General features: G+C 46.7%; 5 protein-coding genes and 2 pseudogenes across 6 annotated transcripts; 3 read left to right on the forward strand and 4 right to left on the reverse strand.

Moving 5' to 3' along the window:
• Positions 1 to 421: 421 nt before the first annotated feature.
• On the reverse strand, positions 422 to 1,734 carry LOC117194078 (annotated as a pseudogene).
• Positions 1,735 to 2,912: 1,178 nt separating this feature from the next.
• LOC117194043 lies at positions 2,913 to 4,225 on the reverse strand (annotated as a pseudogene).
• An 11,294-nt stretch (positions 4,226 to 15,519) lies between these two features.
• LOC117194092 (Bardet-Biedl syndrome 4 protein homolog) lies at positions 15,520 to 18,158 on the forward strand. Of its 2 annotated transcripts, XM_033398734.1 has the most exons (6): positions 15,520 to 16,324; positions 16,399 to 16,552; positions 16,618 to 16,912; positions 17,458 to 17,544; positions 17,615 to 17,826; positions 17,926 to 18,158. In XM_033398734.1, exons 3-6 carry the CDS (start codon positions 16,798 to 16,800, stop codon positions 18,091 to 18,093), a joined length of 582 nt encoding a protein of 193 aa, XP_033254625.1. In that variant the 5' UTR covers positions 15,520 to 16,324; positions 16,399 to 16,552; positions 16,618 to 16,797; the 3' UTR covers positions 18,094 to 18,158. The 2 variants fall into 2 exon arrangements, with proteins under 2 accessions (XP_033254625.1, XP_033254626.1); XM_033398735.1 differs by lacking the exons at positions 15,520 to 16,324; positions 16,399 to 16,552 and having other exon boundaries at positions 16,825 to 16,912; positions 16,976 to 17,544.
• Positions 18,159 to 18,963: 805 nt separating this feature from the next.
• Positions 18,964 to 24,492, reverse strand: LOC108158901 (probable G-protein coupled receptor 139). Its single transcript, XM_033397630.1, is given in 8 exon segments — positions 18,964 to 18,990; positions 18,992 to 19,286; positions 19,345 to 19,527; positions 19,585 to 19,779; positions 20,025 to 20,151; positions 20,228 to 20,399; positions 21,787 to 22,005; positions 24,448 to 24,492. Coding segments are annotated over 8 exon segments (1,263 nt in total).
• Positions 24,493 to 24,501: 9 nt separating this feature from the next.
• On the forward strand, positions 24,502 to 24,879 carry LOC117192885. Its single transcript, XM_033397631.1, has one exon. The coding sequence runs from the start codon at positions 24,502 to 24,504 to the stop codon at positions 24,877 to 24,879; it is 378 nt and encodes a 125-aa protein (XP_033253522.1).
• Positions 24,880 to 25,483: 604 nt separating this feature from the next.
• On the reverse strand, positions 25,484 to 27,665 carry LOC117193113 (uncharacterized zinc finger protein CG2678-like). The gene is made up of 2 exons (XM_033397836.1): positions 27,193 to 27,665; positions 25,484 to 27,128 (listed from the first exon to the last, which is right to left on the reverse strand). Exons 1-2 carry the CDS (start codon positions 27,376 to 27,378, stop codon positions 25,659 to 25,661), a joined length of 1,656 nt encoding a protein of 551 aa, XP_033253727.1. The 5' UTR covers positions 27,379 to 27,665; the 3' UTR covers positions 25,484 to 25,658.
• A 23,579-nt stretch (positions 27,666 to 51,244) lies between these two features.
• On the forward strand, positions 51,245 to 51,580 carry LOC108158903. The gene is made up of 2 exons (XM_033397837.1): positions 51,245 to 51,402; positions 51,469 to 51,580. The coding sequence occupies exons 1-2, from the start codon at positions 51,282 to 51,284 to the stop codon at positions 51,558 to 51,560; spliced, it is 213 nt and encodes a 70-aa protein (XP_033253728.1). The 5' UTR covers positions 51,245 to 51,281; the 3' UTR covers positions 51,561 to 51,580.
• The last annotated feature ends 19,511 nt before the right edge of the window (positions 51,581 to 71,091 follow it).

Raw genomic sequence — 71,091 nt, forward strand, 5'->3', positions numbered from 1 at the left:
CTTGATGAGTATGAAATTTTTCACAAAAAACATGGAAAAACAAAGGGAAAAGGGGCAAGAAGAGACGGGGGGAAGGGGGTGAAGGGGGACCAGCTAGAAATATGAAACGTCGGGGCGAGGAGGAGCCGAGGCAGAGGCAGAGGCTCTTCAGATTAGTTATTGGGGCGGCTCCAACCGGAAAACAGTACACAAAAAGCAGGGAATTTCAGCCACGGCAAAGGCTCCTGCCAAAGCCTGCCATTAGCCCGCTCGCAAAATTGAGCGAACGATTTTTAATTTTACGCCAATTTTACAAAATTAGCCGCTAGAACTAGCCAGAGCAGAGTTCTTGGCCAGAACACCTGACCAGAGCACCGCACAGGCCGCCCTCTCGCCACCAACCGCCAACCGCCAAACATTTAAATGTTGTTAGACTCGAAAATGATCGATTTTGGGGGCTTAGTTTATTGGAAGTACTCTAATCTCTATTCTAATCCTCTCACTCCTGGATGTCTGTGAACCTGAAGCGAAAGTCTATGGCCGGCTCCATCGTCTTGTAGGGCCTCGAGGCATCGTGCAGGAACTCCACGTGGAAGTTGCGTATGAGCTGGTCTCCACCTCGAGGTCCACCACGCGCTTGCCGAGGCACATGCACGGCCCAAAGCCGAAGGGCAGGAAGGTGAAGGGGCTGACCTGCATCTTCTGGCCGGACTGGGGATCGCGCATCCAGCTCTCGGGCAGGAACTCGTCGGGGCGCGGGTAGTGGGCGGGGTCCTACATGAGGGCGTTGGCGGCGAGCAGGACGGGGGTGCCCGGGGGCACCGCGTAGCCCGAGAGGGTGACGCCGGTGGGGCAGGTGCGGAGGGTGCCCAGGCCGTTGGGGTAGAAGCGGAGCGTCTCCTTGATCACGGCCCGCAGGTAGGGCATGTCCCTCATGGTGTCCTCGTTGAGCAGCTTGTGCTGCTTCTCCGGATGCTTGGCCAGGGTGAGTAGCACGGCGAAGACCAGCGTGGCCGTGGCATCCATGCCCGCGAAGAGGATTTCCAGGCCCATGATGAGGGCCAGCTTGGGATCGATGTCCATGAGGCGCTGCAGCATGCTGTGGCTCGGGGGAGCTACCCTTACCGCTCGATGAACTCGTTGTTGATGTTGGAGTGCGGCTCGAAGTACATCCGGAGGCCCCTGGGCTGCATGACGATCGGATTGACGGCGGAGCGCATCTTGCCCCAGTCCTCCCCCTGCCTGCAGAACAACCCTTCCGATTAGATTCTAATCGCTAAAGCGGGCACACGTGGGGTGGGGCCTACTTACCCCGCCGTCAGCCCTAGGGTTCTCCCATAGACGTCTGGTCGAATGTGCTGCCGGAAGTGCACAATCGAGTCGAAGGCCTCGCGATGCGGCCACGCCCCCTCATTGCGGAACACAGTGGCAATATCGCCGGTGTTGAACGTTACCACCCAGTCCTTGCGTCCGAACATCCCTGGCAGGATGAAGATGTCCCCGTACCGGCGCCGCATGCCCATCGAGAACTACACAATGGAGGCGTCGCTGAACTCCCCGCCGGGCATGAAGCTCCGCATGAACTGCTGCCTGCAGGGCCGCGACACTCGCTTGGGCCTGTGGCCGTGCCTGTGCCTGGGCCGAGGAACCTCTCAACGATCGAATGGGGCGTGTGGCGACGGCCAGGCGTCGCGTCAGACTCTGCCAAGCATTCATTCTCGCAGCGCCACTCGACAAACAACTGAATCTCCGTGGCCTGTTGTCAGGTTTTTTATAGACCCACCTTATCACCAAACTCGAGAACAGGGCAGGAGGAAGGGAGAGCGAGAGCGAGAGAGACTAAGCCAAAGCGAAACACGAGAGCAAAACAAACGCAAAACCTGCCACCAATCATGACTTGCATTTCGGGGGGGCCTCTTATCGAGCATTCGCCTTTTACGGACCGTCCCACTCGATCACCGTGATTCGGTCAGTCGCGCAGAAATTGCCATGGCAGACAAACATGACTTTGATAGCTGTAAACTCGACCACAGAGAGGCCTTTAATACCCTTGATTGGTGGCAGAAACATTCCATATTTTATGGTCCTTGAAAATTTCCCGTTTGATTTTCCACCATTTTCCGCATTTTCACGGATAGAAACGCGCAGCTGACTTAAAAGCGCACGCTTGGCTCGACTGAAAAAATTTGAGTGAATTCTTCGATCTCTGCTCCCCTTCCTACATTCCTGTATTTTCTCTCACTCCCATGCTCGCTTTGGGTACTTTTGCGAAAACGAAGAAGGAAACGAAAAAAGGCGAAATAACGAAATACATAGTAACACAGACTAGATTTTCACACATGAAAAAAAAGAGTTCATGCTAAAATAATGCCTACATATACATACATACACAAATATATGTATACATATATAGATACAAGGGGCAAGGGGCAGGCAGAGGTGATAACTTTTCCAAGCTATTCTGCGCCCAAATGACAGCGAATGTAATAATGAAAAACTTTTTCTTTGTCAACTTGATGAGTATGAAATTTTTCACAAAAAACATGGAAAAACAAAGGGAAAAGGGGCAAGAAGAGACGGGGGGAAGGGGGTGAAGGGGGACCAGCTAGAAATATGAAACGTCGGGGCGAGGAGGAGCCGAGGCAGAGGCAGAGGCTCTTCAGATTAGTTATTGGGGCGGCTCCAACCGGAAAACAGTACACAAAAAGCAGGGAATTTCAGCCACGGCAAAGGCTCCTGCCAAAGCCTGCCATTAGCCCGCTCGCAAAATTGAGCGAACGATTTTTAATTTTACGCCAATTTTACAAAATTAGCCGCTAGAACTAGCCAGAGCAGAGTTCTTGGCCAGAACACCTGACCAGAGCACCGCACAGGCCGCCCTCTCGCCACCAACCGCCAACCGCCAAACATTTAAATGTTGTTAGACTCGAAAATGATCGATTTTGGGGGCTTAGTTTATTGGAAGTACTCTAATCTCTATTCTAATCCTCTCACTCCTGGATGTCTGTGAACCTGAAGCGAAAGTCTATGGCCGGCTCCATCGTCTTGTAGGGCCTCGAGGCATCGTGCAGGAACTCCACGTGGAAGTTGCGTATGAGCTGGTCTCCACCTCGAGGTCCACCACGCGCTTGCCGAGGCACATGCACGGCCCAAAGCCGAAGGGCAGGAAGGTGAAGGGGCTGACCTGCATCTTCTGGCCGGACTGGGGATCGCGCATCCAGCTCTCGGGCAGGAACTCGTCGGGGCGCGGGTAGTGGGCGGGGTCCTACATGAGGGCGTTGGCGGCGAGCAGGACGGGGGTGCCCGGGGGCACCGCGTAGCCCGAGAGGGTGACGCCGGTGGGGCAGGTGCGGAGGGTGCCCAGGCCGTTGGGGTAGAAGCGGAGCGTCTCCTTGATCACGGCCCGCAGGTAGGGCATGTCCCTCATGGTGTCCTCGTTGAGCAGCTTGTGCTGCTTCTCCGGATGCTTGGCCAGGGTGAGTAGCACGGCGAAGACCAGCGTGGCCGTGGCATCCATGCCCGCGAAGAGGATTTCCAGGCCCATGATGAGGGCCAGCTTGGGATCGATGTCCATGAGGCGCTGCAGCATGCTGTGGCTCGGGGGAGCTACCCTTACCGCTCGATGAACTCGTTGTTGATGTTGGAGTGCGGCTCGAAGTACATCCGGAGGCCCCTGGGCTGCATGACGATCGGATTGACGGCGGAGCGCATCTTGCCCCAGTCCTCCCCCTGCCTGCAGAACAACCCTTCCGATTAGATTCTAATCGCTAAAGCGGGCACACGTGGGGTGGGGCCTACTTACCCCGCCGTCAGCCCTAGGGTTCTCCCATAGACGTCTGGTCGAATGTGCTGCCGGAAGTGCACAATCGAGTCGAAGGCCTCGCGATGCGGCCACGCCCCCTCATTGCGGAACACAGTGGCAATATCGCCGGTGTTGAACGTTACCACCCAGTCCTTGCGTCCGAACATCCCTGGCAGGATGAAGATGTCCCCGTACCGGCGCCGCATGCCCATCGAGAACTACACAATGGAGGCGTCGCTGAACTCCCCGCCGGGCATGAAGCTCCGCATGAACTGCTGCCTGCAGGGCCGCGACACTCGCTTGGGCCTGTGGCCGTGCCTGTGCCTGGGCCGAGGAACCTCTCAACGATCGAATGGGGCGTGTGGCGACGGCCAGGCGTCGCGTCAGACTCTGCCAAGCATTCATTCTCGCAGCGCCACTCGACAAACAACTGAATCTCCGTGGCCTGTTGTCAGGTTTTTTATAGACCCACCTTATCACCAAACTCGAGAACAGGGCAGGAGGAAGGGAGAGCGAGAGCGAGAGAGACTAAGCCAAAGCGAAACACGAGAGCAAAACAAACGCAAAACCTGCCACCAATCATGACTTGCATTTCGGGGGGCCTCTTATCGAGCATTCGCCTTTTACGGACCGTCCCACTCGATCACCGTGATTCGTTCAGTCGCTCAGAAATTGCCATGGCAGACAAACATGACTTTGATAGCTGTAAACTCGACCACAGAGAGGCCTTTAATACCCTTGATTGGTGGCAGAAACATTCCATATTTTATGGTCCTTGAAAAATAGCATTAAAATTGGCATTAGTTCGATGAGAGCTCTGAATGTACACTCAGAGAAAAACGGCATAGTAAGGAGACACAAACCCATATTTACACGAAGGGGAACTTTGCGAATCGCAGCTACGGCCGCGACTCTACATTTATACCCGATACTCCCATCAACCAGAGGGCGCACACGGACAAAAGGACAGACAGCCATGGCGATATCGACTTGGCTAATGATGCTGATGCTTTATGGGACATTGAGACATGAAAACATTAAATATTTGGGATTATTCGTTAATTAGTCAAAACCAGAAAAGAAATATGCAGCTCGAGGGAATGTGGACCTCCTTTGTTTTCGTTTTAGGTATGGGTATTATATACAAATTAAATGCAAGAACCAGTTGGTCCCCCATAAAAGTATTATTTTGGTATCAAATCGCCAGCAGGGAGTCGACTGCGCTGCACCATGGTGAAAATACTTATATTCATGCGCTACAATGTTGCATTAGATAAAATCTTCTCTTTTCTCACTTACCCATAATCTCTCTGTTATTTTCTCATATTCTCGATTCTGACGATTCTGGTGAATGGTGATTCGATGACTCCGAAGTTGCGACAAAACCGCAAACGAAACGCACAAAATGATTTCCAATAGGAGCACAAATTTTAGGCATTAATTTCCTAATTGGTAACACCTCACCCTATTATGAACTTCACTTGGAACGAGAGCACTAATTCCTTTTTGCTTCTCTTCTTCACTGCACTATCCCACCGTGGAGGGGGAAAGGGACAAAACTTGACGAATTTTCAAGCACGCACACACACTCATAGCTGGAACTCACGTGATCGAACGAATACAAATTTTAGATTTTGACACACGAAAAAAAAATTTAAAAAAAATATATGTTTTTCTACACATACATACATATATCAAACATTAGTAGATTTGCATTTTTTTCTCCATTTTGCCACCTGCGCCCCTGCCGTTGTTCAAACGCATTTTCGTGCATTAAATAACCCTTTTTTTGCATTTATATTTCATTATTGCACTAAACTTCACTTCACACATCTGCGCGACAATTTTCCCGTTTGATTTTCCACCATTTTCCGCATTTTCACGGATAGAAACGCGCAGCTGACTTAAAAGCGCGCGCTTGGCTCGACTGAAAAAATTTGAGTGAATTCTTCGATCTCTGCTCCCCTTCCTACATTCCTGTATTTTCTCTCACTCCCATGCTCGCTTTGGGTACTTTTGCGAAAACGAAGAAGGAAACGAAAAAAGGCGAAATAACGAAATACATAGTAACACAGACTAGATTTTCACACATGAAAAAAAGAGTTCATGCTAAAATAATGCCTACATATACATACATACACAAATATATGTATATATGTATATATGTATATCACGATTCCGTGAAAATCCGGAAAATGTCGAAAAATCAAACGGGAAAATTGCCCAGCAGATGTATGAAGTGAAGTTTAGTGCAATAATGAAACATAAATGCAGAAAAAAGTCTTTTAATGCAGGAAAATGCGTTTGATCAAGGGCGGGGGCGCGGAATGAGGCGAAATAGAGAACAAAATTCAGATCTACGAAGGAAAAGTGCTGCAATGTGTGATATATGTATGTATATGTAAAATGTTTGATATATGTATGTGTAGAAAAACATATTTTTTTTGCATAATTTCTTTTTTTTCGTGTGCCAAAATCTAAAATGTTTTTTCGTTCGATCACGTGAATTCCAGCTATGAGTGTGTGTGCGTGCTTGAAAATTCGTCAAGTTTTGTCCCTTTCCCCCTCCACGATGGGATAGTGCAGTGAAGAAGAGAAGCAAAAAGGAATTAGTGCTCTCGTTCCAAGTGAAGTTCATAATAGGGTGAGGTATTACCAATTAGGAAATTTGCGGTTTTGTCGCAACTTCAGAGTTGTCGAATCACCATTTATCAGAATATTCAGAATCGATAATATAAGAAAAGAACAGAAAGATTGTGGGTAAGTGAGAAAAGAGAATGAAACGATGAACACTTTCTTTTTACGATTTTTCCTCTCGGAGCAAATCCAATAGATATACATATGTACACTTTTAAATTGAAGTGGAAACATTCGGTTCTCGGGGCTTTTTCTCCGCGTGTAATCGCATATTTTGCTTGGCGATTGAGAGCAGAAACTGCAATAGGTTCCAGTTCGAGAGATGAATAATAATGTATGCAAATACTGTTGACTCTGGAGTTTATTTATAGCTGCAGAAAACCTGTTCAATGAGCTTAAAGCAAAGCTAAATCAGCAAAACTGAGTTCTAATCATCTGCGAGGTCAAAGGTTTATTTAAGTGTACGAACAATGTTAAGGCAGGAGTCTCTTAGCCCTAGTTGCACCCCCAACAAATATAAGAGGCTGTAAATCGTAGCGCGCACTGTTGGGGCTCTCCACTCTCTCGCTCTCGCCCTGTAAATCCCCTTCTGGGAGAGATTCTTGGGCTCCATGCTGCATAATCAGTGCACTCAAGCGGGGGCACAAAAGGCGGTCCAGAGCCCAGAACAGAGAACCGAGAGCCCAGAACCCAGAGCCCAGAACCCAGTTATGTTCAAGTGTCACCAGCGCTGGCCGCAACTGTCGGCAATAACAAAATGTCGGCTCAACGAGCTCCAATGACTTCTTTCTGGCTGCTGGGGAGGCTGGGTGTGGCGCCTCACTGCAGCTGACGTGGATGTGGCTACCGCTAGCTCCACATTTGTACCTGTTTTCAACGTGTGTGTGTGTGTGTGTGTGTCTCCCCCTCACCGTCTCCTTTGTTCTGCGCCGAGTGTGTTCCTCTGTCTCGTAGTTGCTCATTTTTTGTCAGTGCAGCCACTGCCACACTGCCTGTGCAACTGCCACACAGAACATGGCTAGCTACGGCTACTGCCATCTGCCAACTGCCATCTGACATATCTCTTGATTCCATTCTGCATTCATTCTCTCTGAGCTGCCTCTGGCTTCTCTCCCTCTTTGGATTTCAGATTTGGAGCGGAGCATCTTTGAAGTTGCCTTTGGCAAGTGGTACCACCAGCACCACCTCTCACGTGTGGCTGGCTGAGCGCATCAGGCGGAACGACTTGAAGTGTTTATATTCCCTGGCAGCCAACTTTATCTGCACAGGGAGAAGAGGCGCCACCAACAACAACAGGGAGAACCCATCAACGACTGGGAGAAGACGAACCACAGAGCAGGAGGTGGAGGAGCAGGCGGAAGAGGGGGAGGCGGGGCAAGTACCACCGAACAAGAGCTGAAGTACAATCCCGCGACAAAGATGCTGCACACAGTTGCCTTGTTTATGATAATTACTTTACAAATCTTGCAACTTTTTAATTAACTTAATTCTCCTGAAAAATGCCACAACTTACGGCGGGGGAGGACAGCAGCACAGCAGAGCACAGCACCGACTTTTGTGCAACGCAAATTTCCACAAAAATGGAAACTGCATTTTATGTGGCTGCTGCAGCAGCTCCTGCAGTTGTGGGCCATCAAATCAAGTGATTGCCACAGAGGCATGGAGGAGGGGAGGAGGAGAGAGGAAAGGGAAGGCTCTTAAGACTTGGAAGGACATGTGGTTAACGCTGTTTTTCCATGTCCTGTCAACTGGTTGACAACTCTCCATGTTCGGATGCGGTTGAACGAACGGGCGGCAGGCGGCGTGGAGTGGCAGACATCAAGTGCCAAGGCATCCACAGACCGACGCACATTGTCAAAATCTGTCAGTTGTGTCCCACGCCCAAGCACAAGAGGTGGCCACCACGCGCCTCACTTTCACACTTTCAGGTGCGGCAGAAAGGTGCAAAAGACCTAAAGACGGATGCCTGCACTGCCTGCCTCATACGGTGGCGGCCTAATGAGCTGTCAGCACCCACTGGGCAAAAGCAGCCGCAAGACTTCCTGACCAGCCGCACATCGATGCACCAGGATGCCATGGCTCTACTGAGAGAAAAGCATCCCTAGGAAGTAGTACAGCTCGCCAGCAATATAGTTGGGGCGTTTTGGGGCCTTAGCATTAGCACCCCGGGGACATGACTAAGCCTGACCCCAAATACACAGAGAGAGAGAGGGAGAGCGAGAGCGAGGGAGAGGCACTGCACCAATTTAACCTCTTCAATTGACCAGCCGTCGTCGATGGGGGCTGGTGGCTGGTTGATCTCCATGGATTGTTTGTTTGTTGACCTTCATGACGTCACACACACACACACAGTCCCCTGTGCATCTGTGTGGGGTGCAGCCAACTCCTTTCGCGGATTTTTATGCGCCACCCGCATACCCTGCCATCAAACGGAACCTTAGGCCCTGGGAAATCTTTAGACAAACAAGAAACGTTTCTCCTGGTGAACCCTAAACCCTGGGAAGTAGGGGTAATTATAGGCAATCAATGGAAGTCAATACTTTTCCAAAAGACTTCCTACATATTTTAGGGTACCATCGCGTCGATACCTCGAACATCGTGGCCCTCTAGTTGTTTTTTAATTAGCAGAAGCTGACGCATTCGATCTAAATTGAATTATTTATGAATTATATATCGCTTTTATGAATGAATCGCTCGAGCATGATTCACTTGGGCAGTCGGTCGAGTGAATGAATACATATGTGAGCGGAATAGTATCTGTATCTGTATCTGTATCTCTGTCTGGGGGCTGGCTTCTGCCAGTGAATTCCGGTTAAAATTAACGTACTGTCGAACCGAACTCATTAGTTTTTAGGAGCAAGACGCCCAAGCAACAGCATAATTGCGTTATGTGTTTTATTAAAGTCAAATTAGCAGGGCAACAAAATGCGTCAACATCAGAGGCCCACTCACACGCACACATCCGTATTCCGTTCTGCCCCTTGTTGATGCCACAAAATTCAACTGGTGAATGTTTAATGGGCATTTCGCTTTGATGTTTGCCGCCACCCGAATGCTATCACATTTCGCATTTCCCATTTTGCCATTTAAAGCAATTTGCATTCATGTGCTCGAAAATGCTCGGCCTGCCGCTGGCCAGCGGCTCAAATGGAGTTATTACATGAAGTGGTCTGCTGCGGCATGCCTCGTTCTGTTCTCCTGTGCGCTCGGTCCGGTGCGGTGCTGGGGCATGAATGGGAACGAATTCCATTGCTGTGGCAAAAATTCTATTTCATAAGCGTTGCATGCCATGCCTCAAATTTTACAGCAAATAAACATTCCGCATCGCCGCATCTCCCAACTCTCTCCCTCTCCCTTTCTCCCTGTGTGTGTTCGTGTTTGTATCTGTGTTTCTATTTCAATTTCTGTTTCTATTTGTGTTTATTTGTGGTAAAAGTGGATGTGTGTAACGTCCAGAAGGAATCGTTTCCGACCCCCTAAAGTATATATATTCTTGATCAGCATTAATAGCCGAGTCGATTGAGCCCTGTCTGTCTGTCCGTCTGTCCGTCCGTCCGTCCGTCCGTCCGTCCGTCCGTCCGTCCGTCCGTTCGTCCGTCCGTCCCCTTCAGCGCCTAGTGCTCAAAGAAAATAAGAGCTAGAGCAACGAAGTTTTGGATCCAGACTTCTGTGATATGTCACTGCTACAAAAATATTTCAAAACTTCGCCCCGCCCACTTCCGCCCCCACGAAGGACGAAAATCTGTGGCATCCACATTTTTAAAGATACGATAAAACCAAAAGCGCAGAATCGTAGAAGATGACAAAATCTGAACCAGATCGTATAATGATTATAGCCAGAATCAAGAAAAGAATTTTATTCTTTCTCGCTCTGTCTCTCTCTAACACACAGGTTTCATGGTCGGTTTTGCCAATTGCAAAATATTAGTTCAAGGATCTCAGAACCTATAAGAGCCAGAGCAATCAAATTTGGTATCCACACTCCTGTGATATTGGACCTTGACCGTTTCGTGTCCAAATTTCGCCACACCCCCTTTCTCCCCCGCAAAGGACGAAAATCTGGGGCATCCACAAATCTCAAAGACTATTAAGGCTAGAGTAACCAAATTTGGTATCCGCACTTCTGTTAGATCTCACTATAAAACGTATATCTCAGAATTTCGCCCCACCCCCTTCCGCCCCCACAAAGGACAAATATCTGTTGCATCCACAATATTGCAGATTCGAGAAAACTAAAAACGCAGAATCATAGATAATGACCATATCTATCAGATTGCTGAATCTGGATCAGATTGGATCATTTTTGTAGCCAAAAGCAAGAAATCAATTTGCAGTGGCTACGCAGCGCCCGACGTCACGCTCAGACTGATTTTCTGTCTCTCTCGCACGCACTCTTTGTCGTGTCGTTTAATATTAGCGGCGTCTGCCGGAGGAGAGGCATACTGACTAAGTATCGGGTATAACTGTAGAGTTGCGGTGTCCGCAGCAACTCAAAACGTTCCCCCTCGTTATACCCGATACTCAAAATGAGTATTGGGGTATATTAGATTTGTGGTAAAAGTGGATGTGTGTAACGTCCAGAAGGAATCGTTTCCGACCCCATAAAGTATATATATTCTTGATCAGCATCAATAGCCGAGTCGATTGAGCCCTGTCTGTCTGTCCGTCTGTCCGTCCGTCCGTCCGTCCGTCCGTTCGTCCGTCCTATGTTCTAGAGTGTAAAATCTCAACCAGATCGTATAATTATTATAGCCAGAATCAAGAAAACAATTTCATTCTTTCTCGCTCTGTCTCTCTCTAACACACAGGTTTCATAGTCGGTTTTGCCAATTGCAAAATATGAGTTCAAGGATCTCAGAACCTATAAGAGCCAGAGCAACCAAATTTGGTATCCACACTCCTGTGATATCGGACCTTGACCGTTTCGTGTCCAAATTTCGCCACACCCCCTTCCGCCCCCGCAAAGGACGAAAATCTGGGGCATCCACAAATCTCAGAGACTATTAAAGCTAGAGTAACCAAATTTGGTATCCGCACTTCTGTTAGATCTCACTACAAAACGTATATCTCAGAATTTCGCCCCACCCCCTTCCGCCCGCACAAAAGACGAAAATCTGTTGCATCCACAATATTGCACATTCGAGAAAACTAAAAACGCAGAATCATAGATAATGACCATATCTATCAGATTGCTGAATCTGGATCAGATCGGATCATTTTTGTAGCCAAAAGGAACAAATCAATTTGCAGTGGCTACGCAGCCCCCGACGTCACGCTCAGACTGATTTTCTGTCTCTCTCGCACGCACTCTTTGTCGTGTCGTTTAATATTAGCGGCGTCTGCCGGAGGAGAGCCATACTGACTTAGTATCGGGTATAACCGTAGAGTTGCGGTCTTCGCAGCAACTCACAACGTTCCCCCTCGTTTTTTGTTGGTTTTTTGGTTTTTTATCCGCCCGACAGCCACAGCACCAGCACACGCATATTTTCCAGCCATGCACAGGACGAGGCGGAGGATCCACAGAGGATCCACAGCCACATTCTGCCAGTACCAGTGCCAGTGCCAGTTGCAAGAATTGACAATTTTTGTTGGCTTTTTGTTGTCCCTGACATTCCATAGTTATGCTAATGGCCCCCCGCACCTTTGGCTCTCTACCGAAAATGTGTCAAAAGATTTTCGGCAGCAGTTTGTGGCAGGAAAACCAGAGCCAAGTGCAGGGCAAACAAAACAATGCCGTGCCGAGCAGTGTCATGCCTAAGCCCTGCCAATCTCTTGCCCCAAATCACCCCGACGGGGCTGTAGTACTCCCCATCGAAAGTGTAAACACCAATTTGCGATTAAATATTATCGCAGGCGGCGTAAAGGGCCCTCCCTGCCCCCCGTTCGGGCATCTTCAGAGGCAGAAACAAAGCACACTTATTCGGTTCACTCACGTATATCCAAATGCCTGCCGCCTCTGCTGTGCTGTTGTCTCTGCACCGATTGGCCACTTCCCTGCCGCCCCCTGTCTACGACTATATTTGGGTGTCTAGGCATGGACAAATAATAAACTGGGCACTCGAACAAAGCCTTGTCCTCGCTGGGATTGCATAAATTGGGAAGCGCCACAGCTGGCGGAGAGGGCTGGGCTGGAGAGACTGGAGCTAAAGTCAGATCTGGCCCGATCCGCGTACGCGTACTGGCCTGCGTATTTGTTACAGGCCAGGCCCATATCTTTGCTGCTTCTTTACGACTTGGCCCCGGCTCCTTCCGCTGTCCTAGCAAGCGCCTTGTGTGCTCTCCACTGAATTACGACCTCCCACAGAAGCAAACGTGAGCGGCACTTGCAATTCACATGAATGATTCCCAGCCTGCAGGCTGATTGGGGGGCTGGCCTCTGTCTCTGCTGAATGCCGTATAAGTCGCTTTTTTATGACCTTTAGCCGCACAAATGTGCGTACACGAAACGAGGAGTCGCCGCCACCTCCATCTCCATGCCGACCGGGCTGAAGTGTCGTTGGGTGTAAATCATATTTACAATGGTACCATAATTGAATTAGGACTCCCCCCCCCCCACTGCCACCCACCCCCCTGGCACCCCGACAGTCGCAGACACCAAACGGAAGGACAAAACGAAATTTAATTAAGCATAAAAGAGCATTCGACCTTCTTTCTCTCTGCCTGATTTCTTGGCAAAAGTATTTCGTCTCATACTCAAATATTTCAACATGCAGCAGTTGAAAGCGGAAAATCAAGCCATTTACATAGAAATATTCCATATAAAATATAAAATATGAAGACTGATCCATAATGCTGCCCATCGATTGGCGAATCGTCTCGTAAAAGGAGATGAGGGTCTGTTCCAGGATGATTTCGTTAAGCACTACTTCCTCCTGGCCCATCTTCTAATCCAGGCCCCAGAACCCTTCCGCTCGGGGTTACGTTTATCTAAGAACTTGACCTCACCCTCGAGCAGCAGAGACTCGACAACGGACTGGACAGATCAGAGACCTCAAGGGGCTGTCTATGTACATTAACGTACCTCCAAGCGACGCCCAAGTATATATATAAGATGTAAGAGTGGTCTTATTTATTGATATGTGATTCTTACCTTTCTGAATATGATGTGGCCATGATGGACATCATGAATCTGGATCTGGATCAGATCGGATCATTTTTGTAGCCAAAAGGAACAAATCAATTTGCAGTGGCTACGCAGCCCCCGACGTCACGCTCAGAGTGATTTTCTGTCTCTCTCGCACGCACTCTTTGTCGTGTCGTTTAATATTAGCGGCGTCTGCCGGAGGAGAGCCATACTGACTAACTCTATTGTATAACCGTAGAGTTGCGGTCTTCGCAGCAACTCACAACGTTCCCCCTCGTTTTTTGTTGGTTTTTTGGTTTTTTATCCGCCCGACAGCCACAGCACCAGCACACGCATATTTTCCAGCCATGCACAGGACGAGGCGGAGGATCCACAGAGGATCCACAGCCACATTCTGCCAGTACCAGTGCCAGTGCCAGTTGCAAGAATTGACAATTTTTGTTGGCTTTTTGTTGTCCCTGACATTCCATAGTTATGCTAATGGCCCCCCGCACCTTTGGCTCTCTACCGAAAATGTGTCAAAAGATTTTCGGCAGCAGTTTGTGGCAGGAAAACCAGAGCCAAGTGCAGGGCAAACAAAACAATGCCGTGCCGAGCAGTGTCATGCCTAAGCCCTGCCAATCTCTTGCCCCAAATCACCCCGACGGGGCTGTAGTACTCCCCATCGAAAGTGTAAACACCAATTTGCGATTAAATATTATCGCAGGCGGCGTAAAGGGCCCTCCCTGCCCCCCGTTCGGGCATCTTCAGAGGCAGAAACAAAGCACACTTATTCGGTTCACTCACGTATATCCAAATGCCTGCCGCCTCTGCTGTGCTGTTGTCTCTGCACCGATTGGCCACTTCCCTGCCGCCCCCTGTCTACGACTATATTTGGGTGTCTAGGCATGGACAAATAATAAACTGGGCACTCGAACAAAGCCTTGTCCTCGCTGGGATTGCATAAATTGGGAAGCGCCACAGCTGGCGGAGAGGGCTGGGCTGGAGAGACTGGAGCTAAAGTCAGATCTGGCCCGATCCGCGTACGCGTACGGGCCTGCGTATTTGTTACAGGCCAGGCCCATATCTTTGCTGCTTCTTTACGACTTGGCCCCGGCTCCTTCCGCTGTCCTGGCAAGCGCCTTGTGTGCTCTCCACTGAATTACGACCTCCCACAGAAGCAAACGTGAGCGGCACTTGCAATTCACATGAATGATTCCCAGCCTGCAGGCTGATTGGGGGGCTGGCCTCTGTCTCTGCTGAATGCCGTATAAGTCGCTTTTTTATGACCTTTAGCCGCACAAATGTGCGTACACGAAACGAGGAGTCGCCGCCACCTCCATCTCCATGCCGACCGGGCTGAAGTGTCGTTGGGTGTAAATCATATTTACAATGGTACCATAATTGAATTAGGACTCCCATATTTCGAGAAGCAATTCACAGATGGCGGCACTGCAATATTACGATATCATTCATACATTTCAGCTTTTGTCGAATGTCGAATCGATTCATGGTGGCAAGCTTTTGTCAGAGTTACATATCGATATATTATTTTGTGCATCGATATTTTACATCCTCATCCCTAGGTTTAGCGCGAAAAATAAAATAAACAATATATATTTTTGAACCGCTTGAAAGCAAACCGTTTACATTAATCTTGAGGCCGCAAATAAAATTAGGAAAACGAAAAGTTGCACGACTCTCTGTTCTTCATAAAACTATCTCTTAGGCGTAACTTGCCAATGACGGCGAACAATAGCATTGATGTTCTTCCTAATTCACAGTACTGCAAAAGGAAAGTGACAGAAACTGCTTGGATTCTTCGCCCCTCTCCCACCAAATACCGACACAACTCTCTCCCCCTCGCTCGCTCTAATGTACCATTCAGTGGCCAATCGCTCAAACGTCCGCGCGGGAGCTTGAGAGACAAGCATTGCATTGCGACTTCCCGTTGCAGCGTGTTTTGGAAACGCTTTGAGATCAGCGCCGCGATCATGCGGCCGATGGTTATCTTGGTGATCTTGTACGATATTTAGTGCATTAACTGCTTTGGTTTTGGCCAGGTAAGCACTTGAAATGTAGCTCTCGATCACATGTTTACTACGAGTACGGCCGCAAATGGAATCGAACCGAACCGAACCTAAGCGAACGCTTGCAAACATTTGCCACTTTTGTCGGTGTGAATTAAATTGAGTAATTAGGCGGTGTCATAGATAGGAGCTGCGACAACAAAGAGCGTACCGTGGAAACTTGTTGGAGATACCAAAGAAAAAAGAAAAACTGCTTGTCTACAAAGTACTCGTATCTTTGGCCTGGCAATTATTTACCTTACCTTGCCCAGTGCATTTATAGATTGTTTTTATTGCATTTCGATTAGCTTCGAATGAGTTTTGGACATTTTCGTCGCAGCTAATTAAAAATACAAGCCGGGGAATTTGCACAGGCCCCGAATTAGGACCGGCCAGACAGCTCTTGGCCAGCAGGATTTAATCCACTTAACAAGTTAATTTCTAGGCAACCCTAATGTGCCGTTTACCGTACCCTCCCTTCCCTCCCCCCAACAACTATCCACACCACACCACTATGGCCGCCATGGCAACCCAACCTTCAAAGCTGTCAGTCAAAACAAATCGAAAAGCCTTTTTTGTGTAGAATAAAATAAAAAATAAGACCACTCAGAGCCAGCTGGAGATGGCCAAGAAGCAGCAGGACGAGGCACGCCCATATTTCGAGCTGGCCGTGCAGACGGGCAAGAAGATGGAGAGCCACGTCCGGCTGGCAGAGCTTTATCGCAAGGACAAGCAATACCAGCAGGCCATCAATGTCCTCGAGAACTGTTTGCAGTGAGTATCCATCCGCTTTGCGATGCTAATGACGTCTCTGCTGTGGACCCTTATCACCCAACAATTGACTTCAGTTTGACGCCGGAGAATGCGGAGGTGCTGATTGAAATCAGCGATCTGTACTTGAAAATCAATGAGACCCAAAAGGCGTAAGATCGCTTGGCGGAAGTCGTCATCGAACGGAAATGCTCCCCAAAGGGCCTATTGGCCTTCGGCGCCATTCTGCAGGTAGCGTAGCACAATTGCAGCACCCCAAACCCAATCAACTGTTGTACTGGTGTTCTCTTTGACAGTCCCGCAACGATGTGGATGGCGCCCTGGGCAAGTACAGCCAAATCGCAAACGCTGAGCCGGAAATCGCCGAGCTGTGGAAGAACATTGGTCTGTGCTTCTTCAAAAAGCAAAAATTCATTGCGGTAGGGGATTAATTACACTTGAATGAGCCACTCTCGCGCTGGCGCTTTGACGTTCTGATGGCATTTCAATACTTAACCTTTTTCCATGCCGTTTCATCGCTGCGCAAATCCGTTTGGCTCTCGCCGCTTAATTACAATGCTCTCTACAACTTGAGCCTCATCTACATAGCCTGTGAGTACTGACAGTCGGTGCCTGTTCTGTTTACCTCTGACCTATTTCCCTTTCCAAACGGAGATGTCTGTGATCCTAAAGACTTGGTCCACTGTTGTGTTCCCTTTGTGGCCAGCATGTAAATGTTGACCTGCCATGTCCATGCAGAAGCTGGGTTGAAGCTGAGTGGAATTGCACAGCGGGGCTTATTGGAATTGGAAGCCAATACCATTGTTCTGCAAAAAGAACGCATGCAGCTCTTGTTATTTGTAGGATTACAGAGTCCGGGTTAGGCACGTGCCGTGGGGCATCGAGGCGCAATGAATGGACCAAAGCCGGACAATGGGAACAATAAGTGTGGCAGAGGGCATAGTCCAGTGGTACACTGGCTAAAGATGCAAATAAATGCTTGGGGGAGCTGCTGTACAGCAGGGGACTCATATTTCATAAATTTGGAAAATGTGCCAACCAAAAGCCCAACTGGACGCTGGGCTTCCCCACATTGTTCGTTGCACTTTTTTTCTAAAGCTGGGCATCTGTTCATCTTCACCCCATCTCGGACGCAGCTGAACAATACGCCAGTGCTTTTCACACGCTGGCCGCAGCCATAAACCTGCGCAAGGACAATGCCGAGTGCTACATGCTCTTGGGCCGTAAGTAGGAACCAGCCATGCTTACGTTCATTTCGTCCTCAAGATGATATCTACTCTTCCCCATCCACAGTCTGTCTGCGCAAGCTGGACGACGTGGACAACGCGTTCGTGGCTCTCGAGCGGTCCAGTAGCATGGCCACTGGCCAGCATGGCGCCGGACGTAATCCTTTGGTGCTCCTGAACTTTGCCCTCTTCTGTTACGAGACGGGACGCCTCGCTTTGGCCACGGAGCAGTACAATCGATTCATGGGCCAGGCCCAGGACCTGATGCTGCCCACGGAAGTAAGTCGCCTCGAATGCAACGCGAATAGCAAATGCCTCCAAAACGAATTCGTTTTGGCTACTTTCTTTAAACGCTTTAACATTCTCGCTTTCTCGCAGTACAAGTTCCAGGCAACGAAACTCAAGTCTCTGCTTCGTATCTCGAATCAAGGAAATAGAATGCTGCTGGAGGCCGCAGAGTCGGATGAGGCGGCATTGGCAACGGCGCCGGACCTGCGGCCAGATGAGCTGCCACTGGAGGTGAATGCCGTTGTCAGCCAGAACTAAATTGGAAATCTCTTCATTGGAAGTACTCTACATAGATGCGTATAATATGATGTAAATCTGATATGAATAAAGAAGAAGAAGAAGATAATTCCACCGCTGAGAAGTCTGCTGGGTTATTCCCATCCCATAAGAATCTTTGTTGGCATCAAAGATGCTTAACTCACATCAAACATTTATTCGAACGTGAAAACACTTAAATAGAAGGTTTCTTTGTTTTACTTGGATGATACTCGTAAAATGCATCGGTACTTAACTTTATAGAGTAAACTGCAACCGTAAGTGCAATAAATACATACATAGATCGAATAAACTGTAGAGGCTGGGTACTGCCTGATGACAGGAGGGGCAGTATAACGCTGGGGCTCTCGCGTTCTTGCCCTCCTGGCATGGCATGCGGCTTCAGCTCTGGTCACAGATATAGATACACATAGAGATGTAACATGTATATAGGACCTAGGCATATCATAGGCATAGAGTATACGAAACACTGGAATAATCTGTAGTTTAATTTCTTACGTGGCAAGACCTACACATGTATGTATCTTAAGCTACCGAAACGCACATCAATATGAAACATCAAATGGATAATTGATAAAGGATAAAATCCCTTAATCTTTAAGCTTAAACCGTAATCCAATAACTTTTATCAGCAGCTAAATAGGAAGGGAAATGGCACTTGCTCCAACAGCCAAATCACATGTCGAATCCATCAATTAATCAATTAACCGATCAAAATTCTCAGCTCACAGATAATAACACTTTTAGAAAGTATATATAGTTTGGAAATTCCAATGGAGGCAAGCCCATCTTTGCATCTTTGAGATGCCATATCCTGTCGGGCTTTGGCCTTCTGCTCAATCTTCTCCCCCCTTAGACGCACGTGGTGGTGACGCGGGTATATCCGGGTCATCTCTGTGCTGCCGAAGTGCCGCTTGAAGAACAGCGAACGGAAGGTGGTGCGGAACTGCTTCGACATGAGGCCGTATAGCACGAAGCCGACAGCCGCATTGATCAGGGCGAGGATATCCATCGGCTCCCCGAAGGGCGGATAGCAGTGGGCGAAGAAGCACTTCTGCATCATCCCGGACAGCAGTCCGAGCAATCCCTGCGGAAATTCGGTGACCAGGAACAGCACCAGCACTGCCACCAGCAGCAGAGTGGTGCGATCGTTTCGCCGATCGCATCGCGGTGGCCTAAAGAAATGTTAGCTCACGGCAGACGTAACAGAAATCACATCGATCGCGTACCCACCTTTTGGACTTGGTGTCATTAAGGCATAACTGGGTGGCATATTTGTTGGCATGGCCGTAGTCCTTCAGCTTGAGGCGACGACGCGAGGCCTCGTACAGGACATTCATTAGGACGACACTGATGACGGTCAGGGCGCTGCACGGCAACAGCTTGATGATCACGGAATATATCCAGAAATTGAAACTGTCGGAGGAAGGAAGGCAAATGGGATGGAGATGATAATGTGCGGGTCACACGCACCTGTACAGAACCGAGTCGGCATCAAAGTACACATGGTAAAGGGCCTCGTGGTCCACAGTGTCCACATCGTGCGTCTCCCGCACCTGAAACACAAAGTACGTGGGCAAGCAGAGAATCGGCGAAATGATGAACGGAAAGAGTATGGCCTCCCTGGAATATGCGAGCAGAAAATTGGCACAGCCCTCATTTGGATGTCTGTGGAAAAGAGATGGTAACATTTGGCTATAAACGAAAGACAGAAAAGAAGAACAGAAACAGACATATTGCTGCCGTGTTAATCAAATTAGACAGACGTCCATATCTAATCAGACTTTGATTTCGATGCCGATGTGGGTTAGACGGTATGGATTGTTCTGCACAAATGCCTTAATCAGAATGAATGATAGCAGCCGAACGCTACTGCAGCACATCACAATAGCCTGGCCAGCCAGTCCACTCACCTAATCGCCACATAGCGCCACACGGCCAACATCACTGTCAGGCCAATAGAAATTGTGTGCAGGATTTGAGTGAAGTGCATGTGCACCAGCAGATACACGGCCCACCCATAGCTCAGGTCCTTATCACCTACAAAACAGTGCGTAATGAAGGCATTAGCAGGAGAGGAGCTTCTCCATAAAGGGGAGAAGACGGTGACGCTTACCCGGCTCCATGTATATGTACTGGTAGGAGGTGTAGGGTATGTACTCGAGCATCACAAACATATCAGCGACGGCCAACCACTTCAGTATGTTGTTGATGGGCGCCTTGGCCATTTCCTTTCTGGTTAGCACCATTATGTTCAAGATGTTTGCTATCGTTCCGAAAATGCAAATCTGTGTGTGTTTGGGCCAACAGAAAAGGGAAAACAAAAGCAACCAAGGGATGAGTTATTCATAAAGGTGGGGTGGTGGGGAATTTCTATCGAACTCTGCCACATCGCCCCATCTCCACGCTTTTACTGACTCTGTGCCAGGGCCAGGCCAGGGCCAGGCCGCACTACCCATCAAAATGGAAATGCTTTATTTTTCGAGTTTCCCTTGGATTTACATCCTGCTTTTCATTTAATTTCAGTTAAACATTAATTTTTATACCCGATACTCAAAATGAGTATTGGGGTATATTAGATTTGTGGTAAAAGTGGATGTGTGTAACGTCCAGAAGGAATCGTTTCCGACCCCATAAAGTATATATATTCTTGATCAGCATCAATAGCCGAGTCGATTGAGCCCTGTCTGTCTGTCCGTCTGTCCGTCCCCTTCAGCGCCTAGTGCTCAAAGACTATAAGAGCTAGAGCAACGTTGTTTTGGATCCAGACTTTTGTGATATGTCACTGCTACAAAAATATTTCAAAACTTCGCCCCGCCACTTCCGCCCCCACAAAGGACGAAAATCTGTGGCATCCACAATATTGCAGATTCGCAGAATCATAGATAATGACCATATCTATCAGATTGCTGAATCTGGATCAGATCGGATTATTTTTATACCCAAAAGGAACAAATCAATTTGCACTTACTACGCATCGCCCGACGTCACGCTCAGACTGATTTTCTGTCTCTCTCGCACGCACTCTTTGTCGTGTCGTTTAATATTAGCGACGTCTGCCGGAGGAGAGACATACTGACTAAGTATCGGGTATAACTGTAGAGTTGCGGTGTCCGCAGCAACTCACAACGTTCCCCCTCGTTAATATTCCATTTAACCTTTTCCGTTTTCCCAAACCGAATAAAAATCAAATAATTGCTCTAATTGTCGACTTGAACCAACCGACCATTATTCGGTAATAACTGTGTTTGCTGAACATTTGAAATATGTAAATTAACTTTCGTGGCCACATCGAAACCTTCTTCATATCCATGCAAAGGAAAACCCTGACAGACCGAAAGACAATGATTTGTGAATTGTGCCCAACGCATTACTCTTATTGATCCGAGCTGCACAAAAAAGTACCAACAGTTTCATGGGCTTGGCAAAAGTTCAAAGGTGTCGGAGCCCCAAAGATTCATCAGCAGGAGCTGACGGATACACAATCCGTGGCAAGACATTTTGCACAATTTTTCGGACAGTTTTTCATTTCTTGACTCTTTATGACGATAATCCCAACCCCAAGCCCAAGCCCAATCCCAGTCCCAAGCCCTTGTCCCAACCCCAAGCCATTCGTTTCATTGTATTGTTGATCATTAGTCTTGTTTCTGTGCAGATGGGGTGGGTAGTACTTACCATTAGGGATACATAGCCATGAATGCTGTTGTAGGCCCTCAGCCAGTTATAGATTTCACCCTGGCAGTACCCCTGCCAAACAAATTGAAAATCCAAGCCCGTGCCAGAGGCCAAAGAAAATCCTGCGCGAGAGAGCGTGCAATTCGTAAGCTTCCTCCTGATGGTAAGCACCGTGTCATACCGTCCTGCCCGCGTTTTTCCGTGGCATTGCAAGTGTAACTAATGGAATATGCAATGCAACGGTAAGTGGTCGTGCCTGGGCGTAGCCCAGAAATTAATTGGCATTAATTATTTGGATACTTATTTGACGGTTAGCATATGACACTCGGCCAGGTGAGTGGTGCAAATCAATGTCGACATGTCCACACGTCGTCGAAGGTGTTGCATTCGGCTAATGGCCCAAAAACCAATCCGAATCTGTATCTGTATCTGAATCTGAATCGAATCCTGTTTGCAGCACATATTTTGCAATCTCCAACCACTCCACCCTCTTGTCCATGCCAGTCTGAACGACGACTAAAACAACGACAGCATTGCCTCATCAGGTATGCATAATTCTTGAATTAGCTGTGCGGCGGCTCAGTGGATGCCGTGGAGTGGGGCCTGGACCTGGCCTGTCGTTGGCTGCTTGTCAGCGTTTTGATGCTGATGGATTGGCCTTTCGATTTTGTCAACATTTTGAGCCGCGACGTACGACTACATCTGTGGCGGGTAATTATTCTTTACGATTGAACATTCCATCAAAACGAAATGGTCATCAAACAACGGCGACGACGGTCTCCAGGCAGCCGATTCAATTCTGTTCAGTTTGTTGCAGGTGTCCGACCGCTCTTAAAACGACAAATTTCTGCCGACAAATCTTTATGGCCAGAGAAGACACTTCGTTACTGGAGGCTTTTCAATGGTCTTTCAATGAAAATCATACCCACATGCGTATCTTCACTCTGCCATAAGCTAACGATAGTCTTCATTAGTTTTTCTAGGGAAAAATCCTGCCATTTTGAGGATTCCGTTCCACTAAAGAGCATCCGCTTTAACTTTACGTCTCGTCTCTCTTTATGCCCTTTAAGCTTGTGTCGTCGATGGCCATTACTGTTTTGCTAACTTGCAGGGATTGTACAGGGATTACAATTATCTTGTTAGCTGCTGTTACTTTTGTCCTTTTTCATAAGACTGTTTTTCATCGCAGCCGGTGGCAGGTGGCACGCATATTCACATTCACACGCCCACACCCACAAGCACAACGAGGGGGACTGGCAGGAAATGTGATACAAACAGAAAACTGTACTTAAGCGGCAAAGGAACTTCAGGCTATTTCGTTTTTTTTTTGTTTTTTGGTTTTTTTTCCGGCCACTTCCCTATACCGTTAATTAACGCCGGGCTCTCTCGTGTTAGTTTGTGAGTGTGTGGTAGATTTTTTTATTGCAACATTTCACTAGAACGACAGGAGACAGATGCGGCTTGGAGCCACGCTGGGCCGATTGGCCTATCCTGCTCTGCCTGCTCCTACTATCCCCATGCACTTGTTGAACATTAACGAGGGGGAACGTTGTGAGTTGCTGCGGACACCGCAACTCTACATTTATACCCGATACTAAGTCAGTATGGCTCTCCGGCAGACGCCGCTAATATTAAACGACACGACAAAGAGTGCGTGCGAGAGAGACAGAAAATCAGTCTGAGCGTGACGTCGGGCGCTGCGTATCCACTGCAAATTGATTTGTTCCTTTTGGCTATAAAAATTATCTGATCTGATCCAGATTCAGCAATCTGATAGATATGGTCAATATCTATGATTCTGCGTTTTTGATTTTCTCGTATCCTCCTTTGTGGGGGCGGAAGGGGGTGGGGCGAAACTCTGAGATATACGTTTTATAGTGAGATTTAACAGAAGTGCGGATACCAAATTTGGTTACTCTAGCCTTAATAGTCTCTGAGATTTGTGGATGCCCCAAATTTTCGTCCTTTGCGGGGGCGGAAGGGGGTGTGGCGAAATTTTGACACAAAACGGTCAAGGTCCGATATCACAGAAGTGTGGATACCAAATTTGGTTGCTCTAGCTCTTATAGGTTCTGAGATCCTTGAACTCATATTTTGCAATTGGCAAAACCGACCATGAAACCTGTGTGTTAGAGAGAGACAGAGCGAGAAAGAATGAAATTGTTTTCTTGATTCAGCCTATAATAATTATACGATCTGGTTCAGATTTCACACTCTAGAACATATAGTCATCCTCTACGATTCTGCGTTTTCAGTTTTCTCGTATCTTTGAATTTGTGGATGCCACAGATTTTCGCCCTTTGTGGGGGCGGAAGTGGGCGGGGCCAAGTTTTGAAATATTTTTGTAGCAGTGACATATCACAGAGGTCTGGATCCAAAACATCGTTGCTCTAGCTCTTATAGTCTTTGAGCACTAGGCGCTGAAGGGGACGGACAGACGGACAGACGGACGGACGGACAGACGGACAGACATCGAAGTTCCATCAAAGTTAGTTGAATTTTCGGGAGAACCCGGTCGAAACAGTGCCTCCAGTGTTCAGTGTGAAGTGTCCGTGCCCCGTGCGAGTCAATCATTAATCATGAATTTCACTGTAAGTACTGAAATTGAGTTTCTTTGAACATTCCTTTTAAAATGGAAAATGCGAAATATTAAAAACCCACTGCCTCACCCTTTCTTTCTATGGGTCTCGATTGCCCAACGGTCATGACTCGTTAATGAAAAACTCTTGGAAAAACATCGCGAAACAGTTAATTTTGCTGATTGCCTGTGCTACTTGCATCCTGGCCGCACCCGCACCCGCACCCGAATCCGCACCCGTGGCCGAAGAGCAGCAGCAGCAAGGAGCAGAGGAGGGCTCTGTGAAGGCCAAGCGTGGCCTGTCGCTCGGTCTGGGCTACCACGCCCCATTGGTGACATCCTCGCACTACGTTGCCGCACCGACTATAGTACACCACGCACCATTAATTTCGCATGCACCGCTCATTTCGCATGCACCACTCATCTCGCATGCACCGCTCATCGCGCATCCGGTGTCGAATCACCTGACCAGCTACCATTCCATCCACTCCCTCCACTCCTACCATCACTTCTAATGAAACCCAGAGTCGTGAGTGAGCAGCAGCAGCAGGAACAGCACCCACAAAAGCAGCAGCAGAGATACTACACTTTTTCTTGGCATTAGCACGATTGGACTCCCTTCCGGGCTTTCTTTCCCTAATGACCTGCTTTTGTACATAATTGTATAAATAAATACATGTGTTGAACCAGTCCTCCCCCGTCTGCATTTAAGCGCGTACGCAGCTGCTCGAAGAACGTTCCACATTAAGCTCATGCCACGAAGAAACTTTATTTCTGGTTGGCTGCAGTCAAGTCAAGTACGCTTCTCGGTTGCTTGTGGCATGGCAGCGGAGCAGCAGGGGCTGGCAGATGTAATCCCAGCTGTTGAATACTCATTGTTAGGGCCAACCAGCCACATTATAAACATAAGCTACAGCTAAATTATGATTGTGCGCACCAAATACAAATGAATGCTGCAATTTTGTTGCACAGTCGAGGAGCATTAGAGGAAAGAAGCATTGAATCGTACAACATTAATTTATAAAGCTGTGGTCCATATTGCTTCAGCTGTTAGGCAGCTATTGGCAGCAGACCACCGGGCAACCAGAGTAATGAAGTGTAAGAGAATCTTAAAGAAGATTTACCTTCAATGCGCATTCGTTACACACATATGTATATGTATTTGTTTGCACTAATTTCATCTTAAAGCTAGATAAACTTAAATTCTTTTCATAGAAACAGAAATCCACATGTCCCAAATTTCCAAGCACGAGCTCTGCCCGGCACCGGCACCAGCACCGGGCCCGCACACAGTTTAGTCCGAGAAGCTGTCGCTCCAGTAGGTGGTGGTGAGGGGGGCCACCGACTTGAAGAGGTCCCTGCCTTGTGGCTGGCCCTCCGTGGACCTGCGCTTGTTGTTGTGGCTGCTCCGCTCCTCGCCATGGCGCAGGCAGCTGGTGCTCTGATGGCGTTGCAAGCGCTGCTGGGTGAGAAAGGTGCGCTGGCATCGCTTGCATTCGTAGATGAAGCCATGCTCGTCGTGACGCACGGCCATATGGCGCTTAAGTTCGGCCCGCAGCTTGAAGACCTGCGTACAGAGTTCACAGCGGAAGTGGGCACGCTCCTGGGCGTGACGTTCCATGTGGGTCTTGTAGGCCCATTGCACTTTGAACGTCTTTTCGCAAATCTCGCAGGTGAAAACACTGCGTGGGTCGTGGGACTTGCGGTGCAGAACGTAAGACTGTTTGCGCGAGAAGGTCAGGTCGCATTGATTGCACTCAAAGGGACCGGTCATCGAGGGGGAGCCAAGTGCCTTCTTCTTTGAGGCGCTGACCGATTCGTCATCGTTGTCCTCGCTGCCGCGCTTAGTGGCCTTCTTGCGTCCACGACCGCGACCCATCGAACGTTTGCGTTTCTCGCTGATGTCCGACTCGGGTGAGTCGCTCTCCGCACTAGTGGAACCTGCCACGTCCGACACCTTGAACTCCACATCGTCGTCCTCATCATCGTCGCTGGCTGAGTCGGAAACGGGGGCATCAATGACCACATACCCTCGGGGACGACGCACCTTGTTCTTGCTGCGCGACAGGCGCTTGCGTAGATCTCGTTCTGTGGTTTCCAGCTGCTTCCGCAACTGTATGGCAATGGTGAGACTGTTCAAGCACGTTGTACAAATGAACTGCGGCATGAAGTCCTTGACGGCAATGGACAAGTTGGGACAGAGGTCCACCAGCATGTCGGCGGGTGTGGCGTCAACTGTCTTTTTGAAGAGACTGACTAGATCTTCCTTGCTGGTGCAGCCGCGGCACTGATTCTCGTCAACTTCCTCCTCCTTCTTGCGCTCCCTGACGGCGGGAACAGGGTCAGTGCCATCGACCTGCTCTTTGGGTGGCTCGTCACCGGTGATCAGTTCAGCTTCCTCTTCCGATGCCGATGCAGACTCAAAATTTTCCTCAGCGGTAACATCCGTCTCCTCTACGGCAGCGACATCTTCTTCAGCACCGACGTCAGCAGCAGCTGCATCGTCTTTTTCTGCAGCATTATCTTCTTCCGCACCGATGTCAGCAGCATCGGCTTTGTCTGCGCCCCCATCTATGCCCTGCTCTGCGGGTGATGTATTAGCATTGTCCACCTCCTCAATCAGCTTATGCACATCCACTTCGGCCATCTCATCGTCCAAAAATTCTGCTTCCCCTATTTGCACGGCCCTAGCAACGTCTGGTGTTATTGTTGCAACTTCCTCCGTCTCTGCTGCATTTCCCATTGTATGAGTGGAGGCGTCTCCCTAAAATGAACACTTTTTATGAAGAAAATCTGTTGTGCTTGACACTTTGGATTATAACCAGTACCTCTCCTATGTAATCCATAAGCTCTCCCACTACTTCGGAGGCGTCTGTGGCTTCTATCGACTTGTCCTGCTGTTGGTCGGTATGTGGCTGCAGCTCCTGGTAAACCACCGGGGGGGCCACCTCTACACCGGGGCTAATCTCTTCAGTGCCATTAGCGGCAATCACAGGCGCAATGTCTGCTTCCATTACTGCGCGTGTTTTTCTTCTTTTTTTTGTGGTGCACCCCGGTTTTTTTTTCTTATTTTTTGGCGCGGCTACCGGCGGTGGTTTTCGCACGTTTTCTTGTTTTTCTTCTTGTTTCCGCGCACTTTAGTCGCGACTTTATATCAATGGGCACTGGACTTTTTCGCGGTATTCGTTTGTTAATTTTTTAATAACAATTTTAGTTTGTAACACAATTCGCGCAGCAGCGGACTGATGTACCGTCGAACCTCATACCGTAAATATACTGACGAATTATTCAAGCTCCATTACACATATTCCTCGTTTTAGATATTCCGTCGAATATTACTAGCTGGATGGAACCTTCAGCCCTGCCTACATAATTTTAGCCGATGAATGAATCAATTTTCCACTTGACTGCCATGTATTAAATACTTGGCTTGTTTTCCTGCAACGGAGATTGCTTTTATTGTTTTTGCATCAATTTTGGTGCAATACAGCTTCTCGTATGCCGATGAAAAAACGAACTTAGCCCACTTAAGCCCCCTGTATTTAAACAGTTCAACGACTTGAGGAAAATGGCGGAATATATTACTGATTGTAAGTTCTTCATCTAGATCCATGCCATCTTTTCTTTGAACTTCGGAAAAAAACTACAATATCTAGCACCTGAACTGCGCTAAAATTATACAATTTTCATTAGTTTCGGTGGAATATTCAAATACCGCCATGGTCTATAATGGGTTAATCGTTGGGCTAACACAATAATACCGTCGAACCATGATGCAATTATACAAGGTGGTCTCGTCGGGAGCCGAAGTTCGTTCGTGTTGTCCCTTATTGTCAGTGCATGTTGATGATGAAGGTTGTTGACGGACGATTTGTATACCCGATACTCAAAATGAGTATTGCGGTATATTAGATTTGTGGTAAAAGTGGATGTATGTAACGTCCAGAAGGAATCGTTTCCGACCCCATAAAGTATATATATTCTTGATCAGCATCAATAGCCGAGTCGATTGAGCCATGTCTGTCTGTCCGTCTGTCCGTCTGTCCGTCCGTCCGTCTGTCCGTCCACTTCAGCGCCTAGTGCTCAAAGACTATAAGAGCTAGAGCAACGATGTTTTGTATCCAGGCTTCTGTGATATGTCACTGCTACAAAAATATTTCAAAACTTCGCCCCGCCCACTACCGCCCCCACAAAGGACGAAAATCTGTGGCATCCACATTTTTATACCCGATACTCAAAATGAGTATTGGGGTATATTAGATTTGTGGTAAAAGTGGATGTGTGTAACGTCCAGAAGGAATCGTTTCCGACCCCATAAAGTATATATATTCTTGCTCAGCATCAATAGCCGAGTCGATTGAGCCCTGTCTGTCTGTCCGTCTGTCCGTCTGTCCGTCCGTCCGTCCGTCCGTCCGTCCCCTTCAGCGCCTAGTGCTCAAAGACTATAAGAGCTAGAGCAACGATGTTTTGGATCCAGACTTCTGTGATATGTCACTGCTACAAAAATATTTCAAAACTTCGCCCCGCCCACTTCCGCCCCCACAAAGGACGAAAATCTGTGGCATCTACATTTTTAAAGATACGATAAAACCAAAAACGCAGAATCGGTGAGGATGACCATATCTTCTACAGTGCAAAATCTGAACCAGATCGTATAATGATTATAGCCAGAATCAAGAAAACAATTTCATTCTTTCTCGCTATGTCTCTCTCTAACACACAGGTTTCATGGTCGGTTTTGTCAATTGCAAAATATGAGTTCAAGGATCTCAGAACCTATAAGAGCCAGAGCAACCAAATTTGGTATCCACACTCCTGTGATATCGGACCTTGACCGTTTCGTGTCCAAATTTCGCCACACCCCCTTCCGCCCCCGCAAAGGATGAAAATCTGGGGCATCCACAAATCTCAGAGACTATTAAGGCTAGAGTAACCAAATTTGGTATCCGCACTTCTGTTAGATCTCACTATAAAACGTATATCTCAGAGTTTCGCCCCACCCCCTTCCGCCCCCACAAAAGACGAAAATCTGTTGCATCCACAATATTGCACATTCGAGAAAACTAAAAACGCAGAATCATAGATAATGACCATATCTATCAGATTGCTGCATCTGGATCAGATCGGATCATTTTTGTAGCCAAAAGCAAAGAATCAATTTTCAGTGGCTACGCAGCGCCCGACGTCACGCTCAGACTGATTTTCTGTCTCTCTCGCACGCTCTTTGTCGTGTGGTTTAATATTAGCGGCGTCTGCCGCAGAAGAGCCATACTGACTTAGTATCGGGTATAACTGTAGAGTTGCGGTGTCCGCAGCAACTCACAACGTTCCACCTCGTTTTGATATATTCTTAACCCTTATGTCCCGACAGCAAAAAAAATTACATATTGCATATTATATAAATAGCATATAAAAAAAATATGACAGAATAATAAGTAATATTTATATATTATGCATAAGAACATTTTAATATAACTAAAAATGTAGAAGACAAATGTTTAATGGCTGCATAAAATTTAAATATTAATATATCAGTAAAATCATTTTATTTTGAAAATTTTAAGCCCCACGGGCCTGTTAAGGGTTAATCAGCATCAACATATGCCGTCTCACTCACACTCACTATACTATGTGCCTTTCATTCGCACTTATTGCTAGCATACGTTAAGGGACTGACTTTTGCCGACGAGACCACCTTGTATAATGCGTCGAACCAGCGTTTATTTTTTTCCGCTCGCAGCCATATTGAAAAAGTATACAGAGCAAACAGCTGTTTGGCTACCGATACTATTGATCGATACTATCGACTGGATAGTCGCTGTACCTACGCGCCAAAGTAGATTTATTTGAAAGTTAATGATTGACACTGATATGAATTCGTTACAGTGGAATATATGTGGGAAATCTTGGGTGGGACTAGAATATTTATGATGCAGAGAAGAGCAATTTGATGTAATAAACATAATTCTACCGGATGTTACTTTCAAATTTCACTTTCGCTGCAAATTTCGTGCGTGTGTTGGCCATAAAACAGAATAAAGAACACCTCCCCTCCCACAACCACCCCACCTTGCCATGTCTTAAAACAATACCGTGACTTTTCAACGCGTAGATGCGCAAGAAACAAAAAAAAACCAAAACGTGATTTGCATAATGTTTCTTGTCTTTTTTTACACATTAATTTAAGAAATGTGTTCTCGCGTATTTGGCCAATAAAAACAACAACAAGCCTGTTTTTTCCGCACGATTTCCGAAGGACAAGTGAAACGAGAAACGAGAAAAAGGTGCTTTGTGGGCACTTAGTATGGCTTTTAAGATTTCCAATTGCTATGTCTCAAAACCAAATGGCTTATACAATAATAAAATGCAAATATTTCGATTTGAATCAATTCCCGGGACAGGCTTTTGTTTTGTGTTGTTTATATTCACGGATCTCTGCGTAAGTCTTGGTACCATGACCGTACTGTGAGCCGGGTCTCTGCCTAAGTTGTTCTTTGGTTCTCGTCGCCGTCTTTTTATAGGCTCGTATTGCTGGGTCGGCGGGTTTGACAAATGCACTTCCGCGTCGGGGCGCACTTTGCCGTTCTTGTTGATCGTTGCAGATTTTGGCGGCGCCGACTTTCCTTCGTCGATGAACCCGGAAAACCGCACTCGGCCGATGGCCTGGCTTGGAGTGGGGGAAAGCTCGTGTAACCTGATGTCTTTGGTCATCGTTCTAGAGTTGGCGCGTGTTGATCGTTGGTTGCTTGCGGAGGGGGCGCTGGTTGTGGGGTGCGGTGCGATGCGCTCATTATAGGTCGGTGGACGGATTGTATCGAAACCTTTTAGGTTCGTTACACCCTCCCCTTTCTTCCCCGACGAGAGTTACGAAGACTCGTGCGTCGGGTGCGCGGCGGTGGGTCCTGTACCTTTGTTCGAACCACCAACTGTCGAATAGGGTTCGACCCCGCGGCTCTAGTCGCCACCGTACCTCCTGGATTAGAGGCGTCGGCAGGATCCGGTTGGCGGTGTTCGTTGTCCACTCTGGCGGAGCCACCGTCCACCGGGCGGCGTACTCGGCAGCGGATGGCTCGTACGCCTCGGGCGTCGGGGTGCGTTGTGTTGGCGTCTCCACGTAGTCGTCAATTTCCATGGGTTCGTCGGCGTAATCTTCGTAGGACGTGACGTTCGTGGTGTGGCTCAAGTATCCGGGCCTGTCCCAGATGACGACGTCGCCGTCGACGATCGGGATGTAGCTCGCCGTGGAATAGTCGTTCAGTTTGACCGATGCTTGGGCGGAAACCGTGAGTGTGAGGAGTGCTAGGAGGGTATTCATGACTTGGGCGTCTCTTCGTCGTGGGCCGATACTCGGATGTGGCGTTTGGTTGGGTGAGTCTTTGACTGAGGGTCGCTGGTTCGGATGGCTTCGTCTTCTCTTGGTGAGAGTGCACTGATCGATGTGGGCCAGCGCCGCGGCTATTTAACCGTTCTTTGGGGCTGTACTCGCGGAGCATGCTCTTCTTTTTCGCTACCGTGTTGCACCGGGGTTGCGTTTTGGGATCGCCTGCCGCTTTGTTACCCTCTCGTTTCTTGCCCCGTCGGCGGGTCTGCGCTGGGGTTTCCGCGTTCTCTTCGCTTCGTCAGTGGGCTATTGGGGCGCGTGGTCGTGAGCGTTACGTTACTTCTTTCGCTGGCGTCAGCGCTGTTCGATTAATTGGTGGTCGCGCGGTTCGCTGCGCTTGCATTCTCGGCGGTATTGTGCCATCGGCCTCGTTTTTATGCCGGTGCTGTCTTTTGGCCGGGTGTCCCAGGTTTCGCTGACTCAGTGGCGCCGTGGTTGGGGCGCCGGGTTGAGGTCTCGTTGCTTTCTTCGTGGATGTCAGCATTCTCGAGTAGGTCAGTGGGTTCTTCGGACTCGTGATCGTGGAACTCTCTCAGGTCGTTGATATTTGCGGTTTTGTGCTTCCGGCTTTCGCGGTGTTGTAATTTGGCGATGTTTGGTGATGGAAAACTCTTGACCCGGTAGGGGCCGTCGAACTTCGGGGCTAGCTTTGCCGCAAAGCCCTCGGCGGCGTTCGAGAGATGGTGTTGGCGTAGTAGTACCAGTGATCCGACGGCGGGGCGCCATAGTCGCCGGCGGAGGTTGTAATGTCTCCCTTGTTCTTGACTGGCTCTCTGGATGTTGTTCCGGACGATGGCGAATACTTCTTTCAGCCTCGTCGCTTTGCTGGTGGCCGTCTCTGGCGTACTTCCTGTCCCGGGCGTGACTTCGTCGTAGAGGGCGCCGGGGAGTCGGGGCTCTCTTCCTTGCAGGAGGAAGGCGGGGCTGAATCCGGTCGTCTTGGAGACGCTGGAGTTGATCGCCAATGTCATCTCGGGTAGGAGCTCGTCCCATGTATTCTGGTGGTCGTCGACGAACTGGGCGATCATCGTTTTCGCAGTCCGATTGGCTCTCTCTGTCGGGTTTTCTTGGGGGCAATACGGGGCTGTGTGTTGCAGCTCCACGCCTGCGCTTCGCATGAATGTTCTGAACGATCGGCTGGTGAACTGGGTTCCGTTGTCGCATACGAATAGTTTCGGCACGCCGAAGCTGCTCAGTATTTGTTCTCTGAAGGCTCGTTCGAGGTTCGCCGTTGTCGCTTTCTTGAGGGGTACCAGTTCGACCCACTTGGAGAAAGTGTCGAAGAATACCAGTAAGATGGTGTTCCCGTGCTTGGACCGTGGTAATGGTCCGACGAAGTCGGCACACAGGGTGGCGAAGGGTTCTTCGGCTTTACGTGTGAGCATCCTGCCCACGGCCTTGCGCTGCGTGGCTTTGAACTTCTGACAGCTTACGCAGCCCTGCACGTACCGTCGCACGTCTCTGTGTAGTCCTGGCCAGTAGTATCGTTGTGTTGTCCTCAGGATTGTTTTTCGGACGCCAAGGTGTCCTGCCGTTGGTTCGTCGTGGCATTCGCGGAGTACTCTCGTCCGGCCGTTTTTGGGCACGTCGTCGTCGTCGGCTCCGTGTCCTAGATAGCGGTATAGCTGCCCATTTTCGTACGTGTAGTCTGGGTACTTCTGGGGTTCGTCTTGGACTTGTTGGATCCTTTGTTTAAGCCAGGTGCACGGTGTGTCGTCTTCCTCAATACGGGAGAGGGTCTCCAGTGGTTGTCTTGACAGTGCGTCTGCGACTACGTTCTGGTTGCCGGCCCGATAGTGCACGTCGTATTGGTATTGCTGTAGTTCGAGCGCCCATCTTGCTACTCTACCGTAGGCTCTCGGGGGTATTCAGCCACTTTAGTGCGAGATGATCGGTTATGACGTCGAATCGGTAGCCTTCGAGATAGCATCGCAGTTTTCGGATCGCCCAGATGACGGCGAGGCATTCCTTGTCGGTGGCCGAGTAGTTTTCTTCTGCCTTGTTGAGGCGTCGACTGACGTATGCGATGACCCGCTCTTTCCCTTCGATCTCTTGGGTGAGGACCGCGCCTACTCCAAGGTTGCTTGCGTCCGTCTGCAGGTAAAATTTGACGTTAAAGTCTGGGCAGGCGAGTACCGGTGCGGTGGTGAGCAGTGTTTTCAGCTCGTCGAAGGCGTCTTGTTGTTCTTGACCCCATGTCCATGCTTTCCCTTTCTTCAGCAGCAGTGACATTGGACTACGGTGGCAAAGCTTGGGACGAATCTGCGGTACCACCCGGCCATGCCTACGCATTGTAGTAGCTCCTTCAGGTTGGTCGGCGGCCTCAGATCCTTTACGGCTGCGATTTTGTCGGGGTCCGTGTGGATACCTTCTTCGCTGATCACGTGGCCCAGGTATTTTATCCGGCGCTGGAAGAAGGCACACTTGTCCGTGTTGACCCGTTAGTTTGCCTTTCGCAGTCGTGCGAAAACTTCTTTTACGTTGTTCAGGTGTTCCTGGAAGCTTTTCCCGACGATGACGATGTCGTCGAGATATGCGAACGCGAATGTTTCCATGTCTGCGCCGATAACGGCGTCGAGGGTCCGTTGAAACGTGGCTCCCGCGGAGTGTAAACCGAAAGGCATTACTTTCCATTGGTATAATCCTCGGCCGGGTATCGTGAATGCCGTGGCTTCCCGGGCCATTGGTATCTGCCAATACCCGTTTTTATACCCGATACTCAAAATGAGTATTGGGGTATATTAGATTTGTGGTAAAAGTGGATGTGTGTAACGTCCAGAAGGAATCGTTTCCGACCCCATAAAGTATATATATTCTTGATCAGCATCAATAGCCATGTCTGTCTGTCCGTCTGTCCGTCCGTCCGTCCGTCTGTCCGTCCCCTTCAGCGCCTAGTGCTCAAAGACTATAAGAGCTAGAGCAACGATGTTTTGGATCCAGACTTCTGTGATATGTCACTGCTACAAAAATATTTCAAAGCTTCGCCCCGCCCACTTCCGCCCCCACAAAGGACGAAAATCTGTGGCATCCACATTTTTAAAGATACGATAGAACCAAAAACGCAGAATCGTACAGGATGACTATATGTTCTAGAGTGTAAAATCTCAACCAGATCGTATAATTATTATAGCCAGAATCAAGAAAACAATTTCATTCTTTCTCGCTCTGTCTCTCTCTTACACACAGGTTTCATGGTCGGCTTTGCCAATTGCAAAATATGAGTTCAAGGATCTCAGAACCTATAAGATCCAGAGCAACCAAATTTGGTATCCACACTCCTGTGATATCGGACCTTGACCGTTTCGTGTCCAAATTTCGCCACACCCCTTCCGCCCCCGCAAAGGACGAAAATCTGGGGCATCCACAAATCTCAGAGACTATTAAGGCTAGAGTAACCAAATTTGGTGTCCGCACTTCTGTTAGATCTCACTATAAAACGTATATCTCAGAATTTCGCCCCATCCCCTTCCGCCCCCACAAAGGACGAAAATCTGTTGCATCCACAATATTGCACATTCGAGAAAACTAAAACCGCAGAATCATAGATAACGACCATATCTATCAGATTGCTGAATCTGGACCAGATCAGACCAGATTATAGCCAAAAGGAACAAATCAATTTGCACTGGCTACGCAGCGCCCGACGTCACGCTCAGACTGATTTTCTGTCTCTTTCGCACGCACTCTTTGTCGTGTCGTTTAATATTAGCAGCGTCTGCCGGAGGAGAGCCATACTGACTTAGTATCGGGTATAACTGTAGAGTTGCGGTGTCCGCAGCAACTCACAACGTTCCCCCTCGTTCAGGTCCTAGGGTCGTGATGAAGTGGGCATTTCGGAGTCGCTCTAGTATGTAGTTGATCCTGGGTAGCGGGTACGCGTCCGGGATGGAACGCTCGTTTAGCTGTCGATAATCTACACACATGCGCCATTTCCCGTCCTTTTTGCGGACCAGGACGATTGGCGCGCTGTGGGGGCTCCGGGATGGTTCGATTAGGTCCTCGGCTATCAGTTGGTCGACCTGTTCATTGATGATCCGCCGCATGGCTGGATTTTTCGGGTAGTACCGTTGTTTTATGGGTCGGTTGTCCCTCATGACGATGGTGTGTTCCGTTAGGTCCGTCGTCCCTCGGATGCCTGCGAGTGTTGGCAGTTCCTCGTCTAGGAATTTCCGTATTTTCGGCGCGATGTTGGGAGGCCATGGGTCGGAGATTCGTTCCGAATCGTCCTCGAGTGGGTCGTCGATTCCTGGGTCGCCAGTGTGGTCGGGGTTCTCGGGGAGGATTGTTGTGTCGAATGCGCTTGGTGGTTCGACCTCGCGAGTGTATTCGCTTATGCTGGCGACGATGGCGGGTGCCTCGATCATGAGTAGGGGGCTCGTGTGTGTCCTGGGGGGTGCTTGCGCGACGTTTTACTCAGCGAGATGTACGAACGTGCGGGTCTCGCTGGCGATCGTAGCGTTTGACCGACGGCTAGTTTGGGCGGTGAGGTTCACCGACATGGCTCCAGGCGTGGTGCTGGGCCGCATGTCGGCGCCGTACGAGGTGTTGCCCGGGAGGCGTTCCATGATGTCGGGGACGATCGATGGTGCGTCGGCTCCAGGTGCGTCGGGGTTCCGTTGGGTGCCTCGCGTGGCAGTGATCGCCTTTCCCGGTTCCTGCCTGAGAGGACGCGGGAGTAGCGGGTCGGTCGGTGTCGTAGGGGTCGTTTTCGCGTCGAGAGCGGTGTCGACGCGTTCGTGGGCCAGGGTGGCGGTCGGAGGTGGTACCTCGGTCGCCTGGCTGCTGCGTGGCGGCTGTCGTTGCTGGGGCCGGGTTGTCTTCTGGGTGGGCGTCCTGGGTTCCTTTCCCTTCGTTGGTGGAACCGCGTCGGTGCCATCGGGAGACCGGCTTGCTTTCTTCGTGGCTTTGCTTAGTTTTGGTTTTCTCGGAGTGGGCCTGGGGCTAGTGTGCTTCGCCGTGGCCGTGGGTTCTGTGTTCCTTGTTCCTTGTGCTCTTGTCTCGTGTCGTGGCGGGGAATTCATTGGCGGCGGAGGTCTCGAGTTCGTGGGTCCGGGGGCGTGTACTTGGCTGGCGGTGATAATCGGCGTGTTTGGGATGGGGCGTTGGGAGCCTTGGAGCTGGAGGCGTGTGGCGCCACATTGTATTGTGGTTTCAATGGCGCACAGGAAATCCATCCCTATGATGGCTTGCTCTACCATATCGGGTAGTACCACGAGTGGCATCTGTATCTCTTGTTCGTCTAGTTTGACGCGCGCTAGCAAGATCTGAGTTATCTCGCGGGCCGAGCCGTCTGCTAGGCGTATCGGGACGCATGCGGCTCGCAGGTCGTTGTCGCGGCCGAGTTTGCGGGCGAGGTCGGCGTTGATGAAGCTTCGGGACGCCACGGTGTCGACCGTGGCTTCCGCGCGCCGTCCTCCGATGGTCACTCTCGCCATTATCCGGCCGTCGTGTACTTGTAGCGGGTTTCTTAGTTGGTTGTCTGAGGACGCGTCGTGCCCGGCTGTTCCCGTGTCAGCTGGGGACGCGAGTCGTTTCCCGACGGGTCCCGGCGGCAATAGCCCACGGTGCGCGTTCCGCGCCTGCCACATTCCCAACAGAAGACGATCGATGGGTTGATGCAGTCGCGAGAAACATGTCCAGCTTCTCCGCAGCGTCGACAGGCTGCGCGTGGGTTGGCGATGGGGGTGGTGATCATTCTATGTGCCGTTTCCTGTGCTGGAGCGCCGGCCTGGTGCGGCTTCCTTGCGGGTTCCGAGGTGTCCCAGTGAGGCTTTCGGAATCGGGCCCGATTCGTCCCGCTTTCGTTTTGTTGTGCCGTTGGCCGCGTGTACCTGGGTGGTTGTCGAGGGGGGATGAGGGTCGCTGGTACGTTTCGTTCCTGGATACTCTCGAACTCTGTGGCCAACATTGTTAATTGCGTCAGACTTCTTAGTTCGTGCCTTCGCACGTACTGCTGGTACGCCGGGAGGGTGTTGTCATAGATCCGGCTAAGTTCCTTGGCTTCGTCGTACCCGGCGTGGTGCATGAGCAACCGGAGCTCGATGACGAAGTCCTTGAACGGTTCGCCCACCGTTTGTTTGCGGTCTCTGATCTGGTCTTCCAATTGCTCGAAGTACCGGGGAGGCAGGAAAAAGGATAGGAATTCCTGGCGGAAATCGGCCCAGGAGGCGCTCTGGAGTCGGCTGGTGCGGAACCAACGGTTGGCTCGGTCGGTGAGGAGCTCTGCCATGGCTCGCGGCACGTAGCTCATGTCTACCCCGTACGAGAGGGCACGCTCTTCCAGTAGTTCGACGAACGACAGTGGGTCGTCCTGCCCGTCGAACTGGATTCCCCACTTTCGGATCCGTTCCGCCATCTGTGCGGCGTGACTGTAGTAATGACCGTCTGTGGGGCCATTTCCTCCTGCTGTCGGCAAGATCCTTCTCATGGGCGAAGGCCTTGGCTCCGGGGGCTGGGGCTTCGGTAGATCTTCGACGGTTATTGATGTCGGTGAGGTGCTGGCTTTGCCCTCCATGACTCCTGGAACTTGTAGGCTGATTTTGTCCGTCTTTCGCTTCTCTGTTGGTGCTGAGGTGTCGGGCTGGGGCCATCTGGCTCGTCCTGGCGATCTGGCGTACTGCCGCTCGAGCTCTGCCAACCTGACCCAGGCATCGTGTTCGAGGGGCCCGGCGACTAGTTCGGCGAAATTTTTCCGCAAATCTTCCACGTTACCCTCGCGGCTGAATCCGAATTCCTCCGCGAAGGACTCCAGCTCCTCTCGGCGGCGTTTGTGTATCCAGCCGGTACTCACCCCTGGGTTGGCGACGAATTCTCCAGGGTAATACCCACTGGGCTGTTCCTCTGTATGGGATTCCATCGCTTCGATTGTTACTCGAGTTGGCTGTTTCGCTGGGCTTGCGCTTTTCCTTCACTAGGGCACTGTGTCGAGCTTCGCGGCTGACGCTTCGAATTTCTTCTCGGGGTGACGGCACCGTTCGCGTTTCTCTGTCGCTGTGTAGCGCTTTCGTCTGCTCGTTGCGCAACTCTTGCCGTTGGTATTGTGCGAGGTCGGGGTTTTCTTCGGGTCGTTTTCTTGTGTTCTTGCTCTAGTGGCCGTGGGGTTTTATTCCACAAACCCTCGCTGACGTTCCCTTGGGTCCCTGCTCGGGCGCCACTTGTGATGTACCTATTTCAGGCTGAGGTAAGCTCAGTCCCGTCCAGGGGTCAATCCACAAGAAATTTGTAGAAATGTGATGGAACCTTAAGGGCGGCGTCAGGGGGCGGCCTGTCGTAGAGAGGTGGATCGGGGCTAGAATGGGCGTCGCTCGTCGTGTATACGAAACGACTGTGTGGACTCGGGGCGGGGCGACGTCGGTGCCTCGGCTAATTGGGGTGAACTTACGCAATCGGGTGTTTATACTTTGATAATTTGACACATTTTATTGTATTTCTTAGCGGTTTAAATGAACTTATTTTTTATTGGGCGCCGATGTCTTCTGGTGAGTTCCGGGTACCGCGTCTGTACTCCGGGCCGGGTCTCTGCGAAAGTTTTTGGCACCACGACCGTACTGTGAGCCGGATCTCTGCGTAAGTCTTGGTACCACAACCGTACTGTGAGCCGGGTCTCTGCCTAAGTTTTTGGCACCACGACCGTACTGTGAGCCGGATCTCTGCGTAAGTCTTGGTACCACGACCGTACTGTGAGCCGGGTCTCTGCCTAAGTTGTTCTTTGGTTCTCGTCGCCGTCTTTTTATAGGCTCGTATTGCTGGGTCGGCGGGTTTGACAAATGCACTTCCGCGTCGGGGCGCACTTTGCCGTTCTTGTTGATCGTTGCAGATTTTGGCAGCGCCGACTTTCCTCCGTCGATGAACCCGGAAAACCGCACTCGGCCGATGGCCTGGCTTGGAGTGGGGGAAAGCTCGTGTAACCTGATGTCTTTGGTCATCGTTCTAGAGTTGGCGCGTGTTGATCGTTGGTTGCTTGCGGAGGGAGCGCTGGTTGTGGGGTGCGGTGCGATGCGCTCATTATAGGTCGGTGGACGGATTGTATCGAAACCTTTTAGGTTCGTTACACAGTGACATATCACAGAAGTCTGGATCCAAAACATCGTTGCTCTAGCTTTTATAGTCTTTGAGCACTAGGCGCTGAAGGGGACGGACGGACGGACGGACGGACAGACGGGCAGACAGACAGGGCTCAATCGACTCGGCTATTGATGCTGATCAAGAATATATATACTTTATGGGGTCGGAAACGATTCCTTCTGGACGTTACACACATCCACTTTTAAAACAAATCTAATATACCCAAATACTCATTTTTAGTATCGCGTATAAAAAGCCCTGGTGTAACATGTTTATGCTTAGCTGCCACTCAGCTGCTGCCTCCCCAGTGTGGTGTGGCGACTTCATGGAGAGCGTTCTGTTTCTGTTCCTGTCTCTTTTTGTTTTTTTCTCTTCGCTCTCTAAAGCCCAAAAGCCAATTTATATCCAAAAATACCATAGAATATCTACATATATCTATGACTGTAACAAATTTGCAAACGGCCCAAATTAAACGAGTAGCAGCGCAGATAAAAATATACAAATACAAAAAAAGTGCAGGGCCTCAATACGGGGGTTCATTATTAATATGAAGTCGCTGGCCCTCTGGCTCTAGCCCCAACAGACCAGGACCGGGGTCATAGATTACAATTATTGGGGGAAAATGACAGGCCCATAAAGATTGCGTTAAGCAGCTTAACGCTTGCCTCATTACACACCCACACTCGCATACACACATGATTGTTGTTTCCCCAAACAATTGCCATGTGTCTGCCTTCGCGAGTGGGGAGTCGGCAGTCGGCAGTCGGCAGTCGGAGCTTGGAAGTCTGTGTGTCTTCCTCAGGTACTTATCAGCCTATGCTTCTCTCGCCTGTCAGCTGGGAAATGTGTCAATGAGCCACATATCTGCATTATCCTTACATGGCTTAGATTGATTGAATAATATGAAAGGCTTCTCCATCTCCCTGATGAAAAGCAAATTTCAATCATCTTTTGTACTCAAAGCAGGCAGACGACATAGTCCCAGAAGGGGGTCAAGAATTTTGCATAAATTTTTGCTCAAATTTGGAGAAATTCTCCAGCTGACGTAATTTATGAAACGAAAAGAATACCTACAAATTTTACTTTCCTTTGGCCTCTGACCGGAGCGGCAAATTAAGCCAACCGGTTTGTTTATAAATCAGCAAAACAAAAGCCGACAAATAAGCAAAACAATTCCTTCTCTTAAGTCTTTCAAGTGGCCGATATGGTCGTGGCTATGGTGACGATGGGAAATGCCCAGAGTGTCTGTAGCACAGGGCAGTCGTACAATGAACTGTCGCCCAAATGTCGCCGTCGAAAACAAATCGTATGCAAAACAGTTTCATATGTACGTTATGGCCACATCTTCAAGGCGCTATCGACTGGTAAATGCCTGGTAATCGGCGCTGGAAATTATCCTTGTTAGGTATTATATTAATATCTATATACGGTCACACCATCCAAGGGATATAGAATAAAAGAGAATCTTGAAGACAACGCGTGCTTAAGTCTGAGTGTCAATACACTACATAATTGGCGACGAGCATAAAATAAAACGTATTAATATACATACACATGTTAAAAGTGCATATAATATATGAATAGCAACATGATGAAAAATGAAGCACCAACATTCTATCAAATGGCAACAATTGCTGAGTTTTCGCCACACCAAGAAACGTTCTGCATTTGGAAGGAAAAATTCGACATACATTTGTGCGAATTGAATGTGAAAGAGGAAAACACAAAAAAGGCAGTTTTGTTGAAGTCGATCGGTACAGCGGCTTACACTGTACTACATAGTTTGTGCAATCCGGTATCACCCGTATCAAAAGCATACAAAGAATTATGTGAAATTTGAAAACCACACTACACACCACCTACACTCATATTCAGAGAAAGAAAAAAATTTCACATGTCCACAAAAAGTGAAGATGAGACTGTAGCGGAGTGGTATGCTCGAGTTAAACAATTGACATTGGAATGCAAATTTGGCTCAAATCTGGAAGCGTTTGTATTAAACCAATTTGTGATGAGCCTTCCCAACCCTATATATGAAAGAATATGTGAAGAAGACGAAAATCTAACTCTGGCTGATGCACTCAAGAAGGCGAAGATCATGGAGACGAAGATCAGCACAAGGAAGACAGAACACAACGTCAACTACATGCATCAAAAGAACGGGACTAGTCAATGGCAGAGGCAAAGAGGCGAGAACAGAGATCAAGCAAAGAGCAACGGCAGAAGTCATTTCAAGGGCAACCGAAACGTGAGTTACAGAGGCGGCAGAAGCGACGGTGACGGCGACGGCGAAAACGACTGCGACGCTGGCAGAGAAAAGAAGCAGCAGCCATGCACACACTGTGGCTGGCGAAATCATAACTCAAACAATTGCAAGTATAAGGCATGCAAATGTCACAGCTGTGGAAAAACAGGTCACTTGGCGAGCATTTGTAAAAATAAATCAAAAAAATCCGTAAATTATGTATCTCAAACAAAACATGACACCTATTCTGATAATAATTTTGATAATGATAATTATAACTTTTCTATCTATAGCGTTGATACAACCTCAACTAATGGAGTATATTATTTACCTGTAAAAATTGATGGAAACATAACGAAAATTGCTTGCGACACTGGTGCACCGTGCACATTGGTTCCAAAAACATTTTACGAAAGCTTAAATACCAGCAGACCACTTAGAAAATGTCTAGTTCCATATGTAGATTACAATGGAGATTCAATCAAAGTTATTGGTGAGTACGGTGCAACGATCGAATATCGAGGTCTAAAAAAACAAATTGTTGTTGTTGTAACCAATGCAGTGAGTCCACCTTTGCTAGGTAGAACATTTTTGAGAGCTTTTAATTTTGAGTTAATGCAGGTGAACAATGTGTACGTAAATGAACCAAATTCTGTAATTACAGAACAGATTAAATCGGAGTTTGCTGAAGTTTTTGAGCCTCGTTTAGGTTCATATACTACGAATACGATATCGTTACTATTAAAAGAAGATGCAAAACCAATATTTTTCAAGCCTAGGTCAGTACCATTAGCATGGAAAGAAAAGATTGAAGTGCAGTTACGAAAATTCATAGATGATGGAATTTTAGAGCAAGTTGTTAGTTCTGAATGGGCAACACCTTTGGTACCGATTTTAAAACCAAACGGTGACATACGAATTTGTGGTGACTATAAGGTTACATTAAACCGGTCTTTGATCGACGTAAAGTATCCACTACCTCGAATAGACGACATTTTTGCAGCGCTTGAAGGGGGTACACTGTATTCAAAACTTGACCTGTCAAATGCTTACAATCAGCTAAATTTAGATGAGCAATCTCAAAATTTGTGTACTTGGAGCACACATATTGGACTATTGAAAGTTAAACGCTTACCATTTGGTATAAAAACTGCAGCAGCTATTTTTCAAAAAACAATGGAAGGGTTGTTTCAGGGTATGCGAGGAGTTGTGGCTTATCAAGATGACATAACAGTTACAGGACGAGATCTTCAAGAACATATTTCAAACCTAAAAGCTGTACTTAGAAAACTGAAATCAGTTGGACTTAAATTAAATGACAAGAAATGTGAGTTCTTTAAATCCAAAATTTGTTACCTAGGATTTTCAATTGACAGGATAGGACTGAGCAAAAACAATGATAGAGTTGCGAGTGTATTGTTTGCACCGGCTCCGGAAAACGTATCACAGCTTAGAGCTTTCATAGGCATGGTAAATTATTATTCAAAGTTTATCAATAATTTCGCTCAGATAATGAGTCCTTTATATGCATTATTAAAGAAAAATACAAAATTTAATTGGACACGCGAATGTCAGAGTGCATATGAAGAGGTAAAGAAAGAAGTAACTTCTGAACAAGTTTTAGTTCACTACAACCCAGATCAACCGTTAGTATTAACGACTGATGCTAGCAGTCATGCAGTTTCAGGTGTTTTATCACATAAATGCAATGAAGATATCAAACCAATAGCATTTGTATCAAGAGCATTATCCAAAAGCGAGCATAATTACAGTACAATCGAGAAAGAGGCCCTGGCTATAGTGTTCTGTGTGAGTAAATTAAGACAGTATCTTTTAGGAAACAAGTTCATCCTTCGAACAGATCACAAACCATTACTAAGCATATTTGGAGACCTGAAAGGACTTCCATTGATGGCCTCTGCACGAATGCAAAGATGGGCACTGACTTTGTCAGGTTTTCAATATACAGTTGAACACATAAAGGGGACCTTAAATATAGCAGATGGACTCTCAAGAATGCCTCAATGGGAAACGGCTGTACCAAACGAAGACTATAATTACATACATTTTATACAGTCCGAAAAGGTGTTCAAAATTAGCTTCAAAGAAATAGCTCGTGAAACACGACGTGACCCAATATTATCAAAAGTTTGTGAGGCAATTAACACTGGTTCGAAGACAAGATTAAAAGGCAGCGAGTTTTCTGCCTACATCTCTAAAACAAATGAACTTTCAGTGGAATATGATTGTATCTTATGGGGACACAGAGTAGTAATTCCAACCAAACTGAGACAAGCTATTTTAGCAGAATTTCATGCATCGCATTTGGGAATAGTAAAAACCAAAATGTTAGCACGTTCTTATGTGTGGTGGCCTTGCATGGATTCTGAAATTGAGAAATTAATTCGAGATTGTATTCCGTGTCAGGAACTACAATCAAGTCCAGAAAAGAGTCTGTTAATACCGTGGAAATCCACAGGAAAGGCTTGGAGTCGAGTACACATAGACTTTGCAGGACCAATTAGAGGTTTTCATTTATTGGTTATTATAGATTCTTATACAAAATGGGCAGAAGTATTCAAAACGAAGGAAATAACTTCATTGTTTACTATCAACAAGCTTAGAGAAGTATTTTGTCGATATGGTTTACCAGACGTGTTAGTTAGTGACAATGGACGACAGTTTACTTCTGATGAATTTAAAACGTTTATGAAAAACAATGGTGTTAATCACATTTTTACTGCTCCAGGACATCCAGCGACTAATGGTCAAGCAGAAAATTTTGTAAAGACTGTTAAGAAATCACTATATGCAAACATAAAGGCTAATGAAAGACAAGATTTTAATACAATTTTAAATAGATTTTTGATCGATTACCGAAATACGATTCATTGTACTACGGGCGAATCTCCTGCTAAATTATTTTTTGGTCGTACACTAAAAACAAGATTTTCGTTGTTAAAACCACCTACGGTCGAAAGCATAATAAATAAAAAACAGACTGAGTGTGTTGTAAATCACAAAGGTAGACGAAGCACAGAATTTTTAAAGGGTCAAAAAGTTATGGTTAGGGACTACAAAAATCCTAACAAAGCAAGCTGGACTCAGGCAACTGTAAAACAACAACTGGGCCCGCGTTCGTATTGTTGTATTTTGGCGAACAATAACAGAGAAATAACACGTCACCTGGATAAAATTAGAAACCAAAGCACTAACAATCATACATCGCCTAATGCGAAAACACCTGATGTCGAAAGCAATTGTTCAGTAGATGACAATTCCAAAACCAACAATGAACAAATAGTTTCTCAACCAACACCCACCAGGAGAGAGTTGAGACCACGTGAGGCAGGGAAGGTAGTAAAGCGTATTTAACAATAAAATAATATAAAGAAAGGAATTATGAAATCAAATTATGTACAAATTAAACACTGAAACAAATACTAAACAGATTAAGAAGAAAGAAAAATACGAAATCACATAAATTTTATATACGCTAATTAGATTAAGTACACAAATCAAATTGTTATAAGAAAATAGATTTGTAAATGACATGTATATTAAACATCTAAGGAGAGGCGTGTTAGGTATTATATTAATATCTATATACGGTCACACCATCCAAGGGATATAGAATAAAAGAGAATCTTGAAGACAACGCGTGCTTAAGTCTGAGTGTCAATACACTACAATCCTCGATAATAAAACGCAGCAAACGGAAGCACAGCAGGAGGATAGGGTGTCAATCTGGTAAGGTTTTAGGTACTATTTTCAGCTTAGAATATCATTGGATTAACTTTCTTTATTTCATAAACAAATCTGGCACCTGGTCAGAACTTCTCCACATCTAAGTGGTATCTGATATTATTTATTTGTAGCTTCTTATTTCTGCCACATTTGCTGTGCATTGTTTGGCCTTCCTGCGAGAAGCTCTTAGAATTCCCCAGTCCGAATCGTTTGTTCTTTTGCGAAACTCGTTTCACATTCCTCGGATTATAAGAGTGTAGGATGCCACAAAAATTAGACGGTTAGACAGAAACCGAATCCAAAACCAAAACAAGAAATTCCATTTTTAAACAGCTGCCTCTCTTATAACCTATGTATGTGCCTCTACCCATATCTAGCTGGCGAAAATCCTCTAGCTGAACCCTCCACAAGGGTGCCGGCTGGGCAATGGACACTGCATTACCGGGTAATGCACTGTCGCTTGCTCTGTCCGGGGTAATGCAGTGTCTAGCTAAGGCTATGGTCCAGCGTCTTCCCGATTCAAAGTCGGGGGAACCGAACCAGGGCCATGGCTAGAGGTGCCTGGCGGTCAGGCCTAAAACGCTAGGGGGTGGTCCCCCCGAAAAATATTAACCAGTATGGACCCTCGGGCCAACTATGGAGTCGAAGAAGGAGCAAGCACGGGTTGGGATGTCAACCCAAACGTCGGTGGAAAGCGTGACTGCTACCACCGGCGGGCACGGGGAAGAGCAGTCCTCTCTGCGTGTCGCCAGCGGTCACACCTCAGACTTGGCGGGAGCAGGCCAGGTCAGTTGTAAAGCTACTGCCACAACAACAACAATAAAAACAACTCACTCCGTAGCCTGCAAGTTGAGCCGCACAGATGCCGTAGTCGATACAGACACGGATCTGGAGAGCAGGAGCATACAAAGCGGCCCTCAACATTAAAAGCCGGCTGCAAGGTAAAGCAGACATCTCCCAGGAGGAGAAGGTCAAGCTAGCCTGGGCCGAGCAGAGAGTAGAGGAGGGTCGGCTACATTATGCTCAGATGCCACAGATGAGGGCGTCGAATGGCGAATATGCCAATAAGGTGGAGGAGATGATGGCCACCAAGAGGCAACGCTCCACTGAGAGTGCCATTAAGGACACTCCAGCGAGCAAGCGGCAACGCGGGCCCAAGAGTGCAGCCCCTCCACCGAAAGCGGCCAAGCCAACGAAGCCGAAAGCGAAGGTCAGCGATGTGACCAAACGACATCTGATCGTGGCTCTCATCGACCGCAGCGAGGAAAACGGCAAGATGTCAGAGGCACAGTGGAAGCTGGTGCACGCGCGTCTCGTCGACGCACTTTTTGCACAGATGGAGGAAGACCCCGCGGCCCCAATGCCCACGTTCGATGGTGCTGGGTGGCTAAATGGGGTTAAGATCCTGAAGTGCAATGATGATCCAACCCTAAGGTGGCTGACGCGTACGGTCTGCCAACTGGAGGCGATGTGGGAGGGGGCCAAGCTGGAGGTTGTGGACCGCCCACTACCCAACGAGGGGGGCCAATGTGTGATCCTCCAAATAAACAAGGAAGCAGAGGATCTGCTATACCCCAAGTTCGGGAAGATGGCGTGGGGCATGGGTAGCGTCTACCTGCGCCTCAAAAAGCGCCACCCTGAGGACAAGGACGCGCATACCCTGCGGGCAGGCGAGGTGGAAAAGGACTTAGGTCTCGAGTCCATCGTGGAGGCCGCCGAGGGTCTTGCGCTTGAAGACGAAGAAGAGGAAGACGGTGACCTGCCGCTGGTAGTCAACCCGTCAGGTGCAAGTGAGCCAGCCACCCATGCTGAGTGTGCTGCAGCTCAACTTGCATAAAAGCAAGGTAGCGTCGGCGGAGCTCCTCATCGGCATGGAGCAAGGGCTCGCCGACATAGCTCTAGTCCAGGAGCCCTGGATTGCGACAGGCAATTCAGTGGCCGGTCTAAAGGCCTCAAATCATAACCTGTTCTACTCAACATCGGTAAGCAGGAACAGAACCGTCGTACTCGTACGAAAGGGAATCCATGCTTACCTTCTGTCTCATTACAGCACGGATGACCTGACGGTTGTGATGCTGGAAAGTGAGGTAATGCGCCTTCTTGTGGCTTCCTGCTACATGGCTCACGACAGACCCGCACCACCCGACGAACTCAGGAGCCTGGTCACGACAGACCCGCACCACCCGACGAACTCAGGAGCCTGACAGAAGCCGGCACCAAAAACTATCAACTCGTCATCGGAACGGACGCCAATGCCCACCACAATGTGTGTGGAAGCACCGACATCAATGACAGAGGTGAGTCACTCTTAGACTTTATACTAGCAACTAATCTATATATAGCAAACGTTGGGGAGGAGCACACCTTCGTAGGTCCGACCTCATCCAACGTGCTAGACCTAACACTTGCAACGGGAAACAGTACTACGGTATCTAGCTGGAGGGTCCTCGAAAGACCATCCTTCTCAGACCATAAGTACATTCAGTTCAAGTGCGAATTCAAACACCCTTCGAAGACAACAGTCTATAGAAACCCCCGGAACACAAACTGGGCAAAGTTTAAAAAGACAGTTACTTCGAAGCTCGCGAATCCGGGCTCAGTGAAATCCGCGGAGGATATAGAGAAGTCCCTAAAGACCCTATCCAACGAGTTACTGAACGCCTACCATGCATCGTGCAAACCCTCGAGAACGAAGAGGAGGCCAAAGCCACTCTGGTGGAACCGAGATCTCTCTCTCCAAAGGAACAACCTCAAGGAATTCTTCAAGATCGCCAAACAAGCGAACGAAGAGACTGTCAATGAGGAATATAAAATCCTACTTAGGAGCTACAAGAAGGAAATACGTAAGGCACAAAGGAACTCGTGGAGAAACTTCTGCTCCAACATCGAGAAAGTGCCCAAAACCGCTAGGCTTCGGAAGCTGCTTTCAAAGCAGCCCACAGTACAGAGCAAACTAAAACTAGACAACGGACAGTGGACAGAGGGCAGTAAAGAAGCCCTAACAGCACTAATGGAGGCGCACTTCCCTGGATGCACCGAGGTCACTGACGCCAAGGAGCATCAGGACCTAGCAACCGAGGAACAGCACCCTCCAATAGGTCTGTTAACCACTAAGAGAATCCACTGGGCCACAGACTCCTTCGCGGGCATAAAAGCACCAGGACTGGACGGGATATTCCCAGCCATGATGCAGTTGACCAAAGAGGTTATTACCCCATGGCTCCTCGCAATATACTCAGCATACCTCCTTTATACTAAAAACACTAGAAAAGCTGTTGGATTTGCACATCAGGAATGAGGTAGAGGGACTGATGTCAACAAACCAACACGCCTACACTAAAGGGAAATCACTGGAGACGGCACTACACTCGCTAGTAGCCACCATCGAGAGCGCCCTTCACAACAAAAAGTATGCTTTGGGAGCATTTGTGGACATCTCAGGAGCATTCAACAACGTGGCCACAACCGCAATAACAAGTCGCCTAGAAGCGAATAACATACACCCTGCAATCAACGTCTGGATCAAAAACCTCCTAAGTTAAAGACGGGTGCAATCGGAGTGGGCACTGCTTCCATGGTAAAGGGGGCACACAGAGGGGAGGAGCACACCCCGAGAGGGTGGAGTCCTGTCGCCACTACTGTGGAATCTGGTGGTCGACGACCTCATCAAGGGATTTGAAAGGAAGGCCCCAAAGATAACAGCTTATGCAGACGACATAAGCATACTTATTACGGGTGTATGTCCATCGACCCTCAGCTCCTTAATGGAACGTACACTCAGGGAGATCAGGTAGGACTCAGTATCAACGCGGACAAGACGGACTTCATCCTCTTTACCAAGAGGTACAAGGTACCGATATGGACCCCCCCGAAAATTTACCAAACTAGGCTGACTCCAAAATCACAGGTGAAATACCTAGCCACAGTACTGGACAGCAAGCTGGCATGGAGGCCCAATGTAGTGGAAAGGGTGAAGAAGGCTACCATTGCGCTTTATGCATCCAAGAAGATGCTCAGCAGCACATGGGGCCTGTCACCTGCTCTAATGCACTGGATCTACATCTCGGTGGTGCGACCAACTCTGCTGTATGGAGCCTTAGTGTGGTGGCAGGCTACTGAAAAGAAGACATACCATAAGCTTATGGAAAAGACTCAGCGACAGGCTCTGGACATTCACGCTCGCCTGATTGCGGGAAAGGCAGCACAACGCCTCATAGCATCAGGAAATCTATCGCCACAAGGATACGGGCATAGTTCAATCGGCAGGGAAATGACCAGATCAACTGATTACATGACCCCCCAAACTTGCCTTGACGTCAAAACAACCACATCTTTGGGACCTGAAGACTGGAAAATTGGAAGGGACCAAACTGAGCACCTCAATATATACACAGACGGCTCCAAGATGGACGGAGGAGTAGGAGCGGGCCTATACTGTACAGACCCTGAGATAAGGCTGTTGTATAAGCTACCGGACCAATGCAGCATATTCCAGGCAGAAGTTTTTGCCATCGGGAAAGCAGCGGAGGTCGCTCTCCTCACAGAACGAGCACACGATGCGGTCAACCTATTCGTCGACAGCCAAGCGGCGATAAGATCCATGCAGTCGTCCGCGGTCAGTTCCAGAAGTGTCTTGGCGAGCAGGGAGGCATTAGACATCCTAAGCACGACAAAGACAGTGCGGATCTATTGGGTTCCCAGCCACCAGGGCATCGAAGGAAACGAAGCGGCGGACGTACTAGCTAAGGAAGGCGTCGGGCTGGAGAATAGGAGAACCGAGAACGTGCCTGTCTCCCTCAGAACGCTGCAGGGCGATCTAGAGAAGCAGGCTAGAGCACAGACTGATAGCAGGTGGAGGAGTACCACCACCTGCAGAACCTCGAAGATAATGTGAAAGGAGCGCAACGAGAAACTTAGCCACTACCTACTGCACCTACCACGAAAGGACTGTAGATTGCTAGTGGGGATACTAACAGGTCACTGTCTGGCTGCTGCACATGCAGCAAAGCTAGGCATCACCAACAGAGACAGTTGTAGGAAATGTGAGGAACCTGGGGCTATCGAAACCCTGGAACATCTCATCTGCAACTGTCCGGCTCTCTCAAGGGCAAGGAGGAGATACCTGGGCGCCCCAGTGTTGGCATCACTGGAAGATGCCTCCAAAAGGACGCCACAGGAACTGCTGGCCTATGCTAAAAACACCTCGATTCTCGGGGACTTTTAAAACCACATTAACACTCCCCCGACGGTTCATACACCCCCCCATCCGGATAACTAAGGGCCATATTGGCCTATGCGTGGCCCCGCTGAGGGCCGTCCGGGCCCTTTCATTCATCCCGTTCTTGGCTGCTGCCGTCTGTTGTTGTCTCCCACTCGAAAATGGGTATAAATAGCTGCGGCGCGGCTCGTGCAGAATTAATTAGACTCCAAGCAACTTTCAAGAAAGAGCATCCAGCCCAAACAAACCAAAAACCACAAGCATGTCGAAATTTTTCATGGTTGCCCTGGCATTTGCCGCCGTCTGCCTGATCCTGGCCAGCGCCGCCCCTGCACCTGCCGCACAGCTGCTGGATGCACAGACAGCCATCCAGAAGATAATTGGTGAATGGGCGTAAAGCATTTTATATTTGTAGAACATACACAACTGATTTCCATCCGTCTTTGCAGCTGCCTACAATCGCATTCCAGGACGCTCTGTCGTCCACCCTGCGGAGGTGGCCACCGTGATTGATCCAAACACATTTGTGGCCTACTACTGAAAGGACCTACTCTCTGTCCCATGACAACTTGTACAAAATCTATCTCCACCGCACCAATTCTTTAATAAACCTACGAACAAAATAACCCACGATTGCCTTTCGTATCTTCGGTTTATATTGGCATTTAAGTTGCATAATTAGCACCTGCTTCTCATGCAGGCGGCAAATATCGAATTTTGCTTTAAAATTTAATTGCCTGGTAATAACCAAAAAACTTGATTCTCGAACGTATTATCCAAGGAAATTTCGACAGCACTAGTTTTGGCAAAAATAAACATAAATAAAGGAGAGAACCGGAATGGGAGCCCTGGGAAACAGGGCCACATTACTTTTTGATGGCATGATGGCATGATATTAATTAAAATTTCAATTAAAGCCCTGGTGCAGAAAGACAATGTAATGGGTTGCACCACAATATCCAGTGCCGACGTTCAAGCACTTAAACCAGCATTGCAGTGCGTTTTATCATCATAACAATCTGGTATGCCAAACAGACCAAATTATTAATAATTTAATAATAATTAGATTAGCTTTAATTTGTATAACTGATTGAGCTTGCCACTAATTAATAACAACTTATTATACTCGTAATACTACTACGCAACATTCTCGGCAAGGGGAAAATTACCCAGAAGTGAAAGTTATTTAAGCTTAACTATGATATACAATGACTGCACCATCAAATAGCCCATGCGACACCAGCAGAGGATCGCAGGAAATCGACCGAGGGGCGCTGCCGCATAACGTGCGACATGCAGGAAGGATAGATGTAAGACTAATATTCGATCTAATAGGAATCTGGAAGGTTATGCGGCTGCCCTGTGGTACTCTAGAAGTATCGTTAACTGTCGAGGAGAGGCTAGAAGGCTAGAAGGCTAGAAGGGAGTGGCTTACAGCGTTGAATGCTTTACTGAAGTCAGTGTAAATAACATCGGTCTGTAAGTTTCCTTGAATGCCTTCCCTAATGAGGTTATAAAGCTTCTGAAACTTGGCTTTACGAAAGCAGTGGACACGTTCAGATGCCCTACACGACCGATCCAACACACGTGGTCCTATATCGCAGGCGTCTTCAGGTATACCGAGGGGAAGGACTCGGGCTAACAACACCATGGTCGGATCCGATACAAAGCATACATAGATCAAGCAATCGACCCAAGGAATGTTTCACATATTTCAATTAGACGGGGTAAAGCCTAAATAAAGAAAATATTAATATTGTTTTTTATATTTAAGCGCTTAAATTTGTCTGCGGCCATACGAGGATTTTTCCATTTTTCAACGAAAACATTGCATCGAAAGTTTGTCTGTTCGTTCTATAAAGTTCTGACGTGAAATAAGACACAAACATTTTTTTTGCAAATTGTTCTACCATTTTTTTTTTTTTTTGCTGGTTAACTTGCGTAAAAAAAGGGCAATAAGCGGATGGTTTAACAGATAGTGGATCTGCAAGGCATTGGGCAAAGTTTAGCAGGGCTCTCCATCTGATGCTGGAGTGTTTATCCAGCTCTTGTCTAGAAATATCGACTATTTCAACCACGTGCGGCCTTCACTCATCTCTACGCTCCGGGCCGTAGTATGCACTTCAAAAACGAGGGGGAACGTTGTGAGTTGCTGCGGACACCGCAACTCTACGGTTATACCCGATACTAAGTCAGTATAACTCTCCTCCGGCAGACGCCGCTAATATTAAACGACACGACAAAGAGTGCGTGCAAGAGAGACAGAAAATCAGTCTGTGCGTCACGTCGGGCGCTGCGTAGCCACTGCAAATTGTTTTGTTCCTATTGGCTATAGGAATGATCTGATCTGATCCAGATTCAGCAATCTGATAGATATGGTCATTATCTATGATTCTGCGTTTTTAGTTTTCTCGAATGTGCAATATTGTGGATGCAACAGATTTTCGTCCTTTGTGTGGGCGGAAGGGGGTGGGGCGAAATTTTAAGATACACGTTTTATAGTAAGATCTAACTGGATTGCGAATACCAAATTTGGTTCCTCTAGCTTTAATAGTCTCTGAGATTTTTGAATATCTCCATATTTTCGTCCTTTGCGTGGGCGGAAGGGGGTGGCGAAATTTTTAAACAAACTCGTCTCGGTCCGATATATTAGGAGTGTGGATACCAAATTTGGTTGCTCTAGCTTTTGTAGTCTCTGAGATCTAGGCTACGTGTGTGTTAGACAGGGCGAGAAAAAATGAAATTGTTTTCTTGATGCTGGCTATAATAATGATACGATCCAATTCAGATTCCGCAGTCTTAAAGATATGGTCATTCTCTACAATTCTACGTTTTTGGTTTTCTCATATCTTTAAAATTGTGGATGCCACAGATTTTCGTCCTTTGTGGGGGCGGAAGTGGGCGGGGCGAAGTTTTGAAATATTTTTGTAGCAGTGACATATCACAAAAGTCTGGATACCAAATTTGGTTACTCTAGCCTTAATAGTCTCTGAGATTTGTGAATATCCCCAGATTTTCATCCTTTGCGGGGGCGGAAGGGGGTGTGGCGAAATTTTGAAACAAACTCGTCTCGGTCCGATATATTAGGAGTGTGGATACCAAATTTGGTTGCTCTAGCTTTTATAGTCTCTGAGATCTAGGCGCTAATGTTTTACTCTAAGCAAAGCCGGCTATGCTACGTGTGTGTTAGAGAGAGACAGGGCGAGAAAAAGTGAAATTGTTTTCTTGATGCTGGTTATAATAATAATACGATCTTATTCAAATTCTGCAGTCTAAAAGATATGGTCATTCTCTACGATTCTGCGCTTTTGGTTTTCTCGTATCTTTAAAATTGTGGATGCCACAGATTTTTGTTTTTTGTGGGGGCGGATGTGGGCGGGGCGAAGTTTTGAAATATTTTTGTAGCAGTGACATATCACAGAAGTCTGGATTCAAAACATCGTTGCTCTAGCTCTTATAGTCTTTGAGCACTAGGCGCTGAAGGGGACGGACAGACGGACGGACGGACAGACAGACAGGGCTCAATCGACTCGGCTATTGATGCTGATCAAGAATATATATACTTTATGGGGTCGGAAACGATTCCTTCTGGACGTTACACACATCCGCTTTTACCACAAATCTAATATACCCCAATACTCATTTTGAGTATCGGGTATAATAACGTCGACTGCGCTCACTATATTGGCATCAATAAGTTGATAATGTGTCGTGGTTGTGTGTCAGTGCCACGGACTGGGACAGGCTAAAGCTATGCCGATATTTCATGCATCAAAAGCCACGGCCATAAAGGGATAAGAGATATAGTGGATTCGAGTTTTTATTGAAATGGAAATCGTCTCTGCACACAAGGAAACAAGTCGAGTGAAATGAATTTGCCAATACCAACATGTCCACATAAAGTGTGTACAGAGCTTAGGCTTTCGTCCCATTCCCTGCTATCATCAGTCATTTCAGGAAATGTATGTCACTGAAATATTCATGGGCCGGATAAAGTGAAGGACATTTGAAATAAAAGTACACTTTAATAACGGCAAGACTCCACAGGTGATTGAAGGAAACAATGCTGGAGATGGGATCAATTGATGTACCTACTAGTAATCTGATTTCCCTTTTAAATGGATTTTTTCATTGCACCAATGGCACGGCTCTGAAATATGCGCAGGTAGTCCTGCCATGACTCACGAGTCTAGTCCTCAAGCTTAGTCGTAAGTTTTATCGCAAGAGATTCCTGGAGCCAAGTTTTATGGACAGGACAGCAGCTTTGTGTGTACAGAAATATACTGCAACAAATTTTGCACAAAGTACAATACGAGACAATATTTGCGTATTTTCCTTCACCTCAGCCATAAATTTTGCAGTCGGCCTAACGTACGAGTATGTTTCAGTCATTACTTACTGGAAGCTCTTTCTTGGTTTATGCTCTAATTGGCCAATTGTTGCAATTTCCCCTTCCGTTAGATATTAGTTAGATGTACGACTGCGGCTGCTAGTTGGTATGGGTTTCTTAGTATTTTATGACCCCGACAATGACATTTAACGAGCACTTCTTCGCCGACCAATGTTCAAAAGCATCCGCTAAAGAGTTTACGAGTATTTTAGTGTTTATTTTGACCAGTGGAATGCGGCGGCAAAACAAAAAAACCCAAAAGCACCAACCAACCAGTAGAAACAAAAATTTCTCGCATGCGTCGGTCGCATAGATTTGTTAACCGCTTTCAAACTACATCCATGGATCAGAATCCATCGATTTGCAATGCAAAATTCGCCTCCCCAGCACCAGCCCCAGACCCATAACGATTATCAATAGACCGTGACTTACCTCCACCCATCATCCGAGCGACTTCATATCGCGTCCAGCATCTGCTGAGGCAGCTTTAATTATGCAAAATACTGGCGCTACCGGATCGTGCTGAAAAAAAAGCAAAAAATAATAAAAATTGTGGGGAGACAGAATGATTTGAAATCTGATATCAACCCAACAAGTCAATAAAAGCCTGTGATGTTTTGAATTAAGGCCTGTATCGAATATACAAAGTTGATGTTTTTGCTGAAAGTAATGATGAATCCAAGAAGCAAGAGGAGGGACAAAACAGGTCAATGGTTGGCGAAATATTCATACATTTTGAAGGTCTGTCTACACGAGTCCATATAAACAATTCTCTCATCAGCCAAACTAGTAGAGGGTACACTGGATTACATTCACGCATATGGCCAGATATTATTAATATTTGCATTCAAACAACTATATCAAAAATAGGCATGGTAGAGCTGTGGAAAGTCAGTGAAGGATAATTACTGTCCAGAAAACAGTCAAAGAAACCCAGAGTGCAGACCTCTGCTTATCAAAGCTTCGGGTTCCGCAAATTTTCAAAGATAATCAGAACATCTACTATGAAAAAAGTCTAGTTAAATGTCAGTCATAAAGTGGCCCAAAGGGAGTTCGCGTATCTGCTTTACTTGCTCTTTGGATGTCAGGCATGAAAAAACAGAACGTAACTTTTTTTTAATTAAAGTAAATAACATTGCAAGCTCGAATTTGTGTATACACGTTAAGGGGTATTTAATTGTAATTTCAATGGGTTTCGCACAATTTGCGTGCTTGATTCATGTTGTTGAACATGTTGTTCCTCTTTGCAGCCGGAAAAAGCGCATCAAAATAATTTTCAGCTGTAACAGAAAACTGTTTTTCTATTCACCTTTAAAAATGGCACTCCATTGCAATATTAACATAAATTTTATTAGCTTAACTTAAACCGGGGCAACGAAGGAGAGTAGGCTAGTAATTTTGGATTAGCTATGTATCGTGTGTATTGAATGGGATCTAAACTTTTAAATGACGAGTCTCTTTGTGGGTCAAGAGAGTAACAAGTGCAAATTATGTTTTGGTTATCCATTCGCGATTTGTTGCACAATTGCCATATTGTAGCATTATTTTCGGGAATTTGTTTGTTTTTAATGTTTTTTTATGGCGGCCAGTTTGTCATGGATTTTTTATATTGGTAGGGAGAGATTTTGCATGATCGTGGTTTACATTATATGGGGGAGGGTATTTGGCTGAGGTTTCAGCAATTCCATTGCCCTTTATCGTATATTTTAAGTATTTTATTAATTATTTATTGATCCAAAAAGTGGCGCCCTGCATTAGTAAATATCAGTATATTTATACCCGATACTCAAAATGAGTATTGGGGTATATTAGATTTGTGGTAAAAGTGGATGTGTGTAACGTCCAAAAGGAATCCTTTCCGACCCCATAAAGTATATATATTCTTGATCAGCATCAATAGCCGAGGCGATTGAGCCATGTCTGTCTGTCCGTCTGTCCGTCCGTCCGTCTGTCCGTCTGTCCGTCCCCTTCAGCGCCTAGTGCTCAATGACTATAAGAACGAGAGCAACGATGTTTTGGATCCAGACTTCTGTGATATGTCACTGCTACAGGAAAATTTCAAAACTTTGCCCCGCCCACTTCCGCCCCCACAAAGGGCGAAAACCTGTGGCATCCACAATTTCGACGATACGAGAAAACTAAAAACGCAGAATCGTAGAAGATGACTATATCTTCTAGAGTGCAAAATCTGAACCAGATCATAAAAATATTATAGCCAGCATCAAGAAAACAATTTCATTTTTTCTCGCCCTGTCTCTCTCTAACACACACGTAGCATAGGCGGCTTTGCTTAGAGTAAAACATTAGCGCCTAGATCTCAGAGACTACAAAAGCTAGAGCAACCAAATTTGGTATCCACACTCCTAATATATCGGACCGAGACGAGTTTGTTTCAAAATTTTGCCACACCCCCTTCCGCCCCCGCAAAGGACGAAAATCTGGGGATATTCAAAAATCTCAGAGACTATTAAGGCTAGAGTAACCAAATTTGGTATCCGCACTCCTGTTAGATCTTACTATAAAACGTGTATCTCAAAATTTCGCCCCACCCCCTTCCGCCCACACAAAGGACGAAAATCTGTTGCATCCACAATATTGAGGATACGAGAAAACTAAAAACGCAGAATCATAGATAATGATCATATATATCAGATTGCTGAATCTGGATCAGATCAGATCATTTTTATAGCCAAAAGGAACAAATCAATTTGCACTGGCTACGCAGCACCCGACGTCACGCGCAGACTGATTTTCTGTCTCTCTCGCACGCACTCTTTGTCGTGTCGTTTAATATTAGCGGCGTCTGCCGGAGGAGAGCCATACTGACTTAGTATCGGGTATAACCGTAGAGTTGCGGTGTCCGCAGCAACTCACAACGTTCCCCCTCGTTTTCGCTAATGGATGATCCATTGTTTAACAAAAAAAAGAAAAAGAAAATAAATGCCAAAAATAACTGTGAATACCTGGCCGCACCCCACTCAGAAAAAGTTAAAACATCCATTTGTTCATTGGCGAATTACATGATAAAACAGGGGAAAACATTCTTAAACTTGTTTCATGCTCGGCTTTAACTTTCCTAATGGAAAAGTTGCTGCAAAACCGCTTCCAAAAGTCCTGTGGCAGATTACGCTGAGTGTGTGAATATTGATGCGGAATAGGGATTCCTGAGTGCCAGATGGGTGGGATGTGATGCGTGTGATGCGTGTGTGTGTTCTAGTGGCATTTGTCTGGCTTTATGCATTATGCTGAGCTGCTGAACTGCTGACTGACAGGTTTCATGCACCATAAATGAATACTCGTGCTTTTTAAATTTTACAGGATTTCCTTTGCTTTTCCCGTAGAGGGAAAACCGAGTCTTTGCCCATTAAACTGCTGCACGAATTCCATTAAAATCCAATTTATTTGCATCCACGAGTGTTAACCAGAACAAAATATCAGTGGCTTGGCCACTGTCCAGCTGTAGGTGTGTCCAGTGAACACACGTGATATATTTCACCATAAATCAAGGGGATGGCCCCCGTCGATGGTCTGCGGTCAGGGCTTGGTTAGACGACAACCGGGCGCCACATGTCAAAGAGCGTGTTCGGTCATATGCGCGACACAATGTTAGATGAATAGACACCGATTATTCATACGGGTCTACTCTTCATCGATGTACAAGGATTTACATTATATATATATAGTGACATATCCATAATTCCCCACATCCCATACACATTATGTTTATGTACAATTCATCCACCCCATCCACACAAGTAACAGGACCCCACTCAAGAATCAATAACTGTTTCCTCCCATACTCCAAGCTAGGGCCCCCCATAATATAAACAATGGACCACATTGTTTCATCAACATTAGAATCACGCCACTCTCGAGAAATCGATTCTTTAGAATCACGCCACTCATGAGGACCAATCAAAGCTAGACATAAAACCAAGGAGTATCACATTCCTAGCTCCGTCATGTAATGCAACACCGATCGCCAGCAGTGGATGCCTTTCATCAAAGCCGACGCATCCCCAAATATCGATCCAGGCACGTACGCCACCGACACGAAGATGCAGCCGAGGAATGCAACGCCCGAAGCCAGAGTCGGGAGTTCCAAGAGAAGGGCTCATGGAAACTAGCCAGCAGCAGAGAGATCAGTTCCGTTTGAGACAAGCAGACGTAAAGTTAAGTCGGGGAATTCAACCAATCTTGTGACATAAAGAAATTAAGTACTAAAAATAAAATCTTTTTTAAAAACTAAATTTCGAGTTGCGGTTATTTAGCTGGCGCAGTCGGTAGGATTTCGTTTAAAATTAACTCCTATATTTCGGTAATGGTCAGCTTGTGTAATTTCTAATTACTGTGATCACGTAATCCCGGAATCGTTAATAAAATTGTGAAATCCGCCAAAGAACCTATGAGTTACGAGCACATACGACTTGCAAAACTAAAATTAAGTGAACTGAAGTAAGCGGAGATAGTGATCCCCCAAGAACAGTGAAACACTAAATACAAAATCAAAAAACTTACAAGTGAACCAAAATAAAGTTAAAAACTACTGAAAAAAAAACAAAACCCAATCAACACCAACAACATGGCGTTACCACCACTATCATTGAGCGAAATCCACTTGAACCAGGCACTGCTGTCGATCAGACAAATACCTGCCTATGACGGTTCATCTGGACAGCTAAGCTCATTTATCAAACGAATCGAATATGTATGCGGATTATATCCAACTGAAGATCTTCGCCAACAAAGGATCCTATTTGGAGCGACCGAGATCCAACTGTCAGGAGAGGCACAACGCATATCGCAAATGATACAACCCAACACGTGGCTCGAACTGAAGACGGCGCTGATCAACGAGTTCATGAAGAACTCTTACGACAACTATACACCACCAGATTCAACGGCAGTCTTCGTAAGTTTATAGAAGAATTAGAGATAAAAGCATTATTAATAAACAATAAGCTAAACTTAAAAAACATACCAGAAAATAATGTCATTTATAAAAACGCTTTGAACAACTCAATTAAAGATGTCATTACTCGAAAACTTCCTTCATGACCTTAGCAAGAAAAGATATTACCACATTGTCTAATCTTAAGAAGGCAGCACAAGAAGAAGGATTGTACGAAGCTAGTACAACAGATTCAGGTACAAATAAAGATCAATCGAAATCGTCTCAATCAAATCGAAAGAATTTTGGAAACTATTATGCAAATTATAATACTACTAGCTATCACAATCAAACTCAGAGTTCATCTGGAACAGGTCAGACTAATCGAACAAATCAAAATCAAAATTCCCAAAATCCTGGATTATACAATGAGTTCAAAAATTCCTTGAATCAAGGTAGGGCTCAGAATCCATTCAATCAGCAAATATCTCAAAACCAAGCTAGTGGGAGTGGACCCAACCAACCTACTAAAAGAGGGAGGGAGAGCCAGAGTGGCCAAACGAAGATGGACGTAAATTTTCATCAAGCCGGAAGAAACCGAGGAGGACCCTATATAAACATTACCATTAATAAAATATTAAGGTGTATCGCTGACTCCGGATCATCGATCAACATCATGAAAGAAAATTATACAGATTCCGAGATAAAAGACGATAACCTTACGGTCCATACCATCAATGAACCTGTCCGTTTTGTTGAAGAATGACCATCTCTAGCAATGCACGCATGTATTGACAGACATATGAGTATGTAGACGTATGTATGAGTGAGAGACGTAACGAAGCGACGTTCTCTTATCTCCCTTTTTGTTCTCCCTTTCGTTCGGTCTCTATCTGCCTGCGAGCAGAGCATTTATTAGTCACAAATAAACCTTACATATGAATGGTTGCGTTTTTACTTTTCGGTACAAGAACTTCCCTCGCAACGGCAGCGAAATTCTGTCCAACAGGTTATGGGCCCAGGTTCGGATTTTGTAAATTAAAAGTAAAGTGATTGTTTTAGTTACGAACTATTAACATCGGTGTGACTCAGAGACTAAACGATAATCAGCAATGAGCGGGATGTATCAAATAGACAAATTAGAGGAGGGAAATTATGACTCCTGGTGTATTCAAATGCGGTCTGTGTTGGTGCACGCTGAATTGTGGAGTGTGGCATCTGGTGACCTGCTACCAACGAATGTTCCCGAAGGTGTGAATTGGCAGGCCAAGGATGAAAAGGCGCTGGCCATGATCACATTGAGTGTGCAAACTTCACAGTTGGGATACATTAAAAATTGCAGTAAGTCGTCCGAAGCATGGAACAAATTAAAGAGTGTTCATCAACCAAGTGGACCTGTACGAAAGGTTCAACTGTACAAGAAATTGCTAAGCAAGCGCATGGACCAAAGGCAAAGCATTTCAAGCTACATTAATGAGTTCGTGGATATTCTTGATGGCCTTGAGTCAGTAGGAATCGAGCTAAATGATGAACTGCGCTCAATTGTTTTGTTGTCAAGCCTTCCAGAACAATTCGAAAATTTCGTTGTCGCCATAGAGACGCGCGACAGTCTGCCGACTTTCGATGTTCTATGCGAAAAACTGAAGGAAGAAGGCGAACGAAAGGGAAACACAGAAGATCAAAAGGAATACGCAAAGGCATATACCGCAGTACATAAGCCGGCCGCGCACAGAGCGCAAAAGAAGAGAAACAATACAATGATATGTTTCAAGTGTGGTGAGCGCGGGCATATGAAGGCTCAGTGTAAGAAGGAGAGCGCAAATGTGGAAAGGGCAGCAAGAGTGGAGAACAAGCAGTGCAGTCTATTAAATGCGTTGGACGCAGATAATTTGAAAAAGAGTATGTGGTGTTTGGATAGTGGTGCCACAAGCCACATGTGTTGTGAGAAACAGTTATTCACAAAGTTCGAGAAACACACAGAAATGATTGGTCTGTCTGACTCCGGTTTCCTAAAAGCTGAAGGAAAAGGGGAAGTAGAGCTGAAGACAGAGATATGCACGCTGCTGTTAAAGAATGTTCTCTATGTGCCCGAAATGAATGGAAATTATTTCTCGGTGAGCAGCGCTGTACAGAATAAATGTTTCGTCACTTTTGGACAAGAATATGCACGAGTTATCCAAAATGGCGAATGCATTGTAAAGGCGAACAGAGTTGGAAACTTGTATATGTTTCGAGGAAAACAAAACAACTGTTTTGCGGCGGTTAAGGCTGATGGTGCCCTGTGGCATAAACGGTACGGCCACTTGAACATCAGTAATATGAAAGATTTGATCAGCAAAGGAATGGTGCGCGGCATTGAAAATATGGTTTTCCCGGCGAATATGAATTGCAAAACATGTATGGTCAGCAAGATTTATGCGCAACCATTTCCTGTTGCAACCACCATTAGAGCTCAAGATATATTGGAACTAGTTCATGCAGATGTGTGCGGGCCCTTTGGCACACAGTCGCTTGCTGGATCAAAGTATTTTCTAACCTTCATCGATGACAAATCAAGGCGTATATTTGTGTATTTCCTGCGGACAAAGGATGAAGTCTTCCAGAAGTTCGTCGAGTTCAAAACCCTGGTTGAACGGCAAACGGGAAAAAGTCTCAAATGTATCCGGAGCGACAATGGCGGTGAATTTGTCAACAAATCGTTTGATGAATTTCTGAAAACTAATGGGATTGAGAGGCAGCTGACAGTGGCGTACACTCCACAGCAAAACGGCGTTGCTGAGAGGGCAAACCGCACTCTGGTGGAAATGTCAAGATGTATGCTGGTCCAGTCAGGATTAGGCGAATCCTTGTGGGCTGAGGCAGTCAACGCAGCTGTGTATGTACGGAATCGATCACCGACCAAGGCGCTGACCAGTATGACGCCTATGGAAGCGTGGACTGGTAAGAAACCTTTTGTTGGTCATCTAAAGGTTTTTGGCTCCGTTGCAGTAGCTTTGGACAAGGGTCCAAGGAAGAGTAAACTTCAACCAAAAGGCAAAGAATATCGCATGATTGGATATTCAGTAGCGGCTAAGGGCTATCGACTGTATGACCCTGTGTCTCATCAGGTGATTGAGAGGCGAGATGTTCTCTTTGACGAGATCCAAGACGACAAGGATACAGTCACATTCGAACTTCCGAAGGCAGAAGTTAGCATGCAGTCAGGCGGCGATACTGATGACATTGACAGCAGCGGTGGAGACAGCAGCCATGGTGCAAGCGTTGACGGGGAGAATCCCAGTAGCAGCGGTACTGATGGGTACGAGAGCGCAACAGAAAAGGTTGAGTCAGATGAGCCAGCTCCTCGCGTTGGACCTGGCAGACCAAGGCTGATTCGGACCGGCAAACCTGGCCGTCCGAGAAAGGAGTACAACATTCTTGGTGCTCTGGTTGCCAGCGACGTAAAGATTCCAGTATCCTACGAGGAGGCGTTGATCAGTGTTCATGCATCACATTGGTCCGAAGCTATGCAACGCGAATATGAGGCATTAATGGCAAACGAGACATGGCAGTTGGCAGACTTACCGGCAGGACAACGAGCAGTTGGATGCAAATGGGTATATAGCCTGAAACGCGACAAAGATGGTCAAATCGAACGATTCAAGGCGCGGCTGGTGGCAAAAGGTTGCTCCCGGCAGTACGGCATAAACTATGCGGAAACATTTTCTCCAGTCTGCAGACTGGAGAGCGTGCGATTTATTCTTGCGCTAGCAGCAGAATTGAAATTATATGTCAACCAAATGGATGTATGTACGGCATACCTCAACAGTGACCTGAGCGATACGGTGTACATGAAGCAACCACAAGGGTACATTGATCGAGCTTATCCAGCGAAGGCTATGCTGCTTAAAAAGGCAATATATGGATTGAAGCAGTCAGGAAGGGAATGGAATTCGAAGCTGAATGGCGTCCTGACTAATCTGGGTTTTGTTTCCTGTGACAACGAGCCGTGCCTCTACCAGCAGAGAGGGAAAGGTAACTTATCGTTAATCTTGGTATATGTTGACGATTTACTTATAGCATGTCAGTCCAAAGAGGACATGCTCGGTATCAAATCGGCTATTTCAAATGCGTTCGAATGTATCGACAAAGGTGTTCCAGAGCTGTTTTTAAGCATGGAGGTGCACCGTCAAGGTGAGCTTGGGCCTATCACCATAGGCCACTCGCAATACATCAAGGAACTATTGCAAGCTCACGACATGGACAAATGTAGACCAGTGGCTACTCCGTTGGATGCGGGGTTCCAGGTGGATTGTACTAATGAGCAGTGTCAAAAGGTTGATCCTGTCATGTATCAATCCATGATTGGTGAGCTGATGTGGCTGGCACTCACAACCAGACCGGACATTTTGCATTCAGTTGCAAAGTTGGCCCAGAGGAACAAAGATCCGCACGCAGAGCATCTGGCTGGTGTGAAGCACGTTCTGAGGTACTTGGCAGCGACGATGAACTTCAAACTACACTACAAAGGGTGTCACCAGCCACTTACTGGATATGTGGATGCGGATTGGGGCGGCGATCGAACTAACCGGAAGTCGTATACGGGCTATGTTTATTTTTTGGCAGGTGGCCCAATTTCTTGGCGATCTGAGAAACAACGCAGCGTGGCACTTAGCAGCACGGAGGCAGAATACATGGCACTGTCGGCTGCGTGTAAGGAGTCCATATTCTTACGTCGCTTAATCATCGAAATTGGCTGTGGAGATGAAGCTACCTCAACTACCTTATATGGCGATAATCTGAGCGCACAAGAGCTGGCTAGGAACCCAGTGCATCACTCAAGGACCAAGCATATTGATATTAGATATCACTTTGTACGACAGATTGTAGAAGAAGGTCAAGTTAAGTTAAAGTATGCTAGTACAACAGATATGATTGCAGATATCTTGACCAAGAATCTCCCTAAGAGAAAGCATGTCGAATTTATAAAATTGTTAAGTTTAAATTGAGTTAAATGGAAGCATGCACGCATTGAGGAAGGGTGTTGAAGAATGACCATCTCTAGCAATGCACGCATGTATTGACAGACATATGAGTATGTAGACGTATGTATGAGTGAGAGACGTAACGAAGCGACGTTCTCTTATCTCCCTTTTTGTCCTCCCTTTCGTTCGGTCTCTATCTGCCTGCGAGCAGAGCATTTATTAGTCACAAATAAACCTTACATATGAATGGTTGCGTTTTTACTTTTCGGTACAAGAACTTCCCTCGCAACGGCAGCGAAATTCTGTCCAACACGTTTAACTAAGAGTATAATGAGGAATGCGAACAAAACGTGTCCGTCCGAACAAAAGTTCTACATACATGACTTTTCCGAAAATTATGATATTTTATTAGGAAGAGAATACTTGATGGCAAGTAAAGCCGTCATCGATTACAGAAATGACACTGTAACACTAGGAGCTAGGTCGTACCCAATCATTCAGAGTGGAGAAGCTATTGAAGCCGGCAAGACCTCACAGAAGTGCACTGATCCCTCTACAAAAGAAGAGAAGATCTCACCTAAGTGCCTTGACCCATCTCCAGAGGGAGATCAATACTTCTCTTCCGCTCTAGACAGTGAATTAAGGGAATGTAATCAATTAAGATTGGAACACTTAAACGACGAAGAGAGGGAAGAGTTAAAGAAGGTCTTATATGAGTTTAAGGATGTGCAGTACAGAGAAGGTGACAATTTGACTTTCACAAGTACAATCAAGCACGAGATCAAAACTCTACATGAAGACCCGGTCTACAGACGACCATACAAATATGCCCAGATACATGATCAGGAGGTAAACCAGCAAATCAAAGATATGATCAGGCAGGGAATAATTCGAAAGTCGAATTCTCCTTACTGCTCGCCCATATCTATGATTCCGAAGAAGATAGATGACCCCCCCTCCAAGAACGAGGTCGTCAAAGTCCATCGATTTCTTAGTAGATCTGGGAAAGACCTCGGATTTCCCAGGAACCAGCATCTACATAAACCAACGATAACTACAACCAAATAAACCAGAAAGAGTCGTCCGAAGATATACTAGAGTGAAACCCGAAGTTATGTGGAGCCATACTTGAGCTGAAGTACATTTTGGAGTAAGACGAGAAGAATGGTTTTCTTGCGAATTCGGAGAAACTAATATGCCGCACTCGTCACCCTTCTCGCTTATGAATTAAGCGCGCGGCTAAGGCTTTCGCATGTAGTTCTTCGCAATGTGTGGAGTGGCTCTCAAACTGTGAAAATAAAACATTATTCTGCGGCGATCCACACTGCCGTTTAATAGCCGTCGTGTGAAAGTGGACCAAAGAATTAGTTTTGAGTCTCGTCATGAGATTTTCCATTTATTCAAGATAGGCTACGCACTAACTATTTTTGTATTGTCTAGATTTAAAAAGAAAAAAAAAACCAATAATGTATATAATTACCCATAATTAGAAATTAGCGCAAATGAAAACCACATTTTTTTAAGATCAGCCGTTGAGTGGCAAATCGTCGTCGTACGGGTATGGAAATGTAAAGAAAATCGGTGTTTGTGTGTACATGACTTTTCCGAAAATTATGATATTTTATTAGGAAGAGAATACTTGATGGCAAGTAAAGCCGTCATCGATTACAGAAATGACACTGTAACACTAGGAGCTAGGTCGTACCCAATCATTCAGAGTGGAGAAGCTATTGAAGCCGGCAAGACCTCACAGAAGTGCACTGATCCCTCTACAAAAGAAGAGAAGATCGCACCTAAGTGCCTTGACCCATCTCCAGAGGGAGATCAATACTTCTCTTCCGCTCTAGACAGTGAATTAAGGGAATGTAATCAATTAAGATTGGAACACTTAAACGACGAAGAGAGGGAAGAGTTAAAGAAGGTCTTATATGAGTTTAAGGATGTGCAGTACAGAGAAGGTGACAATTTGACTTTCACAAGTACAATCAAGCACGAGATCAAAACTCTACATGAAGACCCGGTCTACAGACGACCATACAAATATGCCCAGATACATGATCAGGAGGTAAACCAGCAAATCAAAGATATGATCAGGCAGGGAATAATTCGAAAGTCGAATTCCCCTTACTGCTCGCCCATATCTATGATTCCGAAGAAGATAGATGACCCCCCTCCAAGAACGAGGTCGTCAAAGTCCATCGATTTCTTAGTAGATCTGGGAAAGACCTCGGATTTCCCAGGAACCAGCATCTACATAAACCAACGATAACTACAACCAAATAAACCAGAAAGAGTCGTCCGAAGATATACTAGAGTGAAACCCGAAGTTATGTGGAGCCATACTTGAGCTGAAGTACATTTTGGAGTAAGACGAGAAGAATGGTTTTCTTGCGAATTCGGAGAAACTAATATGCCGCACTCGTCACCCTTCTCGCTTATGAATTAAGCGCGCGGCTAAGGCTTTCGCATGTAGTTCTTCGCAATGTGTGGAGTGGCTCTCAAACTGTGAAAATAAAACATTATTCTGCGGCGATCCACACTGCCGTTTAATAGCCGTCGTGTGAAAATGTACCAAAGTATTAGTTTTGAGTCTCGTCATGAGATTTTCCATTTATTCAAGATAGGCTACGCACTAACTATTTTTGTATTGTCTAGATTTAAAAAGAAAAAAAAAACCAATAATGTATATAATTACCCATAATTAGAAATTAGCGCAAATGAAAACCACATTTTTTTAAGATCAGCCGTTGAGTGGCAAATCGTCGTCGTACGGGTATGGAAATGTAAAGAAAATCGGTGTTTCAGTGAAGACCTGTATATTCATAATTTTTCTCCCTTCCTCAGAATATGTTCCTACGTCGCCCCTTGAGCTCAACGGACACGCCGGATAATTCGTATAAAGTATGAGTGAGTTACGAACTTCCTTAAACGGTATTCTCGAGTATTTCCGAAATATATATCTGTCTTATAAAACTTCTATTCCGGTATATAAAACAACCATAGCCGTGCCATAATTAAAGTTATATAATTATCATATTTTTCTCTTCCTTCCAATTTAATTTCTTTTACGCCATATTCTCTACACATAAGTCCTTTTTACTTGTACACATATAACTAGGTATAACTGGATACTATTTCCTCCTTCTTTATTTAATTACTTTATGTTAAGTTTATACTTATCTGGAAAACCATGAAGTCCAAACCCTTAAATTTTGAATTATTAAATAATAATTAGTAGATAATAATGGAACATTAAACCTTTCGTGTTTGTCCTGAGATGCGCTCGATTAGGGTTATGCTGTCGATTAAACGGCATACAAAGGTAGGGAGGGTAGAGAAGGGGTCAAAGTCATCTGAGTTCCCCAAGAGCGACGGAATATAGCCTGACTATTTGTCGGTAGTCGGTTAACCAGTTAGTTAAAATTCACATTCTTTTCTTTTTGATTTCTTTTGTAGAGTTCCTTTTGAACATTAAATCAAGTGTACCTAAAACATCTTTGGGAATGTGTTCGTATAGCACATAGGAGAGTAGTAAAGATCCCACGACATTCCGGCGAGCTAGTTAGAGCATAGGTAGAGATACACGTTCCGAAATCCTGCTATACTATTGGTGTCTGACCGTCAAAAAAAGTATGTACAACCTCCATCCGTACATACAATCTCACACCTCTACGAATATGAATTTCTGGCCCATTACATAGATTGGCGCCCAACGTGGGCCAGAGTACGAGTTACTACTGGTTAAAACCCCCAAAAACTTTGCTCGTTGCAATTTTAAATTCCACATTAAAATTAATACTTCCCGTCCAACTACTGTAACGGAGGATATTGATGGAATTTTGGGTTTAAGATTCTGAGTTTCGGAATACCTAACCAAATAGAATCCGCCAGGTAGCAAGGGATGGAAACTGATATTTTTTTTGTTACCAGAATTAATTTGCGAATATACGACAGCTATTCACAAAGGCGGATAGGTCGGCCAAATTATAATAGGATAACCCCAAAAGAGTTTATGAGGGAAGAGTATCGATGGCTTTCGGAAGTCTAATTTTCTAGATATAGATTTGGAAATTAGCCATTGCCAAGGTTACTGACCACATAAACATACCATAGACCAAATTAGATTTCATTGAGGTTATATTCCGGCGACAAGAGAAAGCGTATATCGGACGGAGTCAAGCCCGAAAAGGACAAATATTGGGTATTTATGAAAATTTTGTAGAATTTATTGAAGCTTTGGTCCTATAATTAGGGATTTCCACATTTAGTGATCAGAACTCGTATTACTGGGTTACCTTAACATGTCACCAGTACAACGTACCCCAGGGGGCAAGGCGTCGGGTGACGTGGACGCCCAGATCTGTGGTATATGTCAAGAAGCCATAAGAAGAAGTCAACTAATATGTACTGCATCTTGTGGGCACAGGTATCATGATACTTGCATGAAAGAATTCGTGAAAAATAACAGAAATTGCCCCGAATGTAGGGCGGAGTTGAATCCGGAGGAACTTTCGTTTGATGAGAATACTCTAGCAGCCGAATTACCACCCGACATGGGTTCGGTTATAGTGCCGTTAGAAGGGGGATCCAACCCGGAGTCAAACGCTTCAGAGAGAGGACATCAAAAGTCAAGAGGGGCTAGGCCTAAACAGGGACGGGGAACTACATCGCGCAGAGGGATGCATACTAGGTTGCAGTCTCAACAATTTCGGGATAATTCTTTGGGCAGTATCAGCCATAGGTCGGGCGAAGGAGATATGTCGGAAAGAACCCTTGAGGTTATACAAGCCCTGATAAAAGGTGAGCAGAAAGATATGATGGTGGAGCTAAGTTCATTCGTTAAGAATTTGATCGAAGAAAATCTACGCGGACAATTAGGTAGGATGACTATAGCTTCAGATAGCACGCCTGTGCAAGCGACAAGGCAAAATCACGAGCCTAATATAACAGGAAACTCGTTGTCTTCAGAAAATGGAAGGGAAAGGGGATTACCTCATCCAAATGTATCTAACAGGGCAATAGCTCCTGGGAAGGCCGCTAATATCTTAGCCAGTTGGCGACTAAAGTTTGACGGATCCAAAGACGCTATGCACGTCGACGAATTCCTGTACAGGGTTCGTTCACTTACATCCTCCACTTTAAATAACGATTACGAATTACTCTGTGACAATATGCATCTGCTTTTCTCGTCTGAAGCCAGCGATTGGTTTTGGAACTTCCATAGAAAGAACCCACAGTTTTCTTGGCAAACTTTTTCTGCCTCGTTTAGACAACGATTCGATGATGCTAAAGATGATTTCGACTTGTGGGAGTTGATTAGAAAACGCCGTCAGAGAGAGGGTGAATCGTTTGACGATTACCAGACGGCCGTCGAAGAATTAGTGTCCAGGCTCTCACACGAGGTTAGCGAAAATAAGTTAGTAGACATTTTAAAACGTAACGCAAAAACGGCCCTCAGATATGAACTCTTGCATCTCAAAATCAGCGATCGAACTGGCCTGAGAGATGAAGTTCGCAAGCATGAAAACTTCTGTAAAGACAACCATAACCCTTTTCCACGAGGTAAATTCAGCAAACCGAATGTAGCAGAAATACTTACGGACCATGAAGATATGGAGGAAGAAGACGTTTCGCAGATTTATCGTAAGAAGCTAGTATGCTGGAACTGCGACCAGGAAGGGCATCGTTTTGATGATTGTTTAGGAGAAAGGCGAATTTTCTGCTATGGGTGTGGTGCTAAGGATGCGTCAAATGTAACCCAGCGAAAAACTTGAAACGGGATGTACCGACCGGAGCCCAGTCAGTACATCCGACCTAGAACAGCAAC

The sequence above is a fragment of the Drosophila miranda genome (assembly GCF_003369915.1).
Source record: "Drosophila miranda strain MSH22 chromosome Y unlocalized genomic scaffold, D.miranda_PacBio2.1 Contig_Y2_pilon, whole genome shotgun sequence".
NCBI classification, from domain to species: Eukaryota; Metazoa; Arthropoda; class Insecta; order Diptera; family Drosophilidae; genus Drosophila; species Drosophila miranda.

Excerpts from the sequence above, each read along its gene's own strand:
- LOC117194092 (XM_033398734.1), top strand. The coding sequence starts at position 16,798 with ATGGCATTTCAATACTTAACCTTTTTCCATGCCGTTTCATCGCTGCGC. Across the intron at positions 16,913-17,457 it reads GAGCCTCATCTACATAGCCT|CTGAACAATACGCCAGTGCT; the intron begins GTGAGTACTGAC and ends TCTCGGACGCAG. Across the intron at positions 17,545-17,614 it reads GTGCTACATGCTCTTGGGCC|TCTGTCTGCGCAAGCTGGAC; the intron begins GTAAGTAGGAAC and ends CCCCATCCACAG.
- LOC117192885 (XM_033397631.1), top strand. The coding sequence starts at position 24,502 with ATGAAAAACTCTTGGAAAAACATCGCGAAACAGTTAATTTTGCTGATT.
- LOC117193113 (XM_033397836.1), bottom strand. The coding sequence starts at position 27,378 with ATGGAAGCAGACATTGCGCCTGTGATTGCCGCTAATGGCACTGAAGAG. Across the intron at positions 27,129-27,192 it reads TTATGGATTACATAGGAGAG|GGAGACGCCTCCACTCATAC; the intron begins GTACTGGTTATA and ends TGTTCATTTTAG.
- LOC108158903 (XM_033397837.1), top strand. The coding sequence starts at position 51,282 with ATGTCGAAATTTTTCATGGTTGCCCTGGCATTTGCCGCCGTCTGCCTG. Across the intron at positions 51,403-51,468 it reads AGCCATCCAGAAGATAATTG|CTGCCTACAATCGCATTCCA; the intron begins GTGAATGGGCGT and ends CCGTCTTTGCAG.